Raw genomic sequence first — 64411 nt, 5'->3', positions numbered from 1 at the left:
GTGCCGATAAATGCCCTCATATATTAACTTTTTGAAAATTAAATCAGGAAGAATAAACTGTATTGGGTGAAAAAGAAGCGTTATCTTAATAAATTAATATATTATAAATAAATTAATAATAAATAAATACATGAATGAATGAATAATAAATTCTTCTTATTATTTTTATTAATTATTATTATTTGTTATTATTTTATATAGCGCCGTCATATTCCGCAGCGCTATTAATCACTGGGAGATTTTTACAGGAGAACTTTCCAAAATAAGCGTGTAAGAGCTTACGATCGAAAGAGACATAAATCAATACTTTTTCAGGACTTTTAGTTCCCTTGGTGTTATTTATTTTTATTTCGAATGTTTATTTATTTTGTTCAGTTATTACGCTGATGTTACTTTAAGGCTAATATTGAATAAAATCACATGGCTGGTGACTAGTAAATATCTTAAGGGTATTTAAAGCAAAAGAAAGTTTTTTATATATAGAATTTACAATAGAAAATAGAATTTCATATAGGATTTACATTTCGACTAGCAGGGAGTCAGTAAGGGGATCTAGCCAAAGTAAGAAATACAATAAAAACCATCTAGAGGATCAGAGGGTTAGACGTGATGTAAGAAAGTTTTCCTTTACTAAGAGGGTTGTGGATAAGTGGAACAGCCTCCCAGCAGAAGTGGTAGAAGCTAATACAGTGAGGGAATTTAAACAAGCATGGGACAGGCATATGGCTCCTGAATCTAAGGACTGATTAAGCAGGAACAAAGGGCAGACTAGATGGGCTGAATGGGACTGATCTGCTTGCAAATTCTGTAAGAGATGTTCAATAGGGTCATCTGAGGTCATTCTCCTCTCTGAAGCACAATGTAAAAGTGGTCACCATGACCTTCATTCCTATGGTGGCTGCCACATTTTGCCTGATTGTGCACTGGTTACACATATAAGACTACACTACCCAGGCAGCCTGGAGGACAGGAGAGGAAATGTCGTTTGTCAACCAGCTTAATATCCAAGAGCTTGAGCTTTACTGGGAATTAAAGATCCAGAGGAGGTGGGGGGGGGGGGGGGTGATGGGACATGCTGCATGCAGGCGCAGGAGAGGCTGGAGGACATCCAAGGGATGGTGACACTCAGCATGTCACCCAGACAGGACACCAGAGGAAAGCCCCAGCTGCAGTGGAGAAGCTCAGTCCAGGAGGCACACTGCTGCTCTCAGCACTCTCAGCCATCGCAGGGAGGGCTGGGTGATGCTGCTGCAGAGAGGTGGGGGGGGGGGCTGGTGGAGGTGGCTCTCTGTAGTCAGACTCATCTGTGCAAAGTTTCCTGTAGCAGCAGATCTGGGACTGGGAGAGGGTGGGGAGAGCTTTATTTAAGGCAGTGTATGTGTAAAGGGGAGGGGGTGGGGGCTGTTGGAGGGTACAAGAAGGGGAAGGAGAAGTGAAAGTGTCAAAAAGAAGATGCAGTGAAGGGCAGAACTCAAGGAGCAGCGTGCAGGACAGGAGCTGGTGGGGCAATGGGGTCTCCTGATCTCAGTTCCAGGCAGGTCTCCTACCCCTGATCCCCTCCTCTCCCACCTCCCCACTGAAACCCAGCTCTGTGCCTGACACATTGTTACAACCCTCCGCACACAGGCTGCAGCTGGGGAGCCAGACTGGATCCAGGCTTATAGAGGGAGGGGGAGACAGCCAGGAAACCCCCCAAATGATCTCTTACTGGGGAATCCAGGACTCAAGGGTCTCATCAAAGTCCAGGATCTCCAAGAAGCCACAGGCTATGGGACTGTCTCCTGTCTCCTGCATGCCAGCAGACTCACAGGTACTTAATACTCATCGTTTCTACCCCTGCAGATCCCCAGACCCCCCCTAAATGTATCTAAAAGGGGATACATGTTGCAAACCAGAGCCTTTTATCTTTCATTGTCCTAATTCTCTGCCCCTGATTCTGCAATCACCCAAAGTGCCTTTAAACATGTATTATACCCCTTTCCAGGCTATAAAGGGTTATTTATTATTATAAGGGTAATAGGGACCCCCCTTTCCCATCTATAAGAACTTATTCCAAATGATGATTATTTTATCCTGTATTTTGCGTTTTTTATGGTGTTGCTACCCCCCAGTAACAGCAATGGATGGTTTGCTGCATTATGCTACAACAATTTCTTCAACCAAAAAAAAAAAAGGTGCTGAGTACCAAAGCTGCCATTAAACAGAATACACGAAATCAGCTTAGTAAGAGCTTTCTAAAGACGCAGACGCTTAATGAAAAATACAATTAGAAAAGTATTCGGGAGAAAAAAAAATAATAAAAAAAAAAACAGGAAAAAAATACAAATTATTTTAAAATAGTAAAAAAAAAAACATGAACCGGTTCTAAAGATCTAACCATTAAAGCCACAATGCCTATTACTGGCAGGAAAAGAGTTAAAACCTTGTACCCATGTACTGAAAGACATGTCACAGAGAGATACCAGGATAGAAATATAGAATCTGCAGGCAGATCGGCCCCATTCGGCCCCATCCTGATGTAAAGACTTAAACCTTAATCATGGTCTCGTCTTAAATTCAGGAGCCGTATGTCTGTCCCATGCATGTTTAAATCCCCTCACTGTATTAGACTCCACCACTTCTGCTGGGAGGCTGTTCCACTTATCCACCACCCTCACTGTAAAGTAAAGGGATCAGAATTTAAATGAGAATCCGAAAAATATTTTTTCGTTGCTACTGTATTATCCTATGTATTTATAGCCGCACGCTATAGATAATGTGCTTTTATTATTATTTTTGTTATTATGATTATTTACTTATTTATTTATTTATATTTATTTATAATCAGAACCAATGTTTTTTTAAATCTATTCACCCCAATACAGGTTGTTTTTTTTTGCCAAGCTCTATGTATCTGCTTTTGAAGTGTTAGAAAATATCAATTAGTGTTTGTTGGAAAAATAGTGAAGATAAGACCGCTTAATGAATATTCCTAAAAGGAAATAATGACTAAAAAAATATATATTTTAAAATAACTTTTCTCTTTCCAACCGCGGTTTCATTTTGAGTCATTACTGAGAAATATTGTCACATTTGGCAGAAATGAGCCACACAGTGCAGTCATTTTTGCCGTTTTATAGTGCAAGCATTTTTTTTATCAATTTTATTTTTATTTCTCTATTTAATATTAAAAAAAACAACATATAAAATATAATTATAATAATAAATAATAATAAAAATATTTTATTTTTAACTTGAAATCATAGCCCGCAATAAATACAACGTTGTCTCAAAACTTTTAAAACAAAAACTATAAAGATTACACAAAAAAGGAGTGTCGAATATTATCGTCATCATAATGCCCAATATTTTTTCGGTAAAAATTGTCGGTTTTGTTATTCCAAAAGGTCGAGGCCTAGAAATGTGTAAAAAAAAAATAAAAAAAAATACATCTAGTCTTAAAAAGAAGCCCAAAATAGTTCAGAGGCTGTTAAAAATGTGTTTTTTTGTATGTGGCATAATGTTTTTTTATTTAAAAAAAATAAATAATAATAATTGCAAATTTTTTCTAAAAAATATAATATTGTCCTTTATGTTATTATTATTATTTATTGTTTTATATAGTGCCATCATATTTTGCAGCGCTGTAAAATGGGTTAAAAAAATTATATTTCTGTAAATGCCTCTGGTCTCTATTGTTTCCTTAAATCAGGAAAGTCATTGATTTTGTTTTCTTATATAATGGTATTTATTGATTTAATTACATTTAATGTAAGTCTATGTTTGTTGTCCCGTCCGTTCAACTAAATGGCTCAGGCTCTAATATTACTCATATTGTGAAACCCTGCTAAGTATGACACTCTGCCTGGGAGGTGATTCTATGTATCTACTAACTTCTTCCATAAAAGTCCAGCTAAGTGTCTCATAGTAGGTTCAGAAGATAGAGGCTTTCATTTCACATGCCGGTGGGCTAGTAGGATGGTGGGGAACGGTATAAAAAGTGTAACCAGTAAAATATAAACTAACAATAAGGATGATTCCAGGTACCAAGGAAGCAAAGAGGCCGATTGCTGGAAGCGCTGAGATGCTTGTGATTCTAGCTCTATGGATATAGCACGGGAGATCCACAATATTATCGTCAGACAAAGGGAGGAAGAGTTGGACGGCAGAAATAACTATCGGCTCTCAATGCGTCGCCTCCCCCAAGACTGTTTGAACCTGCTAGAGATTGCCCTGGTGTTAAATACCATGGGATGCATTCAAAGCCTTAGCTGCAAACCCAAGGTCTTCAGAGAGTCCATCACTGTCCTGGACATCAAAGCCTCCATCGACCCCACTCCCACCAGCATTGACGAGTCGTCCAACGTGGTCCTCAGATACCGGACGCCCCATTTCCGAGCCTCTGCCCAAGTGTTTGTGCCTCCCGTTCTCGGGAAAGAGACCTGGAGAGTTGGTTGGATCCAGGGCTGCAACCAGATGGAATTCTACAACCACTATGGAGACCTTGGCATGTGAGTATATTGCGCAATGAGCTGGGCACCATTACTGGGTAGAGATACAAGCCGTTTACCTTGCGTTGCGGCTGGAGGGACGCATCGGTCAAGGGTTTTCTGGGGACTTCCATCTCAACTTACACCTCGCAGGATGACTTGGCCATTTGTGACCAAGTTCATGTTCTTCAAGTTCTTACCTTATCATTCTATAGCTGATGTAGGTTGTTTTTGGGGCAACTACTGGTCTAGAGCATTGTTTACATGATCATATAGTTGGGTTTCCATCTTACGTCGAGGACAACTGTCCGGTCCCAACAGATCTGTACCCTTCTGAGGTTGGTTACCCCCATGGGTAGCAACTTCTTTTTTTTTACTTTTATGGAAATGAGGAACTTTTTATAGGATTCCAGATAATTAAAAGTTAATGCCACAGAGCACGGCCTTTAATGTAAACAGCTGCGATCTTCTCATATATAATAAAATAATTAACAAAACGAGGCTCCAGGTAGCAGACGTCTTTGCAACCTCCTTCAAAGCAGGTTCCGCCATCATTTTTTATGGCTCTTTAGTAAATAAACTTTAATAACCTTGTTTAGCATCAAGAACAATATCCTTTTTACAATAGAATAAGATAAAGTAGACAGGTAAATGAAGGCCTTCTACGGCATCATTTTTTTCACAAAAAAGGGAGTTTTGGAAGCCCGATATATATAGCTGCTTATAATATATTTGAAGTAATATTTGCCTCCAGGTTACCCGCCATCTATGGTGATCCCAATAAATGCCCCAGAATAATCTTTATTCCATCCCTGAAGGCACTCATATTTTATATGAGACGTCTTCATTATAGCCTGCAGGGATATGGCAACAAAAAGGCAATGATTAGGTGAAAGGCTCTGTTGCCATAGCAAGCAGCCGCCATCTTTAAAAGCTTCTGTGTTGTTATTACTGACACAATGACCAAAAGTATGTGGACAGCCGACCATCACACCTATATGAGCTTGTTGGACATCCCATTCCAAAACCATGGCCGTTAATATGTAGTTGACCCCCTCTTTGTGGCTATAATAGCCTTTCTGTGTTTTTTTTTGCCCATTCATCCAGTAGAGCGTTTGTGAGGTCCGGCGCTGATGTTGGACGAGACGCTTGGCTTCCAAGCTCCATTCCAGTTCATCCCAAAGTTGTCCGACGGGGTTGAGGTCGGGGCTCTGTGCGGCCGGCCAAGTTCTTCCACCCCAAACTCATCCAGCCCTGTCTTTACGGAGCTCGCTTTGTGCGCCGGGCGCAGTCTATGCTGGGATAGAAAAGGATCTTCTCCGGAGTCCATATCAATGCCCATGGTTTGGGACTGGGATGTCCAACCAGCTCATATAGGTGTGATGGTCGGGAGATCACATACATTTGGTCATATAGTATAGATACTATATATATATATATTAGACACTCAGTGTATTAAAGTATCCAGTTTAGATGTAACATTGGTTGGAGGAAACAGTGTTTTGTATATCGTGTTTATATAAATATTATGTTTCTTTAAAGATTCCCGCATTAATCAAACCCTCGATAACCCATCAGAATCCAGCGGCGCGTCCCGGTGCGATACAATAACGCTGAGATCAGCGCGGCCGGAGATTAGAGGCTGACACGGGAAAATGTTGCGTTCGCTTCCAGGGCTTTCCCTGAGCAGTCACCTCGCTAAATTCCTGTCCAGATAATATTCTGTAACACGTTACACGATCCCTGTCCTTACCCTGTGATAGAAACAAGGGGAAAAAAAGAAAATAATGTAATAAAATACAGAAGGAGACCCTAATCTAATACTAGAGGGTCAGAGGCTTAGACTGAACGTAAAGAGGTTTACAGAGAGAGGGGGTAGATAAGTGGAAGAGCCTCCCAGCAGAAGTGGTAGAGGGTAATACAGTGAGGGAATGTAAACATGCGTGGGATAGACATACAGCTCCTGAATCTAAGACGAGACCAACGACTGATTAAGGTTTGAGTCTTTACAGCAGGAGAAACGGGCAGACTAGACGGGGGCCGAATGGGGCCGATTCTACGTTCCACCCAAATCCAGTAACGCGCATGTGCAGATGGTGTAAGGGTGATAAGGTGGGAGCTGGGGGGACATCATCAGCTTGGTGCAGCTACCAGGACATACCTGTCGCTGTCATAAATATCTTGAATCCAGATGGTTGTTAAGAGCGTAGTTTCCTTATGCGTTGTACATCGCTGCGGAATATGATGGCGCTATACAAGTCAATAAATAATAATAATGCCATCTCGGTTAAAGGAAGAAGCCGCGATAACGCTCTATCTCTCGCTGGTTTTCCTTCACATCGGATGACCTTCGTTTGAAAAGTCACCCCGCAGCCAGCCGTGGATGGATTAATGAAATATCCATAGCTGGAAACAGTCCAGTCCAGTCCTGTTGGTAGCGGAGAAAATAATTAAAGGAGGGGGGGGGGCGGATCGATGATTTAGACAGGATTCCGAAAAGGCTATTAGGATTACGGGTGACAAAGTGGGAGTGGAGCGCAAGGCTCTTCTCGCTCCTCTAGAGCTCTTCCTCTAGAGTTTGAGGCGCTTGGAAGGAGATCCCTGACCTCCCCCAAGGGGTTCATCTCTTTACCCTCCGGATCTATTTCCCTGGTGTGGGGGGAGCAGAAATCCAACGTTCCCCTCCCCTCTCCCAGCTCTCTAGAAGAACGTATGACCCATTGCAGGTCACGTGCGGCTCTCGGACCAGACGGAGACCCCCGGGGTATATGCTGTGTGTTATATATATGATCACAGCGGGTGGGGGGATTGGAAGGAGTCGGCTCGTGAATCTGCCCCTTCGCCTTGAGATTGGGGCAAAAACCCAGAGACTCGGGGTGGATCCCTTAGAGTCCCCAGGTGTCTCCCCTGCGTCTTTCATCACTCGCCGGAGTGCCCTTTATGTGTATTTTCCGGCCTCTATCAGTGTTTTGTCTCCGAAGCTATCTCTGTATAGCGCGTCCGTGGCGTTGATGTCCGTGAGAAGCCGCTGTTATTTATTTCCACTGATATAAAAGTTTTAGTTATTGGACTGAGAGCATTAATCCAGATGCCGGGGCGTCCCGAGGGCTTCAGGGTCCGTTCTGCTTTATATTAAGTAGCCTCATACCTGTTCTGACCGCGCTGCCCCTTTAAGATGCGGCAAATATCTGAAAGAAAGAATAATTATTCTCCAGAAGAAACTTAAAAGAGAAGATCGTGGAAAATTATATTTATTCTCCCTGAGCATAACCCCCAGCGCTGTATACAGTAATACCCCCCCAGTGCTGTATACAGTAATATAACCCCCCCAGTGCTGTATACAGTAATACCCCCCCAGCGCTGTATACAGTAATACCCCCCCAGTGCTGTATACAGTAATACCCCCCCAGTGCTGTATACAGTAATATTACCCCCCAGCGCTGTATACAGTAATACCCCCCAGCGCTGTATACAGTAATATTACCCCCCAGCGCTGTATACAGTAATATAACCCCCCCAGTGCTGTATACAGTAATACCCCCCCAGTGCTGTATACAGTAATATAACCCCCAGCGCTGTATACAGTAATATAACCCCCCAGTGCTGTATCCAGTAATACCCCCCCAGTGCTGTATACAGTAATATAACCCCCAGCGCTGTATACAGTAATATAACCCCCAGCGCTGTATACAGTAATATAACTCCCCCAGTGCTATATACAGTAATATAACCCCCAGCGCTGTATACAGTAATATAACCCCCCCAGCGCTGTATGCAGTAATATAACCCCCAGCGCTGTATACAATAATATAACCCCCAGCGCTGTATACAGTAATATAACCCCCAGCGCTGTATACAGTAATATAACCCCCAGCGCTGTATACAGTAATATAACCCCCAGCACTGTATACAGTAATATAACCCCCAGCGCTGTATACAGTAATATAACCCCCCAGCGCTGTATACTGTAATATAACCCCCAGCGCACTATACAGTAATATAACCCCCAGCGCTGTATACAGTAATATACCCCCAGCGCTGTATACAGTAATATAACCCCCCAGAGCTGTATACAGTAATATAACCCCCAGCGCTGTATACAGTAATATTACCCCCAGCGCTGTATACAGTAATATAACCCTAGCGCTGTATACAGTAATATAACCCTAGCGCTGTATACAGTAATATAACCCCCAGCGCTGTATACAGTAATATTACCCCCAGCGCTGTATACAGTAATATAACCCCCCAGCGCTGTATACAGTAATATAACCCCCAGCGCTGTATACAGTAATATAACCCCCCAGCGCTGTATACAGTAATATAACCCCCAGCGCTGTATACAGTAATATAACCCCCAGCGCTGTATACAGTAATAATCCTCCAGCGCAGTAATATAAGTTGGTGACAAAAACCTGGTTTTATCTCATTTTGTTCCAATAATCTCCCTTTATCTGCAGGCCGCCGTTGCTGTCAGTCATGTGATATTTTGGGTGACTTTCCCGGCTCAAACACCACACTGAGCTGATGCTTTATGGCAATGCTAATGAAGTCCGCTCCTCCATAGACTTTCATTAGTCAGAGAGTCCTGCTGGGTGATTAAGACTGAGATATTCTATTGTTCCCCACAGGCAGTATGATAAGGAGTCGGAGTGTTTGTCTAGTAGATCGGGGTCAGATATTAACCCTTATGCTCACCACCTACTACAATTCATTACAACGGGAAACCCAAAAGATTTGTATTGAAAACAGAGACGAAATCATCGAGAAAACACAATATCGTTACGAGGGACCCCGACGTTTCTGAAATGATTGATTCTATACACATGTTGCCGCTTATTCTTTGTTCCCCAGCCCCTTTCTAGAAAATGTTCTTGCGATTAGAGGAAGAATTGTTTGTGTCTACGGAAGCAGAACAGGAAGACCAGCGGTGGGGGGGCTGGGGAGTCTTCTTCATAGTAACGGCAGGATGTCCTTATAGAGAGGGAACTCACACACGGCAGGATGCTCTTATAAAGCAATCGCATTTTGCCAGGAAGGAAAGATTAAGGGTTTGTCGGCGGCACGTGGGCTTTTGCAGCCTTTTTACCGGATTTTGTCTGCAATCCGGCTTCTGTGCGTGATCCCCGAGCTCGGCGGCCAAAAGTTGGATCGGCTCAAAACTAATATCTACGAGGACTCTTTGTCATTCCTTCAGCTCGGTTGTACAACTAAATTATTTACAGGGGTTACAACTACAGGGGTTATTGGGGTGCAGCTGATGATGGACTATGTAACCCCTATGTTCCCCATTTTTGGGGTCTGGGAGCTGTGGTTGCACTGGGTTCCATCATCCTCAGCCACTGATGGAACCCAAGGACCCATTTCAAGGAACAGATCCAATGGCTTCCTTATGCTAGATCACCAGTGACTGCCTCTGTCGGAGGATGGACCATTGGTGGGGCAGGGACCCTGTTTATGCTACTGATTAAATACTGTAGAAAGATAGAATTCATGTCCCATTGCTTACCGATGACTTTTTATATCTGCAGGTCCAGCTGGGAACTGCCAGACCTTGAGAAAGGTAAAATCCCGGTTATCAGCGACTCCGATGGAGTGAACTACCCTTGGTACGGCAATACCACAGAGACCTGCACCATTACTGGACCCACCAAACGGGACACCAGGTTCATTGTCAGCATGAATGATAACTTCTACCCAAGTGTAACGTGGGCTGTCCCCGTCAATGAGGGGAATGTACCCAAGTTGACAGCGATCCACAGAGACCAGAGTTTTACTACTTGGCTGGTGGCCATCAACATGTCTACTGGTGAGCATGTAATCCTCCACACTATAAAATGGAGGATGAAACTGGAAATAAAAGTCGACCCAAACCTTCCCTTGGGGCAGAGAGCCAAGCTCTGCGAGCCTTTCACCCAAGAGCCGCCGCAGGTGCTTTCCAAAAACGAACCCATACCGCCCAGCGCGCTTGTAAAACCCAACGCCAACGATGCCCAGGTACTTATGTGGAGGCCGAAGGATGGACAGGCAGTTGTGGTCATAGGCCCCAGGCACCAGCGGATCAAAGAAGATAGAACCAACAGGCTGCTCAATGGACGACATGAGTGAATGCAAAATTTGCTTTATTTGGGTATCACTGTGTTATTTTATACAGGGGAGGGGGCACTCCTTGCAAAGGGACTCTCCTTCCCACCAGTTAGGACAGTGGTCTTCTGTAGGGCTGTGATAAGGCCAGTTAGGGCCAAGTGTTTGCAGAGGTGAAGACGCATTTGCTGTTGATTGCAGAAACTGATGTTATGTCCCCCTTGAAATTTGTCTTCTACCAGACGCTGGCCAGCTTTAACATTTGGAAAAGCCAATGCTTGGCCATTGTGGACCTGTGAGTGATCGAGGTCATCCCACAATTAGGGGTGAGGGTTAGACGCCAATATCAATGGCCTTTTTAGTCAAGGTTCTTCTCGGACAAACCGAATAGCAAAATAATGAAAGCTTTTCATATTTCCAAGTGACTTTTTTGTAACTTTTACAATGTGTAAGACCTCCGCAGACTAGGGGAGGAATAGTTATTCTTTGCCGTCTTCTCCGGCAGCGGTCTCAGGAAGTGCTCTGCCGAGAGCAAACAGGACTCTGTCTAGATATGAACACTTTTACCTATATAGTTCCAAGAAACTTATTTCACGGAGGACTTTGCATTTTAGCTACGGCATCGCTTTCATTTTTTATATATTTTATAAGCAACGTTAGGCTGGCCATCCTGTGGAACTCTTTAAGTTGTAACTCAGGTTTCTGCTTGTACTACTGGGGTGAAAAAAAGTTACAAGAGCTGTTACTAGGTATATCTTTTAATCCTGTAAGTGCCAAAGAGATATGTGCAATGGCCATGTCTTGTCATTGAATTCATCTCATGCCTTCTTGGTGGATAATATCACCCAATTGATCTTGGAGGATACTTTAGATGTTACTTGGGTTTTGGAAGCCACCACAGATTTTAACATAATGGGAATATGTTACATGGCATTATATATACGGTGGGTGCCAACGTATGGAGTTAATAAGGAACTGGAGTTCCTTATAGACCAAAAACTCAGGGCTTTCGTATTTACAGAGTTGACTAGTGGATACGTCACCATTGCTGGACAGTGGACAATGTTATATCTATCAGAGAAGCTGCTTTATGGGGAGGCACAATGGTACTAATACTCAAATAATTGCCCTCTCTAGAATTTGGTGAAATGGAAGAGAAGAAGCAGAAAACCCAGAGAACCGAATTATAACTAGAATCATTTTAGAGGGTGGCTTCTGTAGAACCCTGTTAGAACCATCTTCAAGAGATGACTAATTAATAGAAACAAAATGTATTTTTTTAATTAAAATCCCCCCTTCAGTAGGTTACCGTTCTGTGCCGAAGTCAAATAAGCAAGTTCAGTAAAGGAAATGACAACTATGATGTAATAGTTTAAAGACTTGAATCATTTTGAGTAAATTGTTGAAACACATATTTTTTTTGGGGGGGGGGGTAACTTCTCATCAAAAGGTGTCAACCGGCGAGAGGATGAAGACCAGTACCTGAGAACTTATTGACTTGGCCAGGGCTGGTAATTGCGTAAAAAGACCATATGCCGACTGGATTGGCTGGGCAATGTATGATGTCATATGCACCCTTAATGAGGCCATAGAAATATCTTCACCACTTCACAGTCGAGACATTGTGTCAGTTGAATTCAGTGAAGAACATTGGATAGGGGGGGTGAACAGATACCTTAAGTATCTGGCAGAATATACAGACACACACACACACATGACAATTAGGTGTTCCCGGCAAAAATCATGAACAAGAGAGGATTTTGTATGATTAAAGAATTATTTCTGGGAAGGGTTAGGGTAATCATCATCATTCCCGGGAATGATGTTTCTAATGCTGCTTTCAGCTAGAAAAGATTTGATGGAACAGAGTCATTAAACTAAACTGGGTCATATAGCGGGCTGAAACCTGTGTCACGTACACAGCGAAAATGAAGGCTGGGGGGGATGTGACCCGTGATAAATCTGATGTAACATCTGCCACAGATCTGTAATCAATAAACACTGTCACATTTTGAATATATAAAAGAAGGATCTCACACTGGAGGGTAGGAACACTTTTAATCCGCATCAATCTCTTCATTATCAGAGCGAGGACTGGACAATTCGTTCCGAGAATCCCAAGTTTTACCAGGGAGTATTTATGAAGAATGGATTTAAATCCCCTGGAAAACGCTCACCCAGCTTTCTACATTGGCATTTGATTTGATATTTAAAAAAATATATATATAACATGTGAAACTGCGTAATGAACAAAAGTAACTTCCCAGTTCAGAGAGATCTAGTGGTTTGTTGGTGTTAAAGCTTCTCAAATCCTTCCTTCGAGTCCCACCAACAATGCAGGATCTTCTCACATGAGCACCGATGGGTCATTTAAGGTCTGTTTTTCCAAAGCTGCTGGATGAAGACCCATGTTTATACCTGTGAACGCTTCGGGTTTGACCTGGAGTCTCCAGATGAAGCCCTGCTTCCCTGGGTCTCCAGGCATGGCAGCGTTGTTTGGTGATGTCCACTCTCTGCCCACCAACCCGCCTGAAGCTAGCCTCATCCTTACGTGTAAATACCCCCCAATCGCCATAGGTAGCCTACCCTGGGAAATTTCCGGGTATTCCGATGTAGAGAAAGGTTGGTTTCATTACACCTTTGCTTAGAACACATCTGTTGAGGAGGAGGAAAACATGGCCGCCATTTACGTGAGGATCTATTCACTTGGCCTAAGCTCACCCTTTTCCTAAGGAAAGCTTGGATCAATCTAATGAGATGTTTCTAGTTGATTGCCAGGTTTTTAAGTCCCGGAAATTTTCTCAAGCTCATTGGAAGTTCCACTGGAGGCTGCTGCATGTGGAAGAACTTGAAGAGAAGCCACCACAAGCATGACCTCCATGTTTTGATTGCTAGAACTCAGTTGGCTTTGAAATCCACAGGGGTTTAGTTAAGTAGGCGCTGATAGTAATATGGAGTAAAGTGATTTTATCAGACACATGGTACATGTTTCAAAGAAATCAGTAGATCTTATAGAATCACAAACAGATTGGTTTGATCAATGAAAGATTAAATCGGATTCATGCTCAGTTCATTGTTACTTTATTGGTATGCCGTGAGGTCAAATGGAACATTGTTTACGGAATTATTGTTGTATTTGAGTTCCATAAAATGAGTTTTTCTTTTAGAGAAGTTTTTTATATATATATATATATATATATATTTTATTTTTTTTGAATCAACGTTTGATCCATGCCCTGAGGAGGGAGGTATGACATTTGCGCTGTTATCAAATATTCTTTCTCCGTTGATGTAGAGATGACTTTCGGCTCAAGGACACCCAAAAATGTTACGTCCTCATTTGTCCGTATAAAATCTAGAATAAAATGCATATTTGTATTTTGTGCTTTTTTTTAAGCCACATGCAAACACTAAATACTCAGGGTGATGGTGATTTATGAATTTCTAACGATTGGAGGTGTTGTTCATGGAGGTTCACTAAACTCTTTAGTAGGCGACGTGATGTGACCATCGTGGAAATAACCACTTCTAATACAAGGAACCTTCTTTCGTTTTTAATACATTATAATGAAGCGAAATCAAAAAAAATATGTCACAGTGCTGTTGATAGACGTTAGGAAAAAGGCTTTATATAGCACATACATCGAAGAGATCCGGTTCAGCTTCTGAGATAGATACACAATCAATAACCAAGATTGTCTCCGCTTCGGCCGGATCCGGGGGTCTGTCTCGCGGGTGCGAGGAAGAGCTGACTGTAGAAGCCCAATGGGAAGCTCTGGTTACCAGCCGGCATTATAATTAGAACAGCTATTCATAGTTTGGCATAAACGGGGCCGTCGGCCTGCGTTACAAGCAATAGCGTTATAAAAAAAAAAAAATGGGGTTTTATATATTAATTTACCCCAACGGCACGTTTCCATTAGTGGAAATAACATACACGTATCGAGAGAGAGATAAAGAAGAGGCAATTCTCCTCTGTATCATGATGGACTTACCCAGTCGGCGCGTTTGACAATTCAGTTTTTAAATCACAAGAAAACTGATATTGTAGCAAGCGGCGAGAGTCTTACAATCTAGTGCGATGATTAGCAAAGAACGCGGCTTTAGGCGATGATGTTCTGGTGGCAGCCCATACATAACATGCGGAGATATTTGCTATGGAACCACAGAATTTAGATTGCTGAGACCAATTATTATTTAATACAGATGATTAACGAAGACCTCAAATATGGCTGAGGCCAGCGTCTTTTTGTCCATTTCATGTCACACCCATCAGAATTCAAGTTGACTATAGTTAGGTGGTGGGACCCAGCGAGGTGACATCAGTTTGTATCAACCGTGAGCCCTTACATACAACCAGAAGCGCAGTATTACTCCCATTAGAGAAGCAGCCTATCTCATGCATGCTGGTGAAACATCAGTGTTCAAATAGAGATAGTGATTGGCTAGAATGGGAATTCTACTGAGCACGTGCAGGAAGCATACTGAGGTATGCTCCATGCTTTCAGTAGAGGCTGCAGGGGGAGGAGCTAAATGAGACAGGAGTCTTATTTCCTAATTTGAATGATTAAAGAATGCCTGCTTTCTCAATGACTTAAATGTGAAAATATGGCTGGAGTGCTCCTTTAAATTTAAAACCAAAAAAAGAAAAGGCCTTGGGGGAGTCTTGATACGGCTATCACAAAGGTCGGAAAGCGGGGGAGTTAGGAACAAGGAAATGAAATGGTCAGGGATCACAACCGCTGTCGCAATAAAAACAAATTGTTTGCAGGAGGAGGAAAGAGGGTTATGTTTAAGGAACTAGGAATTAGACAGGAGGGAGGGAATGCTAATACTAGGAGTAGAGAGAGAGGTGCTTTAGCTTCTAGAACAGAATAGATGGAGTCTTAGAAAGAAAAGTCTGAGATGGAAGAAGAGACTTCTGGGGTCCCAAAAGCTTAACTTTCTCTTGGGCTAAATGGACTGTTGATTTTTCCTATTGAGCAAGGTGCAATTTCATACACATTATGGGGGGGCTTTTGAACACCATGATACCCTCATACCCAGCAAACATTCGGAGCTCCCGGGAACGAGGGATTGTTCAGACTAAACAGGGACACTTGGTGCTGCTGGGAGGTGGATGCTGGCTATAAATTTCTTTTACAATTAGGCAACGCGTCTCACAGTAACCTCAGAATAACTCTTCCGCTCCCACCCCTGGAACAAAGCTCAGTTCCGCTTTTTTACCGCACACAAATGCCGACGTTTAGACACCACACTTTAATGCAGTACCTTGCTGGTGTCCATGACGTGGCCAACCCAGAACAGCATAGCTATTCTTTACAGTATTCCTGAACTGCCTAATGAGTCTCTATGGTAGGTCCAGAGCTGGACTACTTAGTAAGTCTCTATGGTAGGTCCAGAGCTGAACTGCCTAGAGAGTCTCTATGGTAGGTCCAGAGCTGAACTGCCTAGTAAGTCTCTATGGTAGGTCCAGAGCTGAACTGCCTAGAGAGTCTCTATGGTAGGTCCAGAGCTGAACTGCCTAGTAAGTCTCTATGGTAGGTCCAGAACTAAACAGCCTAGTAAGTCTCTATGGTAAGGTAAACTCAACTGCCTAGTTACAAAGCAATCTAGTATGGTAGAGCCTGCAATAAGCGGAATAGTGAGAAACATCTAACCCTAAATTCCCGACTCGGCAGCAGAACTGAATCCAGAATACATAAAGAACATCACACGAAATGGCCCGGACATATACCGACAGACATATACAGTTAAGTGGACGAGTGTAAAAAGGGTTAAGTAGCTCCAGGCCACCTCATTGTGATAAAGCAGGAGGACTGGATGTTGTCGCAAAGTGTAGTTTGTTTAGCCGCCTGTCCTTGCCCTGCAGCAAAACCCAGTGATTAGACTCGATAAACACGCCGCGGACGCCCCGCTAGTAAATAGGCATCGAGCTGGTGGCCTGTAATTTCTGATCACGCGGCCTCTCATGCCGAGACTCTGGCCAGTTAAAGGGGACCGAGCCGGAGCTTTCAGTATAATTACATTTGTTTATTAAAACACACAGCATGTGCTTTTTGTTCTTCAATCAATGGTATTGATTCGGAGATACTTTAACAGCGCTGCAGTATATGACAGCACTATATAAATAACAACAAGAGCAAGAAGCATTGAGAATGTTGGCAAAAGAAGCATATTAATTAGCTACCTCTTCCAAAACCGTCTTGCTTCTCTAACTACATCGTTACAAAGGCGGCTTGAAACTATTTGCTTCCAGTAGATGAGCAGCGGCGTAAGGGAATAATCGCACGGATCGGGAGAACAGACGACCGCTCCCTTGGTATATATACAAGGTGGGTTTCTAAAACATGCATCGCTTATGTTGATCTGTAAACGACATTAGATAGATTTATTAAGTATACAGAACTACAAAATGGAATAGGATTTGGGAGAACGAATAATAATAAAGGAACTTCACCTACAAGGATATTTACTTCAGGAAAAATGTTCGTAACACGCAGATAAGTAAAAATTACGAGTAAAATGTGATTTTATATATACTGCTGCATGCGGCTGTCACGGAAGCAATCAAATTAAACCACCCGTCTCCTTGATCTATACACTTGCAATTGTGTTTTTTTTTTTTAATGCTTATATTTAACCCCTTAATGACAAAGCCCGTACATGTACGGGCTCAAAATGCATTGTTCTCAATGGGTTTAGGGACCGCCCATTGTCCTTAAGGGGTTAAATGTCCCCGCCAAATAATGAAGATGCTCAATTGACAGATTTGTCCAAACCCAAGCTGCTAAGTAAGGCATCGAAGTGTTAAATGTTTCTACAATGGATTGTTAAAAGATTCCCCTGTTAAGATACGTTGCTCCTACGTGTAACTATAAGAGTCCTAGATGTACTTGCAGGAAAAGCAAGGGTTAAAAAAGGTACACATGGCCAGTGGAGACTCGTAAGTCGGCGGGTCACGTTCCCGAAGCAGGAATCGGGGACGAGTGAAGGGATGTTATCAGGAAATAGGGAATCACGGAAACACCAAGAGGTCAAGGGAATAGGATACATTCCGGCTTTATATATAGAACCGGGGACGGGGAGAGCACCTGCGAAGCGGTTCAACCGTAACAAAAATATGCAGTTTATTAAAATACAACAGGACATCCAGGGATATTTCTGTCCACACGAGGAAATAAGTATCAGCAGCGCAAAACGTAAAGAATACGAGAAATCATAAAGCAAAAGCTGCAGCCGAAGTCAAACGCTGCTGACCGGGGTGGCGTCGTCCTTTCCGCTGGCTTTCTGATCTTTTCATCCCCTCCAGCCGCCGCCAAAGGTTGTTGAAGACCTGCGGGGGACAAAAAACAGACGGCACGTATGATCTGCTGCTACGGCCAAATTATCGGTACCCTTTCTTACATTGTGGAGTAAGTGGGCCTGATTCGTTAATTCAAAAGAGGGGGGATACTGAAAGAAAAAAATCCCCACTGGTGAACCTGGAAACAAGGTAAATAAAAGGCGAGAGGGCTATATTGTTATCCGTTAAGGAAAGATATTGTCCCTTAGCATCAACGTTTATACCGCACTGGGATACTTACTGATTCGAAACTCCAAATCCAAACCCTGCGAGAAACAAAAGATTATAGGTTAGTAAATGCCAATTTATTAATTTCCCACAAACAATGGTAGTTCTTAAAGTGTTTGATGAAGTACCTCCGCCGGTCCCTGCAGATGCCCCTCCGGTGCTAGATCCGAAACCAGAGAACCCGCCACTCTGTTGTCCTCCAAATCCAGGGTTCTGGGACAGCGAGCCAAAGGTCGGAGTGTTGTGGGTGGCTAGGCTTCCAAATGTTGTGCTACCGGTGTTGCTTCCAAACCTGCAACGCAGTGAGATGTGAGCAGAAATCCCAGCTCGCCTCCAAAAGAGAATAAAACTTTGGGATGATGACGGGGTCACTTCAGGGGTCTTCAGCAAATCTTATTATCTTAAAAAGTTACACGTACAGTAACATTTATACACAGCCAAACAATTAAAAAACAAACAAACCAGGTAACAAAGTATACATTTAGGAAAAGAGTAATTGATGAAAATACCCTGGGGTGAGTCTTACCCAAATCCGCCTGCGTTAGCTGCAGCCGTACCCTCGCCGAACACTTTGCCTCCCGTCGAGCCCAGAGGGCTTGCAAAGGCTGGGGCTGTACCGAATGCTGGCACCCCTCCGAAACCAGGGGACCCCCCAAAGGTTGGAGGGCTGCCGAACACCGGAGCAGCGCCAAAGCCACCTGAGCAAAACAGAGGCAAAAGAAGAAAAGGAAGATCAATTACACTTCTGGAAATAACATACAAGGGGCTCCAATGGAGCCGTTAGAAACCCTCCTTCCCATACATGAAACCTGACAGATTTGCCCTGGAGGTTCTAGGTATGGCTGCCGGTTGTTGGACCCAAGACCGGCCCTTTGATTCCCTTTGTGGGGAATCCACCCATGCCCACCTCCTGGCTCCCATACAGGGAGCGAGACCCCCGGGGCAATTTTCCTGGGAAGCACCGGTGTAAGCAGATTCTACACATACCGACAATTACCTGGATTATATATATAGATATTTTATCTATTTAAACACATTTTAAATTGCATCCAGGACTCATTCTATTAATAAAAAGTGCTTTAAAAGCCATTGGGGGTGGCAAGACCTTTAACGTTCAGGACCAGATCCACCACCGCATGTGTGCGAGCCACCTGCTGCAGATACAGAGGCGCCGTGACAGAAAAGGCTAAACCGAAATGATTTATTGCGGTGGACGTGAGATTAAGTTATCAGCCATAAGCATTTGGATCCTGTGAGCAGCGACTTTCAACATTGATGAAGAAGAGAATCCCAGATGCCTGAATATTGAGTGGAGAGTTGTAAGGTGGAAAAAAAAAAAATGCCTCCCAAAAATTGCTCTCCCCTTTAGGAGAAAGCACTGATCACTTGGTTATGTCAACTGCTTACTTATGCCATGCTCTTTAGAACTGAATGATATCCGATCTTAAATAAAATATGTTTAGAGACTACTTTTTATTAGGAAAAGGAAGGAATTCTCAAAACGGTTATCTCATTAACCGTGGATAATAAAGGAGCCCCCAAGGTCCAGTTAGCTGTATTTTAGCTTCCCTGAGCTGTACGACCAGATGTTTTTCCTAGCGGTACGGTACCTGTCTTAGCAGGGCTTGTAAACCCGAATCCCTGACTAGCTACGCTGCCTCCTGCGCTGAACGTCCCACTTGACTTCTGTTCCCCGAAAGATGGCGTACCGAATCCGAACGTCTTGGCCCCGCTATTTCCAAACAGACTGGTGGCGTCTGAGAAGGGGACAGAGAACAATATAGTAAGGGCTAGCTGATCTCATTCACGCGCTGCTGCGGTGGGGAGATACAAATGTCTAACCTTTTAACATTGGCCCACATGCGCTAGCAAAATATCCAGACACATCTAAAACAATATAACCGTTTCCATGTTCTCATCTAAGGATGGTCATTGACCGAGAGCCGAACGGAGCAAAGAAAACCGATCCCTAGTCTAGTTTCTCCTAACTTGTGGTACACAGACTAGCGACAGAACACATACGCAGTACGTTCTTTAGGTGACCGTTGTAAAGCAATGGTAGCCCTACGGTTATGCAGATATAGGACACAATAAGAGGACTCACTGGGACTACCGGATGATCCAAATCCGGAAGTGGATGCTCCAAATGGGTTCTTGTTGGCGGCTTCCTGACTGGGTTTACCACCAAGGCCACTGAAGAATCCTCCGCTACTTGCTGTGCTTGAGGAGCCAAAGAGACCTCCAGAGGAAGACGGCTGCCGGAGATATGTGAAGGATGAATGGGTAATGGCAGGAGACTCCCAGCAAGAGGTTACATACATAAGAGGTTACATAAAAACCCTACCCTCTCAGTACTAGCCATTATTTTGTGTTAATGCTTTTTCATTTTCCAATCTTTTGAATAAGAACCCCCACTGAGCACTCCTGTTTCCCCTCGTTCAACGGGACGACAACATACCATTCAAAGCGTGGGTAGTCCCACCGTACACTGATTTTTTTTTTTTAAAGAGTATTATTACTTTAACCATGAACTACAATAAAATAAAAGCCATACCTGTCCAAATATACTTGTGGTTGGCGTCTGAGATTGACCAAACAACGAGCCAGATGAACTGGTAGGGAAGCCTGCGCAAGAAATTTAAGGTATCACTACAAGCATTAACTTAAAAGCTTTGGTGCAGGAGCTGAAGATAACAAAAGGCACGTACCTGATGACTGGCCAAAGCCAAAGCCTGTGGATGAAGTGGTGGTGGTAGTAGAAGAGCTGGTGCTACCAAATACTGGGGCAGCCTGTCCAAATCCAGAGCTCTGTCCGAAGGCTGGGGTGCTGCTCTGGCCAAACAGGCCACCTCCCGTGGTGGTAGTTCCACTGCTGCTTGACGGCTGACCAAAAGAGAAAGAGCCGGCAGTGCTGGTGCTTGAGGAGCTTCCAAAGAGGCCACCACTACTTGATGCAGCTGCGGTAGATGTTGATGGTTGCCCGAAAGCAGGTGGTGACCCAAATCGAGACGGGGCAAAGGAAAAAGTATTGGCGGAGCTGGCTGGTGCTTTCCATAGTGACGGTGTCTGGCCAAAAGAGGGCTGACCAAAGGCTGCTCCACCTCCTCCTGTCCCCGCCAGTCCGAACGTAGACGTGCCAAAGCCGGTGCTGGCCGGCGTGCTTGCAGAACTGGTAGCCTGCTGGCCGAAGGGACCAGAAGCCGCACACGTTACTGGAGCTTGCCCAAACACCGGCGCCGCGGATGGAGCCGATGCAGCAGGGACAGCTGGCTGACCGAATACAGAACTCACGGCCGTTGAACCTCCTAGCTGAGCTGTCCCCGGTGCGCTCTCTGGAGGAGCCAAAGGAGAAGGTGTAGCAAGCAGCGTTTGGGAAGGGAGACCTCCGGGGGGCGTACTTATGGACGCAGGACTGACTACAGCTGATGCAGATGTGATGGCACTTTGGCCTGTGCCAACCACGACAGGGGTGGAGGTGACCGGAATTGTCTCAGCCTTGGTCAACGGGGCTGGTAGAGCTGCAGGAACCGCCGTATTGACAGCAGATGCAAAGGGGGTTACGCTGGCCACGGTTTGCGTGGGAGCTTGTTCTTTTTCAATGGTTTGAACAAAGGGTCCCTGAGGCTGAGAAGGTGGAGCTGCAGCTTCACTCACAGGTTTATCAGACTTCACAGGGTGGTTAATTGCCAGGGTGCTGGAGCCAACACTTGTAGGGGCAGAGACAGAAAAAGCTGGACCAGCAAGGGTAGAGGCTGCAGGGGCAGCGGCGGAAGCTGCAGGGGCAGCAGCGGAAGGAGCAGGGGCAAGTAGACTTTCAAAAGATAGAGTTGCAGGAGGTGCAGGGGCTCCAGATGAAGACTCTGCAGCAGACACTGTGCTTGCCAGGGGCAGAAATGAGAGGTTTGGTTTACTGCCCCCCTGGTTAAATACACTAGCCGATGATCCAGAACTTGCTAATTGTAAGTTACCAAACAGTGTGCCGGTGACACTACCAGTGGTCGAGGACACTTCTCCAGGCTTGGAAGGCTGCATGCCGCCACCAAACGCAAACACAGGGGTGGAGCTGGGTGGCTTGGTCGGCTGTACATTAGAAGTGGCTTTGGAATTTTCTGCCTTGGCAACTTCTTCCACTTGGCCCACTCGCAACCCTGAAAAGCTCCCTAGCGTCTCCCCACCAGGGAAGCTCTGGAACAGACCATTGCCTTGTTTAGCCGTCATGGTTTCTGACTTGTTGCTGGTAGCTGAGGATGTGCTGGTAGCAGATGGCGGTTGCGGTTGGAATGGGGGAGCTGCGGCAGAGGTATCCACAGATGAGGCAATGGAAGATGGTGACGCAGACTTGATAGATCCAAAGGAAAATGATCCTTCTGGTCCGGCGCCAAACAGAGATTTGCTTGCACCGCCAAACGTGTAAGGTGGAGGCTGGCCTGGATCTCGTGATGCCACTGTAACAGTAAAATCAACAGAGCTTGTTAAAGTAAGGTAGGGTTTTTTTTTATATATACATTAGGTTTAAAACAAAAATGGCCCCATTAGTCTTTAAAATGGCTTACTAATACATTCCATGTTTAACTTTCAAGGCCTTAGTCAACCCTATGGCGTTTCCCCTATTTGTAGACCTTCTGCTTCGCTAAACTGTCCCAAAGAGAGAATCCCCTTGCTCCTCATCACCATATCACATGCGACCCAGGGGCAATGGATTCTTGGTCCCATTTTGCTACGATGGGTAACTTTGACATGCAGCATTGGAAAGCTCCGATCAATAATGTAGGTTGAGGCGTTAGATGGTAAGATGGATAATGTCCATCTGCAACATAACGCGAAGGCCACAGGAACCATAATTACGGGACTGCAAATCCCAGCATGCCTGATGTTCCACACGCTGAAGGATTATTTTAGCCGTCTCGGCAGCGCTCTCTTCATGTGATAGGTTACCTGTAGCGTTGCCTCCCCCGGCGGATGAGGACGTAGGCGCAGGAGTGACGTTACCGAAGCCGAACCCCGCACTGCGCAGCAAAGAAACAGGAGGGTAAATTAACAGGGAGAGAGTACGGTACCGATGACACAATGAAAGGCTGAATACAGAAATAATAATCAGTCACGATGCTTGGAAAGGCCGTCACCTCAAAGGATTGCTAGATTAGGGACTATGCCCACGAGATCTCTAACCTGGGATCAGATTGAGATACATAGAAAAAGATATATATAGGATAATAAAAGGGAGTCCATAACAAACTTACTTTGCGGCTGAAAACGAAAACGGTTTGCTGGGCTGCGCGACGGAAGCAGACGTGGGGTTGGCAGGCGACGGAACAGGAAGAGCTTCCAATTTTTGGCCTAAATAAAAGAAATACGAATAAACGACAATTATGAGAGCGGCTCACTAACGAATAGAAAAAAAAGTGGAGCAAAACAAGAATCATCCAAATTATTAACTAATCAGGGCTAAAAACATCTGATTCACATTTGGGGTAAAAAAACCCATCCTTTGCCTTCTATTATCTTTCCTTGCTACCCATGTAGGCAGAACAAGAAAAAAACCTAAAATCAGGAAAGTTGGTCCTTGCTCTCCGTTCATGGTCTGAAAGCTTAATCAAATGTTACTTAGATTACCCTCACTGAATGGGTTAAAGTAAAGCGACTGGTCCTTGCTATTGAGAGATGGAATTTAACTTTATACTTCTTGCCTGCACCCCCCCCAAGGTTCCTCGGTAGCACTCACCTGTCGTCTTGCTGGGTGCGGATCCCTGCCCAGGGTGAGCGGTGCTGCCGGATGGTGCAGGAGCCGGGTGCATTTTTAAGACCCCGCTAGGAGGAGTCTGGAAAGGGTGGAAAAAGTTTGTGTTAGCTGCATAGCTTTGTTTCTTTACGTCAATAACCCCCCCTTGGATAGAAACACGCGTCCCTCCAGCGATCCAAACACAGAGACGTTTAACCATCATCGTGGATGAGTGGCTGACCCACAGGTAGGTGTCAACAAGCGTGGCCATTCCTCTACGGTCATCGGCCGCCGCAAAATGACAGAGGAAGGGCAGAGGCAGCCCGATGTCACATCTGGACGGGATGTTAAAAGGGTTATAAGAGCGTTACAAGAATAGCGGTTTGTGGTCTGGATTACGGCTGAACAAAACCCCACAAAGTCAAGCAAAATATCATTCACCACAATACCCCCCTCCCCAGCTTAGATTAGGGGGACAAAAATAAAATTCTGAATGTTTGATTTGTGTCCACGTGTAAGAAAAGACCGCGGAATACAGAATTTATCCGATAGGCATTTCTGTCACATACAGATCAGCAGAAAAGACGCTTCAAGATTTAATAATGCATAAAAACATCACAAAAATAAATAATAAAAACTCTGACATGGCACAAAAATACTGGAAATTACTGAACAGTTAAAAAATGGTACCGACACACTGTTTAACTATAGATAAGGTTTAACCCCTTCGGTGCTAGGTAGCGCAAATAGGATGGACTGCATGCAGAGGTGCATTGAAGAGAAAAAAAATGTAAAACGCAATTAAAAAGAACAGAACGGCATCGGATGAAAGAGGACGTTACCTGCTTAGCTGGGGCTGAACCCACGGTGGCCAAGACAAGGTTAATGGCTTGGGCAGCGGACAGCGGTACGGACGGCCTGGGGAAGGGAGAGAAAAAACAAATGCAGCGTGAAGAGAGCCCTTTTTTTTAAAGCAAGATCTTTGCGGGATGCAGCGAGAGCGCTGGTTGTCGAGCGAACACTCTCAGCATGCCAGATGAGTTTTCTTGTTTTACCGGAGTAGATCAATATCACATCAAGATGTGTCTGGGCTCGCAGCACGTTTGGAAGCCGGCTCAATAACACAAGCCGGGCTGCCGTTCAAATCCCCTACAAAGCAAGGCCTGATAGACGCGTTCACCCCGTCCATTCTCAGAGCCACCGTCCCTTCCTCATCACGAGGGCTATAGTGGTTGACGGACCCCCTGGAGTCTTCTGACAAGATGAGCGAGCACCACAACTGCCGTTTCATTTCAGATGGTGTTACTTTAATAAACGTAATAAACGTCTGTAGGAACTTTTGGGTTTCAGGAAGCATAGAATGCCTATTAAGGTACTTTAGCATGCATTTGTCATTGGCGAGAATGTTTGGGGCAGAGGACTGTCCTTTTAGTAGCGATAAAGAATCCCAATATATTAGAAGTATGTAGAACAATTGTTATCACTAGGGTACCGGCCACTCTCAGGTGCATCCAGGCTGAGATACCGAACCCTAATGCCTTCCTTGCAATCGCTAGACAGTCTTCCCGGGAGGAGGTGGCCCTTGACAGAAAGCCCAGTGAGAGCGGCTATAAGCGGCTAAACTCAAGAGAGGAGATTCTCAGTTAAGACACCGGGAATTATCCAGGCTTTTAACAAAACAGTTTTTGTAAACCAACACGTGACACGCACTTCGTTAGACTTAGAAAAGCGTCCGTCAGTAATCACATAAGACACCTCATTTGTAACACAGCCGGTGACAATTGACTGGTAATAAGTCGATGGAGTGTTTTTGAGAAGTGTGCTTGCGCCATCTACAGGGAGAATTGGGCACTGTCAATGCTTACCCCAATACAGTCGAGATGGTAGGACTCGGACCATTGCCCTTCAGCTCCTTAACGTTTACCACTTGGGGTACGTTCTGCAGAGTAGTTTCAGTCAAGGAGGCTGAATGGAAAGAAAGGAATAGTTAGGACATTTGGAGCCTGTCCTAGCAGGTAAGCGGAAGGATGGGAACCCAGGTTACCTGGAGGCTGGCTGACCATCTGTCTTCTCAGGGCAGCTGCGGCCGCAGCTTGCTGGGGTGGGACGTTGGGGGCACCGTGTTTGACCGTTTTGGTGGCTAGCATTGTGCTGTCTGCTCCCTGGGGTATCACCCTGATCGACTGCGCGGAGATGTTAGCTGAAGGAAACAACATACAATGACATCGAAACCTTACTTCTGTGTGCATAGGAAACCAATAGCAGAGAAGAAGGGGGGCAGGCAGACCACTAATGGACAAGGTGAATAGAAATGTACCACCCTAAGGCATGAGCCTCTCTGTTTGTATTTTAATGGACCTCTATATTGCCTTCTAGGATTTTAGAATATGAGCGTCTAGAGTTGCAGCCTGCCTGCCTGGACTGGCGGGTCTGCTGCGTATCCTTGTACCATAGCCTGGAAAGAAGATCGAGGTCTGTATCTGTAAAGACTGTTGAAAGGGGCAATGGTCTCTGACCCAGGCACCGGTATGGTGCCCATAGGGAGAACGAGTGACCGAGGGTAGTCGCAACCCTTTAACCGATTAACAATTCCAACTTGTTATATATGCTGTATATAGGCATGTCTTCATGTACTTGGATGGCGTTTTAAGGACTCACGTGTGCTCGTCATAGGACCGGGGCCAAACTGGGGTTTCCCAAATGGGGCCGACGGAGGAGCAAAGCCGGGCTGAACTGATGAAGTACGGACTACGGGAGCGTGCCGGGGAGCTCTGATGGGGGTCTCGTCTGGAGGAGGTGTCTCCTGCCTCTGCACCACCGGTGGCAATGGCGGCTGCTCTTCAGTATCTACTGCCTCTGACACGGATGAGGTGGAGCTTACATCATCCAGATCTTCAAAGAAGGCTGGTGCCAGGAACGATGAACGGTTGAGGCTGGCTGCAGAACAGAATCAGACTATTATCAATAATAAAATATTTACCAGGTCACAGGAGGAGACATCAAATAGACTGTAAGCTCACTAGAGCAGGGCATTCTCTTCCTGAAGACATCATGGTGTCTCATGTGTGTTCCTGTTACTGTAAATTTCAATCATATTGATCATTTTGGATTCTGCACTCGTAATAGTGCTACCCATCACCTTCAACTACGCAAATCTCGGATATGTAACACACCTGGAGCGAGGGATCGGATCGGGGGAGTTTTTCTGTTGTTTAGGAAAGTCCTTAGCTGACTCTGCTTCTCCTTTGACAGTTTGGCTGCAAAAGAAACTAAATGATAAATACGAACGAGGAGCACTTTCTGCACATGCGCACGGGGTAGGACTGGGGCTGTAAGCTGTGTGCTAACTTCTTTCAAGGTAAATACTACAGATCAGTTTGTGACCCTATGTATCTAGATTCCAATTCACCTTAAAAATACGAGCCACACTCAATGTCCTTTTTTCTCCTTACAGGTTTAAGTCACTTGGAGAAACTTCATTAAAGGAGAATTGTTGGGCAAGAATGACTAATGCAGAAAACAGAAACTTCTGGTACATACGTGGGGTTTTTGGTTTTGTTTGTATATCCATCGTGGTCTTTGACAATATGGTACTCAAACTTTCCAACTCTGCTTCGAAACTGGGCAGAAACAAAAATATAAAATCAGTTTATTGAAAAAATGAAGCGTTGGATCACTTTTCAAACATATGTAATGTTCCTGTCATTAGAGTGACATGCAGCACTTGCTTTTTGCTCTCACCACTTACCTGTCCTATTACAACACACTCTAAGTCCCACATCACGCCGTCACTCACCCCAGACCCCACCACTCCTAATAATCACGACACACTCCACACTCACGCACAACGTATCCTGCGGTACACACCTGCCTGTTCTACAAGATCCAGTACCGCATCAGCCCACTAACTACACTATTTCCAACACTGGGAAGAAACACAGCCCCCCTACCATACCGACGGCAGATCACTGCTACAAATGTTTGTCACGTTGAGTGTAGCTTAACACAAAAGGTCCACTAAGACTCTGCTGTTTGGACCTTCACCCCAGCGTGACCCACAACTCTGACAGTGACAAGCCTTTTATATGGATACATACACAAATAAAAAGATTGGAGATGCTCATCAAACAAATTGAATAAAGAGAACAATGCAAATTCACTCCTTTGTGTCTGACAACAGGTGAGGAGCTTACATAGTAGGTATTGGCCTGACTCACCTCTTGTTGATAGATTCCTCCATTGGTACACCCCATTGGGAGGTCCGATTGTACAGCCGAAGCTGCTGTAGGTTGTCTGCAAGTTGGTTGAGCCGCTGTCTTTGCTGGTTGATGATCTCTCGATTATTGGCCAGTATATTAAATAACTTCTCCCGCTCAGGAACAATTAGGCTTCTAAGAAAATCCAAGAAAGAAGGAAAAGTCAACATGGACGGCTGCCTAATTGCTGGTCAGATGAGCTGGAATGGTTCTGTTTAGCGCAAAGGGTGCATATTTCTACTGTATTACATCATCAATATCTAATATTATGGTTATTAAGGACGAAAAAAACGCCAAAAACTCACTTTTGTTTTTTCTTTTTCTCCAGGTACTGATCCCAGTCCTGATCCAACACATCATTCACATCCTGCACCGCAAACGTCACGTACTGATACGTCCGACGGATTTCCTAGGAAGAGCGAAACGCCATTGCTTTGAGATACACAAAAACAACTGACTCTGGGCCCAAAGTATGCTCAGAAAGAAGAAGAGATGACCAGCTTATAAAACAGCAGTTTGAAAATTGCCAATTACTCTTCATTGCATCAATATACTATTTTCAGGGACGATCGCTGATTATTGCAGTCAGTGAACCCTCTATGTATACAGAGTATACAAATTTTAGCAGGTAAACTGAAAACATGCGGGATACTTTATTATCACAACATGATATACAAACGTCATGGAATAACGAAGTGTAAATATACGTGGTGTTCGGATCTGCCCACAGGTTCCGATTTAGTAAGATGCTGGGGGGTCTGCACACTTAGCACCACTAATGACCACCTGTCTCCTTCACACCAAAAGTCAGCAATGTCCCCAGGTGTCAATACTCATAATAAAAAAAATGCCCTGTGCTTACTGTGCTGTCATTCTCTGGATCATCAGTAAGTAGTAGGCAAATACAAAATTATGCACTTCTGTGAAACATTATTACTAAGTATTTAAGTATGTTTCAAAGTAGCAGGTCTGCTTACAGATAATACAATTTCAGTTTGTTGCGCATTGACCAAAGAGGTTCCAAATTCAGCAATTCCCCAGGCGATCGAGATTCCACAATGGCTGAAAATGTTTACTACTGTATGCTGGCGACAAAGTCAACCAGCAATTTACAAAGAGATCTTCGTCCTCAACATTTTGTAGCGACTGGGTTGGAGCATTTAGTCGATCACGTTATTTTGGTCGAGTGCCCGTGGACCAACTTTCACTTTGCTCATGCAGAATGACCGTCTTTACACTCTTACCTGCATCAGGCCTTCGCTCTTGGGATCCAGCGGTCTCTTGTACAGTAGGTGCCTGTATCTGGGGTCACGCTGACGCTCTAATTGTTCACCGGCGTCCTCTATGTTGGCGAATCCCTCCAAGAGGTTGGTTTTTAGATTTCCCATATCTCCATGAAGTGACTTTCACAAAAATGTAAGAAAAAAAAGCAGCTTAGAAAGAATGAGTAACACATAGTAATTGCAATGGAAATTGTGCTTTTCCAAGCACTCGAGAGATGAGAAATTAACACAAAACATTCTTTGTCTTTCATAGACTTGCTTGTAAACTGTTTTATATCCAACGTCCCATCAATTAACAGCTGCTGCAAAAGCAATTGTTGCTTTTTAAGGTCACAATTTGGGTTACAATTACATGGCAGTCGAAGCTCCGCTACCTCTGTTGTTTCCTTGATCTCAAGGATGAAACAGTGAAGATCGTCAGTCTGCGTCTTTAGCTGCCGTATTTCGGCCTCACTGCCCACCGAGAAAGAAGCCTTTGCCGTCCGAGCTTTCAGGTCATCCAGCTCTTTCTGGAAGTGAGCGATCTGCCGAGAAACGAAAAGTAAAGAAATCTCCACGTGTAACACACTTGTTGCGCGCAGACTCATTGACAGGTCGGTCATACAGGACAAGAAATGTGCCCACCAGATTGAATGGGTGTGACGACTCGTCACGGACATGTGTTTAGTCCCGTTCACCAAACATAAAACGGGTAAGCAGCTGGCTTCATTTCTGATTTAAGTTACTTTGAGCACAAAATGACATTAACGCTAAAATCCATTCCATCTGATAAAACCAAACTTCATGATCATCTGCAGTGAGAGGCAAACAGCTCAATGTAACAAAGGTTTATAAAAGAACCAACCCAATAATGTGTCCAGCATGATCAATGGGACTTTATAAGCCTATATAAATCATGATCTTACATCAGCCAATATAAGCACACTTACCTCTTCTTTAATGGCATTCAGAATTGGAATGGACTCCTTTGCAACATTTATCTGGGGCTGCAATAAAAAGAACAAAGGAGTTTACGGCAAAAACACATGACTGATGTTATGTACAGCGTTCGGGACTGCGCGCCATTACCTGGGATGGTGTCTGCTTTGCAGCTGGGGTGTTCGCTCTGGACGTCTTCTGGGAAGAGGCAACGGGCGCGCTTGTTACTGGCTGGGTCGCTACAGAGAAACAAAGCAAATTTGTACCCATGGAAAAAATTTATATATGTGTCTACGGAAGGTCATATATGAACTTACAAACCAAAAACAATACTGTAAGTATTTCAAGCATGTACATGCATTAAAGAGCATATGGTGGATGGAGTGTACCTTTAATCAGAACTATTTCAATGCATGCACCAAACATGGTAGAAATGGCACACTTGTCAGGACTTCGATATATAAGGGAAGGGTTTATAGGCATCCACATGGGCAAAAAACAGTAACAGAGAAATTTGATCTGGCTTGGCTATGGATCACGTTGCTCCACTCCTGACAAGCCAGGGAGTGCCAGACATTGGGCTCCAGGTATCGCTATACAACAAAACATAGATATGCATTTTGCTAGAAACAAAAGGTGGCGTTAGAGATTTTACCTTGGCCAAGGACTTGCCTGCCGGGCCCTGGGGTGGCCTGCGGTTGGAAGGCGGCTGTCCGACTCTGGGGTTCCCCTGATGCAGACGGCTTGTTAGAAAAGGATGAGGAAGAGAGATTGGGGACGGACGCAGGAGACGGCACCTCCACTGCATTGAATCTAGAAAATTAATCAGTTATTTTACTGGGTATCGTTATAGGCACGTAAGCCTTAAGTAATTAAAAGACAACGTGTCACCTACATGACTTTGCGCATCATTAAATCATTTATGACTAACTACCTGTATCTCGTGCTTTTAATCCACATAATTTTGGAAATATTTGGGTTCAAAACAAAAATATTTACTATACAAAAGCAGATATCTGTAGAAAATCTAGTAAAGGTTTCCAGTCCCAAAGTGCTCCATCTTCTTCTCAGCCCAAGCTTACAAAGTCTGCCTGAACCAACTACCTTCTACCAAAGAGGAGTAACTCAATGGGCCGATCTGTTCCTCTGGGATACATGAGGTTCCTAGCAAATATATCGCTCATTTTACTATGTAAAACACCATTATATGGGGTGATTAATGGCGCTGAACCATAAAAACTGTCAAATCCGCTTTTGACTGAAATAAGGGGCCAAAGACAAACAGAAACATAGAATTTGCCGCCTTGTCTTATACTCAGGAGCCATATTCCTATCCCATGCATTTAATAATTTAAATTGCAATTCTCTCCCTGTATTAGCCTTACCACTAGTGCTGGGGTCTGCTCCACTTATCTACCACCCTTTGAACTTTCTTAACAGTATATCTAAGTCTCTGACTTCTTGTTGCTCTTCCTCGGAAATACACCAAATATACTAAAAAAAACCCCCATACCAAATATATGTAAAACCAAACAGTCATGTGTTTATATGAAACCACACAACATAAAGGAATCAAACAGAATATTAATTCATTCGAACAGCATAGAAATTAATGTACTATTTTAATTTAGACTCATTTAATCAACCTTTCCAGCACTTGTACGCACTTATCTTTGAGGTTCACTTTCACCGTGGATGACGCAGGTATGAAACTTGATGCAGGTTGGGATGTTTGCGCTGGAGGTGCAGAGGTGCCAGGCTTTAAACTACTTGCCCCAAAAACCCCAGTGCCCTGCATGGGCTGGAAAGAGAAAGCCGGCTGGTTGGTTTGCTTAGCGGAATTAAATGGGGCCGCAAACGAGGATGCGAATGGCGCGGCAGGATTGGGTGCACTGACGGTGGCGGCGGCAGGCGGAGGCGCGGATGGCTTTGATGGGGCAACAGGAGCCGCAGCAGAGGATGGAACGGTGAAGCCAGATCCTGGAAGCAAATGAGAGCATGTAAGACAATATAATGGGGACAACTGTCTAACCTTTTAAAGCTACCGTTCCACCAACTTTCCTGCAGGTAAAACCTTTGTAACTAAATGCAACATTAGAAACATTCCAAGTACTGTTGGAATATCTAAATCTTGCCCAAAAATAAACAGTTTCATCATATAAAAGTTTGCCTGTTTGTTTTCTTAATTGTGATTTCAAACAATCACTGTTGCCAAATAATTATTCTTCCGACTACAAAAGGTGCCGCTGTCCCTCTGTACTGTTCACAGTATATACATGTGGAATGCAAATCCATAAATGCACTTATCTGATGGTTAGACTGTTAATGTCAGGAGGTCACAATCAAGGTGTCCTGAGTTAACGCATGTATGTTGGGAAGTAATAAACCCACAGACTCAAGTCCCAACTGGACTATCTGATATATGTTTTCATGGCTTGTAACCATGACTCACTGTTGCCCATCTTCTATACTCTTTATATTATCTCTATTCAAAACGAAATTCTGTAAAAAAACAGGGTAACACTCTGGGATTAGGAAACATACCACCCGTGATTGGTTGCCTCTCTCCTTCTATTGCCAGTTGCTCCAAAGGAGTGTTTAGAGACTTCACACCAGGGTTTAAATTGATCAAGTGAAAAGGACACAGGACACCATCCGTGGACAGTATCAGGAGAATGGGGGTAGGTGGCAGAGTCTTCTCTTCACCTAGGTAAAAAACCAGAACATCAGACAATTGGCAATCTGTCAGGTTATTCCAGACATATAAATAAAGCAAGCACAGAAATGTTTCTTCCCACAATTTAAATTGGCGGACTATGCGCAGAGAGCGTGTGTATAAAGGCTGGTCAAAGCACAAGATGTGCAGCTTGCAGACATTTGGTGGAAGTTAATACTGATGAACTGTACGGATTCATCTTTTCGGTTTCCATAAAGTAACTCAAATATACCACTTTCTACACGGCAAAGGACAACGTAAGCAGACAGCTAGAGATACAGACATTGATATATTGACGTTTACTGGGTACAGTTTCAGATCAGCTATACTTACAGGACTGCAACAAATAATGAAATATTACAAGCAACAATTTTAGTCTATAAAGGTAAAATCTCCACATTATCCCTGGTTGTTTATCCACTGAACTGTAGCAGGAAAATAAACAATCCCTAGAACTGTCAAGCCTGATCTATATTAGATCGGGTGAAAGGACATACTGATGGCTATTTCCAGTTGATTCGTATAATCCACCGCCAGTCCCATGGGAAGGGTATCATCGCCGTTATCTGTCATGGGCAGCTCGGCGCGGCCAGAGTCTTCCAGTAACCACAATTCATAACTGGCCTGTAACGGAAACAATTTCATCAGCTTAGATCTGATCAGCAAAAGTCAACCACACATCTCTAACATGGCTTAGCCATCTGAGTAGTGGTGTGAGTAACCGAACTCAGAAGGACATCTTTTCCATACCCTTCCAGCACAGAAAAGATTAGAATTTTGCTTGAATAATAATTTTTTAAATAAAACCATAATTTTGGCAATATTTCCTCAATCTTGTACTACCTTTTTGCACAGCTGGCCCACTGGCTGCTCTGGGACGCTGATGTCATACAGGAAGGTCTACCTCACTTCTCACATTATAGGCCCTAACTTCAGTGACCTCACTCAAAGAAAAAAATGTAAAAACTCTGTCTTCCTTCACAAATGTCAAGGGCTGTTGAACTGGTCAGGCTGTTTGATTTATTAAAAATATCATTGGCTGCTTCTGGTAAAGTCACCACCTTCGGAGAAGTCAAGGTTAATTGGACTGTATGAATCGACAGCCAAATGAAACACCTGTTAACAGATTTTCGACATTTCACTGCCGCTCAATAGGTCAGAAGTGAACTCGAAATGCCACAAAACGTTGGCAGCTTTAGTGACATCAGGGAGTAAGGACTTTATTAATTAAAGCCAACTGAGGCCAGTATTGGCTTCATGTACTTGACCTTTAGTACACAAAAAACCCCTACCAATAATTCACAACTCATCAGATATTCTCCAACTACAGAATACAAAAGATTTCAAGCCGAGCAATAGACCAAAATGATCTGCATAGGTGGAAATGAAGCTTGTAAGAAGAAACCTCCCGAATAAAATCTAAAGTCCGTGGTACCTGATCTGCTTGCCGGGCAATCACACAAACTTCTATGGAGGCGGCAGAAGCCCCTAGGAGAATATCCCTTCAAATAAAAGAGAAAAAAATCAGAACATGAATAAAGCACATTATAAATTTGCAGCAACATTGTAAAGCAGATTTAATCAACTATGCACTTGTGGGACTAATTATTGCTATTAAAATTGCTTTTCAATTATTTTGGAAGGGAAGCTTTGTAAAGAGTAAACATCATGTATGATTTCCTGACTTATCTCTTAAGAGAAGGCATGACAGGTTTTTGTGACGCGGCTCACCAGTCATCAATATAATTCAAGAAGAAATGATGATGTCTCTCGGCACAGCTGCTGTAGCAGGTCTCTGTGAAATTCAGAAAGCACTCTCCTCTCTTGTCTTCCTTTTTCTGTAAAGTGAATCCAAAAATATGCATTAGCGGCCCCAAAGGTTAAACACCCATGGATTTCAACGGAGACATTAGCAATACACACTTCTTTTATCATCTAGATGACATTTTCGATATGTCAGCAAGAATAGTCAACGGTAAACAAATTCAGTATTAAAAATGTAGGAATAAACACATTTTAAAATTACAATAAAAAAACCCCATGATGGTGGAAAAGTAATTTGGCGGTTTTGTGCCTAAACACATCATTCTAGATCATTTTAAAGTAGTCAAATTGTTAAAGAAGTCTGGAAAAATATCCACATACCGGAAGCATTACGACTACAAGCTGAGGAGTGGCTTCCAGCGACCCATCAGCAGCTGCATATACCACGACGAAGACATACGTACTGACCCACAGGACATCCAACACTGGGAGTAAAAAAACATGATGTGAGTATGATGGACCCGTTAACGATACAATATCAACACAGCGGCTCATTCACTAGCACCCAGTTATGGAGAAGGATATACTGCACCTTTCACTGGATTCTCGGTATCATAGAAGGAGGGACAGGGAATCACTTTCTTCTCCTGCAGGTTCTGAAAGACAAAATGTATTTACTTACGGGGGGGGGGGGGGGACCCAAAACACATGCAAAAGGGTGAACGTTGGACTAAAATAGTTGGTGTACAGTTGCAATATTATAGGTTAAGGTGATATTTTAGGACTAGATATTTATATCAATTATATATACATCTTCAGCTTTGTTTCTTGCTTTCTGCTTGCACCATAGACACATTTCTTAGCAATCTTTATACTCACTGGGAGGAACTGAACCACTGTGCCATTCTGCTTGCCCACAGCGAGCTGCTTCCCTTTCGGGCTCCAACAGACTAGTGGAGGCATAAAATTTCAAATTAAAATTAGGACAGTAAAAAAAAAGTTATAGCTTGCAACTTGTAAAATATAGGTCTTAAAACGATGCTGCTAGTGGATGATTCATTCATAACTGAGCATTTATCATAATCAACCTGCATAAATCATAGTGTAGCTCTCCCAGGAAGATACCAAGCCTTTTGATTTAACTCTGCAGGGTTTTGGGCTACTGCACATATGCAGAATGAAACATCGGTAAAAAAATGTCCTATACTCAATTATATGTGGTTTAAATCCCTTCTACGCTGGCACTGATAATCTTACACACTTAAATAGATCATAATGTGAAAAGCTCCCTCCTAAACAGTATATCTAAACAAGAGAATGCCTAGATATTTCCTGCATGACTGGACGAGTAGCAGAAGCTCTCATGTAAACAAGCTGTCATGCAGTTTTAAAGCATTAATACACTAAACATTTTTCAAGGTTTAAACTGAAAGCCATAACCCCTGTTTTAGCCTAAAGACAGCTGGAGGCCTTTGTGTGACAAACCCAGATGTTGCACCTTTCATATTGTCCCAGGTAACACATTACCCACCTGACGTTACACCCAGACTGGCAGGGAGGGAGGCGTACACACTCACGGCATCAGCCACCTGCAGGACAGATATACAGCCATCACTCAGACACACAGCTACCATGGCAGGTATTGCAGGATTCCACTTAAGGTCAGAGACAGATATACTCCCTTCATTTGCCAGCTTGTAACAAGCAAAAGGCTGTTTCTGCGGTTTGGCCTACAGAAGTAAAAAAAAACAAAAAAACAACCACAAAATTAAAAGTCACGTTGGGATCACAAACATAAAATTTCACAAATAAGGAAGAGACTAAAACTAAAAAAAAACACTTTTTTTTTTAATTGATCAATAGTTTTATTAACACATAAAGCTAGGATATTATGAAGTAAAATACAAGCAGTCTTGAAATACTTATTCAATGAATGAAATAATCAAATACTACAGTAAACACAAGGATTCAAAAACATCAGGAAATACCTATGTTTTTGGTTTTGTGTTTTTTTTTTTTTTAACAGGAGGTTGTATATGAATGAGCTAGTTTTCCCAGCAGAGTTGTTGTGCTCTTTAAATTCTAACAAATGCAGACATGGGTAGAACAGTCGCTACTTATCTGCTGCCAAAAACTATGTTTACAAGATCTGAGCAAATTCCCTGGGTACCACTGTAAACTCTGTTGATGATCTATTAATACATACCTTATTTAACAGGGTCCGAACATCATAAAATGCAATCAGGGTGCCTTCAGTAGACGCAGTGCAAATAGACAGGGTGAGATGATCAGAGCTCAGAGCCAAATGGTGCGCAGGTTGCTTTAAAGGCACATCTATTCCTGGGGGGCCCACAACTGCATGGGAGAGAAGTAAGAGACCTGCTTACAAAAATACCATAGTGGTACGCAATAAACTGCATTGGGGCTGTTAACTAGATGACTACTTCTTTAGGGACAAAGAAAGATGCTAGTGAGGCTATACGTCATATGAACGCGCAAGATCTTCACCTATCAGAAAAGCAGAAGTTAAACAATATAAAATGTACTTAACATAGTTTCTGAGTTTAGGAATACGATACTCAGTAACACATGAATTAGCATGGCATATAAGCTCAAGCAGCTATCTAGGGCTAGGCAACAGCGGGACATTAGTGGAAATTACCAATGTCATTCAGATCTTCCCCAGGCTGAACAGGAACAAGCAGATCTTTTGTGTGATAGATCTTAAGACCCGGTGGTCCCCCGGCAAAGAAAAGCCCATATTTGTTGGAGGTCGCCAAGAGATTGGACCGTTCCTTGGGGGTCTCTTCAGGGGAGTTGAAAAGTCGTGTTTTCTTTAGCTGACGAAACTCAAAGTCCTATAAAGAAACAACCATACATAGAAACTTAGTTCTACTCATTTAGTCCGTATGTCTCATCATTCAAATAATGCAGAGAAGAATCAATTCACAAAGATGAATATTAATATATAATTCAATCCCTTGATCTTTTATCCAGATTTATTTAAACACATCACAGTATTACAATTCTAACTACATGGCTTTCACGCTTTTCCACTGTCGCTTCATCTCTGGACCTAGGGCAAAGGTGTCCAACCTGCGGCCCTCCAGCTGCTGCAGGACTACATATCCCATACTCCTCTGCCAGCCCCTTAGCTGAAAGAGCATTATGGGAGACGTAGTCCTGCAGAAGCTGGAGGGCCGCAGGTTGGACACCACTGCCCTAGACCTGTCAAAACACCCCAGCATTACAGTAAGGATGCTTTGCCTTCAATCATTGCGTCAAATCATGTTCTCGTTAGCACAAGTGGAACGATCACGAGGTTTAGGATGCTCAGACCACTTGATATACTAATGAATCATTCACTTTTATTCACGATAGCTAAAGGTCCCTCAAAATTTACGCGGCGTCCCCCTTATTAATCTGTCCCTTCGCCAGCCCCCGTTATCTTCTGTGCAGCGGATGTGTATCTCCGAACACATCTGGCCTGTGATATACTTCCCACCAGTCAGCTCCAGCTATGTGAATGCTGCTGGGGGGGGGGGGGGGGCGTATAGAGACCCCCACACATATTTGCGGACAGCGCTCCCATTGACTTCTCCCTAAGGTAATTGCTTCATTATTTTTGGGGGCTTATTTTAAACGATGCACATGAAAGCACCAAGTACTCAGAAATGTATTGTTTGTTTAGGGAACTCCCAGAAAGGCCAGAGTGCCCCTTTACATATAAATAGTGTCCACCTCCATTCTACAACACCCATCATCCTAAGCCAGTGATCAGGCGGTCTACGAAAAAAATCTAATGGTCAGCTGCTGACCGTGGCCAAGAATTCTCCTTTCCTTAGTAACTTAGCTCAACCCCCCCCCCACACACCCCACACCCCACACAATAGTCTCAGTACCTTAGTCTCCCTCTCAGGGGGCAGGTCGGTATCATCTTCCATGGCAGAGGAGACTGCAGGCAGCTGCTGTCAGTCCAGGGGGGGCAATAGGATCTCTGAGTGCCAGCCAGGGACGGTGAGCCCTGAAAGTAACGTTGCTGATTGTTAAGCCGAGTTATTTAGTCCTGTCATTACTTTCTAAAAAGTCGCCACAGAGCTCATGGAAGCGGCGCAACGCGCAAATCGAATCCACTTCCGGCGCTCGGCAGTGACATCACCGCGGGATGCGAGGCGACTATCCAGCGTGACACGCACAGCCACGTTTGTTAAGGGCGAGTGGAGTTCCTGTAAGGGGTATTTCCAGTTTGTAACTGGAAGAATTACGAGAAACTGGAGCTGCCGTCCCCTTTAGTGTCTGACAGCCACGGAGACTACAGCCGATGTGTTTATTGGCTAATTGCACTGCATTAGATTGCAAGCTTTTGAGGCTACCTAGGTTCCTTCTTTCGAGTGTTTTCACTGAAAACTGTAAGGAATTCCCCAGTCTGGTCAAAACCACCATGTATTCACCTCTAAATATAGATATTTGCTGGGAGAGTATTTTTATTAATATTTATTGTTTTATATAGTGCCACCCTATTCTGTTGCGCTGTACAATAGGTAGACGTGACATAACAAGTAGTATATAACATAACCGGTTTTTTTTTACCCCAACAGGCGGGCCCAAACCCCAATCTGCCCCGATCTGCCAGTCTTGGATCACCAGACAGAGCAGATGTAGTTAAAATGATTAAAGGGACGCTCCAGGTATCGTATGCTTAATGCGGATAAACACCGAGAGGTCCCTTTAAATTTTGTGGGGTCCCTTTTGTAAATGCACAGGAGTGGGGGTCTGGGGGAGGATTCTAAAGATTGCCCCTTTCCCGACCCCTCGGCTTTACGCCGTGTAGGAGATGTTTGGCTGCGATAAACAAACCTATCAGGGTCAGCGAAAAACCACAAACCATAAAAAGTCCGACCACTTGATATACTAATGAATCATTCACTTTAATTCACATGATAGCTAAAGGTCCCTTTAAATTTACATGGCGTCCCCCTTATTAATCTGTCCCTTCGCCAGCCCCCAGTTATCTTCCGTGCAGCGTATGTGTACCTCCGAACACATCCGATGCATGTTTACATTCCCTCACTGTATTAGCTTCTACCACATCTGCTGGAAGACTGTTCCACTTATCTAAAAGTAAAATAATACTTCCTTACATTATCGCTAAAGTTCTGCACACCTAGATTTCTTTTAGGAACTCTTTTTGAGGGGTTTATTTAGTGACCAGGTTCCCTTTGACCAGAGTCGCTGTTTTATGGGAGACAGTGATTGGTCGAAAGCAGGTGTGGCAGACTGGGACAGGTTTGGCAAAGTCTTTCTTTTCCAGTTGTTTTTGCGTTTTGTGCTCCGTTACTAACAGACCGCATCATTGTATGCAGGAAAGACAACAGCTCTGGCTTTATAATGCAGACCGTGTATCGAGGCAGCAGAGGAGGTCGTGCGAGGTCAGCGCGGAGATTCACACTTTCCATCGAGTCGGCGCTGCAGCTACAAGTATCTCGGAAATAATCTGCCGCTTTTCTGTGTGTCGTATGAACCCGAGATGACTGGCAGTACATGCCAAGCTTGCCTTTTACCCCCGAAACCCACAGCATACCTCACAAATCTCCCGCTTTGAAGAGCCCTGACTCTATTTAGCAGTCAGGGCGGCATGTGGTTGTGGGGATAGAGGGGTCAAGAAAAGGTCAGGTTATATAATAGGTTAGGGTTGAGGTTACATAATAAAAAAAAAAAAAAAGTGTAGAAGCTACTAGATGCGCTCGCGCCGCTTAGTTTGCCGCGCTTTTTGCGCTCGAGGGTGTCTCGTGCCACTTAGTTTAACCGCGTTTTTACTTATCTGAGGTAAAAGGGTATCTCGCGCTGCGCTCAGGGCGGGATTTTGCCCTATAAATAGACCTGCTGAGGTGCGTTCGTTTCACACCTGCGGCGAACTGCTAGCTGACTGCACTGACCTCTCTGTAGCGTCTGGTGAGCGGCAGCTTAGCGGGAGAGCCAAGGGTACGAAGATGGAAGAACTTCTTCTGAGGCTCCCACCCAAAATAAAAAAAAAATATAATCTGTCGTGGCTTTTATTGGGGTTAAGGTTGCCCTTTTTTCTTTAGGGTGAACCAGTGGTTTTGGGCTGTCCTGGCTTTAGGGCGGATGGTCTTTGAGTATTTAAGTATGGTTGCGCTCTGGGGCTTGTGCCAAGAGTGCTTTATGGTTACAATGTTTATGTTGATATTAAATAATTGGTTGATGTTACTCTGTAAGCTAAATAAAAGACCACGGCCTGTTTCTCCAGTTCAGTTGTCAGTGTCTTTATTTATTAGGATAATACGGTATGAGTTAAGCTGTTTATTTGTTGTGCATATCCCTTACAATGCTTTTCAGGACAGAGGTAGAGGTCGGCAGAGTTCGAGTTTATTCTCCGGTGTGCAGTAGCGATGCCAGTTTTTATAGCACACCAGGTGTGCTATGGCTCCTTCTAAGGGCATACCTGGGAACATCCAAGCTTCGCTATGCGGGCCATAGGTGGGGAATGGAGTGCGACTTAACTGCGCTCTTGCACCCAGAATATTCTCTGTGGTGACCCAGAGAAGTGGCGTTTCACCCAGGAATGGTTATGGGTCCTTTATTCAGGGGAATGGAGTGTTTCCCCTGCCATCGGCGGGGCGGCCCTGCGACATCGGCAGGACCACCCACTGGTGTCAGCAAGTAGTACTGGAGGCATCCCGCAAAGGGGACTCCGGGTAACAGTTCAGAGGAATACTTGTATTGTTAAAGACTGGCGGGCTAAGCATGGAAAGCCCAAAGCATTAAATCGGCAGAGAAGCGTGTGTGTCGGGGTCAGCATTGGCTTCTGTACGTGGCAAGCTGGTTCCATGGTGGGCTCGCCCGGGTAAGGCACGGCACCTGTCCGTATTGGTAGCTGATGGTAATTTTAGTGCCTTGAAATGATATATAGCGCCCTCTAGTGTGACAAAACATAATATAAACTTTAAATGGTGTTCCTCTTTATTCTGGAATGGGAAATGTTAACTAAATAAGCTCCAATAAAATGATCCAATTGGAATTTCCGTGGATTCCGACCACCCCTGATCACAGCTTCGCAGTTTTAATGAGAATCACGCAGCTGAAGCAGCCCTGTGAGTGGGTTTTCTGGCAGAGCTCTCCCCCCCGTGGGTTCTGCCGCGGGTGAGTACAGCCATGTTTTTTGAACTTATGTTACAAAGCTCGTTCTGCAAAAGGCAATTACTGATATTAACCCTTTCCACCCCGAGCCTTGCGAATGCAGAACCGTTACGTATAATTATCTCTTACTTACATAGCGCCAATCATTTCCGCAGCGACTTTTTACGGTCCGTACATTCAAAGGTATACCTCCCGACGGCAGCGGGTTATGTCCGGCCTCGCTCTTTCAGGGCTGTATTGATTATTTATTGTGTTTTAATAATTTAAGATGCAAGGTGCCTTAATGTTCCCTTACTCTGGAAAAATGTAATCATTGTTATTTTCTGCTTTTTAAATCCGTTTACACTACCGTTCACAAGTTTGGGGTCACTGAGCTGTTTTCTAACCATCAATTATCCTTTTAAACTTGGATCAGCGAACACAGCGTGCCATTGGAACACAGGAGTGATGGGGGTAAGAAAAGGGCCATTGGAACACAGGAGTGATGGGAGTGATAAAGGGCCATTGGAACACAGGAGTGATGGGGGTGATAAAGGGCCATTGGAACACAGGAGTGATGGGGGTGATAAAGGGCCATTGGAACACAGGAGTGATGGGGGTGATAAAGGGCCATTGGAACACAGGAGTGATGGGGGTGATAAAGGGCCATTGGAACACAGGAGTGATGGGAGTGATAAAGGGCTATTGGAACACAGGGGTGATGGGAGTGATAAAGGGCTATTGGAACACAGGGGTGATAAAGGGCCATTGGAACACAGGAGTGATGGGGGTAAGAAAAGGGCCATTGGAACACAGGAGTGATGGGAGTGATAAAGGGCCATTGGAACACAGGAGTGATGGGGGTGATAAAGGGCCATTGGAACACAGGAGTGATGGGAGTGATAAAGGGCTATTGGAACACAGGGGTGATAAAGGGCCATTGGAACACAGGAGTGATGGGAGTGATAAAAGGCCAGTGGAACACAGGAGTGATGGGAGTGATAAAGGGCCATTGGAACACAGGAGTGATGGGAGTGATAAAGGGCCATTGGAACACCGGAGTGATGGGAGTGATAAAGGGCTATTGGAACACAGGGGTGATAAAGGGCCATTGGAACACAGGAGTGATGGGAGTGATAAAAGGCCATTGGAACACAGGAGTGATGGGAGTGATAAAGGGCCATTGGAACACAGGAGTGATGGGAGTGATAAAGGGCCATTGGAACACCGGAGTGATGGGAGTGATAAAGGGCTATTGGAACACAGGGGTGATAAAGGGCCATTGGAACACAGGAGTGATGGGAGTGATAAAAGGCCATTGGAACACAGGAGTGATGGGAGTGATAAAGGGCCATTGGAACACAGGAGTGATGGGAGTGATTAAGGGCCATTGGAACACCGGAGCGATGGGAGTGATAAAGGGCCATTGGAACACCAGAGTGATGGGAGTGATAAAGGGCCATTGGAACACCAGAGTGATGGGAGTGATAAAGGGCCATTGGAACACCAGAGTTATGGGAGTGATAAAGGGCCATTGGAACACAGGAGTGATGGGAGTGGTAAAGGGCAGGGCCGGCCCTACAATGGAGCCGACTGGGGCAATTGCCCCAGGCGGCACTTCAGAAGGGGCGGCACTTTGCCGCCCCAAGCGTTTTTTTTTTGTTTTTTTTTGAAGCGGAGGAGAGAGAGAGGGGCGCCGAGTGGTTTTCGCTTACCCGCTCGGCGCCCCTCTCTCTCTCCTCTGCGGCGAGTTTCCCTGTTTGGTCTCGGTGCCGGCTTGTAATGCAGAGCGCCGGAAGTGACGTGAATTTCCGGCGCTCAGCATTACAAGCCGGCACCGTGGCAGCACAGGGAGACTCGCCGCAGGACTGTTTAAGGGTAAGTACCGGTGGTGGGGGGGTAGATAATGCCGCCCCCCCCCGGCGTCGGCGGGGGGCGGCATTTTAAACTTCGCCCCAGGCGGCGTTAAGTCTTCGGCCGGCCCTGGTAAAGGGCCATTGGAACACAGGAGTGATGGGAGTGATAAAGGGCCATTGGAAAACAGGAGTGATGGGAGTGATAAAGGGTCTCTGTACACCTATGAAGAGATTCAATAAAAAATCAGCCGTTTCCAGCTACGATAGTCATTTACAACATTAATTCCGTCTGCGCTGGATTTCTGATCCATTTCATGTTATATTAATGGACAGAAAACAGGGCATTTCTAAGTGACCCCAAACTTTCGCCCTTTGTTTTGTTAACCAGGAATTCTGAAAACAACATGTAGATAGCACTGTGTAATTATTTCGATCTCCCCGCAAGCCAAGTGTTTTTGTAATATAAAGCAGGGGGGATGGTTCCTTTTTTATTAAGCTGGAAAAATGAAGTGAAAGAAGAAATAGGAAGTTTAACGACATAGGAAGGAGGAACTACGGAAAGATGATGTCTTTAACCGAAATTGATACTTTTTGCAGAAAAAGCTGTAAAGTCGGATAAGCTTTTGGGACTTTTTTTTTTTTTGTTGGCTCATCAAGAAGTATTAACATTGCCTTAAAACTCTTCCCGCAGATTTTGGAATATTAAATTGGCTCGAGACAGTTTAATGTATTTGTTTAATGTCAGAGCTTGTTTGTCTGGTTTTAAAAAGTCTTCGTTAAAGCCAAGATAATGCACGGATAAGGAAGCGATTTCACAATGAAAATAAAAATCCATTTAAAAAGCGTCCAGTGGGTACATGGGGAATTATAGAGGAACCGAAAGTTATCTTTGGGTAAAACAAGGAACCGGGTACATTTTTAGTTTTGCTTAATGGGCTGTTTTCTATTAGTCACAAACCAGTAGTTATTTCCTTATGGAGATGTCGGCGATCTAAATATTTCTGCTAGCGCTGCTTTGAATTCCCCTTCTTCCTATGTTTGTCCTCGGTCTTTGTCTATCATTGATTCATCCTAAAAATCCCAATTTAAAGTGACAGCGCTGTGGGGGCCAGAAGTTAAGAGTCAGGCCCCACGAGCTCTCTGCCTGCGTGATGGGTTAATCTAGGCCACGTTCACCTACCAGCGCTTTAATGTATCTGCTGACCACCCCGGTTCACGTCACTAGAGGGTAGGATGACGCGAGCTTGGAGTTGAGTTGTGCGAATGTGGTTTTCACCACCGTTCTGTTCATCTCGCTGCGTTGGCATTCAAGCCACGTTGCATGACGGCAGTTGGGTTACCTTGGGGTGCCAAAATCGGCCATTTGTCTCCAGGACACATCATACATTTTGCATCTTCCTAACTGGCTTGTGTGTGAGATATAAAATCACCGAAGGAAATTGTTGGGGGTCACCTTGTCTTTAAGTGAACTGGTACAGGGGCGGTCATGGGACACAAGCCAAGGAGCCCAGAGCACTCCCTCTTATGGGGCAGTATGTGTGTGTGTGTAGGAGCCGGTATAGACCTAGCCGTTATTTAGTGGGTGGAAAATGGGCGGGCTGTGGGTGTGGCCAACCCACTCCCCTGGTGGGAGAAAGCGAAAGTTCACCCCGAGACCAGGCAACCAGGGCTTTCCCCAGAGACTCCAGATCCAACCTGGAGAATTTTCAGGTCTGCTGGTAGCTCTTCTTTTACCCCACCCATCTCCAATCCCACCCCTATGCCATTCAAGTAACTTGGAGGCTAGCCCCACCCTTATACACTAATAGCCACACCTCCTTACCCCCCCCCCACACACACCCCTTCTTGCCTTCTAACAGAAAAGGGACAGCTCCGGGCACCTGCCATGTGAAGTCCCCATATATAATCGTTTTCATAAAAAAGACACCAAAGACGCAGGTTACTGATAGAATATGCAACTCTTTACAAAATATACATAGGTAAAATATCAGGCCACAACACCTGTGCTGTCTAGAAAGGCCTGCAGTGCATTCTAGAGGAATGGATACTGTTCTTTACATGGGTTCATAATGTGCTATAGAAATCAATATTCATAAGAGCTTACAATCTAAATTGATCGGTAATTAACAGACACACGAGAATGTATTATTATATAAGCAGAGGCACCAGGAGGTAATGCATTTTGTCTGAATTCACAGAAGAACGGTGGACGGGTTTAGACTACTGCATGAGGTCCACTGACCACCAGACGCCTGACACCTCCCGTAATTCACACACACTAATAAATAAACAGATCTTCTACAAGGTTCACCAAAAAACAGGAAAAAATAGAAATATTGGCCACATGATAAATAGAAGAGGCTGGCTGGGGAGGGATACAAACACCCCACTCCGAAGGCACTTGGTTGGCTGGAGAATGTTCTAGATAATAGTGCACCGTAACACTTGGCTTTATACGCTGAGAAGTAGCGAAGGGTCGTCTGGTATTTAAACCGGTCTTCTTCAGGGGAGGCTGGTGATGTCCCTCTTTGGCGGTGGGCCCAGGGGCTTGGGGCAGTTGTCGTTGCCTCTTCCTTCAAACATCATGATACTGGAAATAAAAAATAAAAAAAGGGTTAGAGAAAAAATACCATTACTGATCTGTTCTCCCTGATTCAGCCTCAAAACCCCCTTACAGTGCAGGTCTTCAGGGTACGGTGGCCCACCATTTTTAGAGGACATCCACCCGTTTAAGACATATGCCTATAATACACCGTAAACATGGGACCCTGCACTGCATAGGCATCTACATCGAATTCAAAACTCCTCCTCCCAGACAGCCTGTAGTGGAGCAGTAGGAATATGGGCGGAGAGTAGGTGGGATGTGGGTGTGAACAAACACACCTTCCCTGTCCAGAGAAAGAAGAAAGTGTCCTGGAGACTCGAGGAAGCAGGGCTGCACCCGGAGACTCTGGGTCAAGCTCAAGGCATTCCTAGGAACGCTCCTAATATTTGTCCAGAAATTGGGATGACATAGAAGCTCGGTTTAATATTGCAGAATAATGCGACTGCTTATTATAACCAAGAATTTAAAGGTCTTTTGCATGTGTAGTAGTTCATTTAAAAAAATCCAATACTCGGGATAGTAGTTATAAATCAGGGCATTAGTTCTATGTCTAGCCTCCTGCCTAAAATAAAGTTTGCAAGATATAGAAGTTGTGGCACATCACTTGTAACTAATAGATCAGCGAAGACGTTAGGGTTTTATAAAACATGGCCTCACAGCTTCTTTTAAACGTTTTCCTACGGTTCCGGCTGTAGAATATTCATCGGTCTCCCTTTCACGTATAACGATAGCTGGACGAGGAGTCGGACATATGCGGTGAATCCTTGGGGTGCGGTTAAGCTCTGTCAGCATCTGACAATGGAGTTTTGGCCCCGAGGTTACCTTTTTCTTTGTGACCACGGGACAATGTACAAAGAAGGAAGTACATTTCACAGAATAGAGAAGTGTTCTAAGCAACCTCAGGGAATCTAGAAGGAAGTGCGGGCTCTTTGGGGGGTTATTAAACTGCTACGCTGAAAAAGATCTGACAGTGTAGGGACATAATGAACGGCGGATTAGGAGATCCATGATTCTGTTCTCCATTAGATGAGATAAATCTAGAAAGTGGTTTTATCGCCATAGCAACTGAGGAAAGGATCTAGTGTGAAGTCCTCTTTTCCAACAAGAGAATCACATACCCAGCGGAACGTTCAAACATCCCAAGCCGGGTGAATGATTAAGGCACTCGAAGAGTTAAAGCGGGGCTGCGCGCCATGACTGGTTAACCAGCTATTATTAGATGACCCGTAATTCGCTTGACTTAAGCCAATCACACTTTAACCCTCTTAGTGCCAGAGGGACGGCCCAGGTATCCTGTGCAATTTAAAGTGAGTGTCAGCGTTTAATGTTTTGGGGTTTTTTTCATCCAAGGAAGAATTGCATGAGGATGCGTTTTGATCTATACATCTGCAAGCACTTTTGCTGCCACAATGTATAGACAAAGATAATTTAAAGCTCAAATACGTTCTATATTTTTTTAATCTTTATTTAAGATTCTCCCCTGTCTTACACATAGATCTTTTCAGTGGGTAAAAGGGTATAACTGTTGACTCTTATTATATAACCCAATACATTTAGAACAGCGTCATTAAACCCTGAATTAAAATTAAAAGAGGTATATATTCGGGAAAACATATTTCTTTATCTATCAATTTCTCAGGACCCCCTAACTAGGGATATTAAATAGGAATGTTTTCTTGGTCGACGCGATTTTTTTTTCTTTTCTTTCTTTCTAAAAGCGAGACAAACCATACAAAAATGCTTCTTTTCATGAGTCTCCTTAAGTGTCAATAACCTGGCAGGAAGCAAACGGCCTCCCCCTAGCCCCCCAGTCCCCCCTATTCAGGGAGCGAGTACATAGAGCTCTCCCGTCCGTGCTCCCCATGGGAATGCATTGAAAGAGCCTGTTCCTGCTCTCAAAGTAAAGGGGGGACATGGCAGGCATACAGAAAAGGAATTGTTAAGACCCTAGGCAGCCTGCCACATCTGAGACGGGCCCCGACACACCAAGAGGTTGGAAGGCAAGCCATCTCGCCCATCCAAACCGGGGCTGCTGCGTTGATTGATAATAGCCGATAACGTGGAGGTGAAGGATAGAATGGAGAATGACGTTGGGGGCTGGGGGGCAATATGACAAAGACAGACAGTGTTCCTCAGGCTGGAGTGATGTAATTGAAGGCACAGAGGAGCCTGCGACTGCATAGAACTTGCTCTGTATGGCTGTGTAAGAAGCTTTCTTCTGGCCGAGAGGCGAGGTGGCATATTACCTGACCACAAAGACCCCGATTTATCCACTTTCAAAGGCAACCTTTCAAATCCCGAAAGCACATTCCACTCTGCTACTTTATACAATGATACTGAATAGTTCTGTGAACTTTCCATTCCAAACGACCGAGATCGGTTCACAGATAAGAGATTTAAGGAGCCTTTAAGCCCAGATTTGCCAATCACTTCAGCTTCTCAAATATGTCGGTTCTTGGTTATAAATGATTCAGTTCTGGATTCTGCGGGATCCTTCAACAACTTATCTGCTCCCAAATGTAATGTTTAGTCAACAGAACACCATGGGGATTAACAAAGCTTATCTAAAATATTAGTATGAAATTATGTGGCTATATGTTGATGTAGTCATCTCAGGACTGCGGCATCTTTTAAATCGCTGATATCCGTGATAATAGCTTTATAGCGGAACACACGTGGCTGTAAACAATCTCCGCCGCTAGAGGCTCATGGGAAATGAAATGTATGGCTGTAGACAATCTCCGCCATTAGAGGTTCATGCAGGTATGTCTTCGGTAGATGTCAACATCATAGTTACCCCACTGTTGCATTTTTGTGGGCAGTGAGAGCCATGGGACAGTTGGAAAGATCCTCGGTGTTCAGTGTATACCGTCCTGTCCAAAACAGCTTTGTATGAATAAAATATCTAGAAAACACATAAAAGGAACATAGAAAGGATCCAGGCAGGATGCAAATGCTTTCTAAATTCCTTATTACTCTAGCACAACTGGTGGTTGTACGTGGAACTGCAAGTAAAAGTTTCAGGTAGTGGCCCAAAATGTTTAAATCAGGGCTGTCAGGGGGACAATCTCCGCTGCCCTCCTTGCCAGACCTCCCCTGGTGATAAATGGTTTTCAGTGATTTCATTATTGAAATCTGCAACTTTGGTGCATAAGAAACTAATGAATTATGGATGCCAAGAGTTTAGTGCTGCTGATACCACCCAACAAGCAACACTACATATACCCTACTGCAACAATATCACAACCCCCGGAACCTATTAACTACCGGAAATCCGTCCTCGGGGGACGGAGAAACAACATGATTTTATCCGTTTGGGGATTTAACATTAACTACCCTCGTATCTGGCAGTTTAAATAGCTGGATTGCTTTCGGGTATAGTTTGTCAGCGCTTGATTGTTCCTTCGAGGAGCTGCTAATTCGGCTTGGCAAGAGTCTCGGCGCAGACAATCAGCGTATTCTGTACGCGAAACACATTCTGCTTTCCAAATGGATGCGATGCTGGATTTCTCCGGTGCTCTGTATCGATCATGGGAAACTGACATGAGAATACTTTGTCCTACTCTGCAATGAGGGAAGTTGGCCAAAGTATACAACTTAATGACTACCGAGTGCCAGAAGAGTAATGAGGAAGTCCTAGTATCTAAATGCCGCACGGGAGCAGCGATAATCTCAAGACATCCCATTCTGAGAAGACTTGTCCACTTATAACATTGTCTACCTACGTATTCCCCTTAACCTCTCTAGGTCCAAAGGACAGGAGCAGACACACACAACTAAATCTTCAATATATCTCTCAATGCCCCTGTTTAGTTTGAGCAGTCCCTCTGTGGTATACAAATACCTCTGTCCCTCTTTCCGCCCCTTGATGTTCCTCTTTTCTAGGAGCTCCGAATTTTTGCTGGGAACCAATATATCTCAGTGTTCTTCAGACTTAAAGTAGCAGTAGTGTGTATACAAACGGTAGAAACATTTATTCTTCTATAGGTCCGTCAAAGACACATAAATCCTTGAATATCCCCCAATGCCCCAGCTACACCTCCAACCACATCTGGTCATTTCAGATGTTGAGACGTTTGGGGTTCAGCACCTCCACTTCTCGGCACATAACCTGCCTGTACGGATGCTTTCTTTTCAAAAAGAATACTAACCATTTTATTGCTTCCGTATTTTAACGTTAACTTTTTGATAAAATAACAAGCAAATTGGCAAGCCTACCTGTCCGAATGGCTCTGCAGAAACCAGCGCCCGTCTCCATCCCCTTGTAGGATTTAGTCATGCAAAAGCTATTTTCTGCCCCAAAGTCAGTGAAATGATTAATACCATACTCCTTATATCTGTGCTCCTTTCATCTGCCCCAAGATATCCGTTGTCTATCCAATTTAATATTGGCATTGAACCCATTACAATAATAGCCCCTATTTGATATGCGAAGAGGCAGCTTCTCCGCACAAGGAAAGCTCTGATCTCTTTTGAAATGAAAAGGCTTCCAACAGACGGAAGTAGAGTCTAGAATAAACATTATCTAAAAGCCTCTCTTATCCCGTCTCTAAATTGGCAATAAAGAGAGCTCCAAGGTGTTCGTATCCATTCTTTGCTTCTCAGCCCTAGGGATAAAATTCCCTCTCGGAAGTGGTGGTGCTCTGCGAGACTTAACCCCTTTCTGCGTTAGGGGCTGCCACCCAAGACTTATCATTTACATTCATTAACTTCCCCCAAAAAAAGTTTGCTTCGGAAAAGGACCAACATTTTGACTTTTGCCGGTCATCAGGGGTAGACCCAGACAGCCTTAAGTTGATGGGGAGTGGGCATGGATAAACGTTGGCCCATCAACCTTGGAGACCCAGGGAAGCAGAGCATCACCCGGAGACTCCTGGTCAAACTTGAAATGTATATTCAGAGATGTATCTCGGGTGGGGGGCGCTGGACTAGGCCCGTCCCCACTCCCTCTCACCTCCCCGGCGTCTACCATGCTGAGTGTCGGGAAAGGCACAGCGCTCCATACTTTAATGGGCTCAAGGATAAGTGGCATGTTGGGGTCGCCCCCCTTGAACTGCCGCCCTAGACCTAGTCGGCCAAGGCGGGCAGATGCCGCTGGGTATGTTGCATTATAGCTTTAGAAGAGCCTAACCCTTCATGATGCGATATTAATGATGAAAAAGCGATGAGAATTATAAAAAATATTTTTTCCCCGTTCTCTCTATTTGCTTTGTTTTTATAAAACCGCTTCAAGCTTTTGAGAGTGTGAAGTGTTAGCAGAACTCTATACATGCAGTGTTTCATTTTATTCACAGTCTGATCTGTCAAACATCTTTATGCTAGAGGTGAGAACCTAATAACGTTCTTTATTATGTTTAATAGCGCCAAGCATCACCGAGTGACACTTTTCTTGGAAGTCTCCTCCGCTCCCTCTGATCACAGAGATCTCCCTCCAGTACTTTACTGCAAAAAACCATATATTTGTTAAAATTACTATACAATACTTTATCCTTGTAACTGATTCTCGCTTCATATCTCCGCATGATGCGTATTCAGCATCTGATAAATACAATGAAATCCGCATCTATGTGTTGGTTCACGCCGACTCACACCGGTCGGAGATTCCATGTCAAACGGTTATTTGGCAAATATATAATAAAACTGCAGCCTCTATAACTTGATGTCAACGTTCCAAACTAGAACACCATGTAGCCAATGAAAGACAGGATTCTCATTGGCTACATATAGTTGGTCAAGCTAAAGGTTATCATTTATAGATCTTTATTTTCTTTTTAATAATAATATACCCAGGATTGCCGTATCCCCAAAGGTTGGTTGATCGTGATAATGGAGTGGGAACAGGCACTAGCCAAAACTACGTCGTATTCAATGGCGTCGCGTGAAAATAATCGCAATGGCTGATAACCAAGGTCACTCCAGGGATAACCTGGCAACGGTTTTCCGTTCTAGATCACCAGTTCTTTTACCTAGAACCCAGGCTAGAGATACCAACATGTGCACTAGGGACATCATTAAGCAAGAGGGGAACCTTACGCAACGAGTGACTGCCCAAAATGAGGTGATCTGATATTGGTTTTCGACAACCATGTTTCCAAACGGGTGAGACAACCTCTGACACGTTTGCTCTAATGAAAACATTTCTGCTCGATGAGTTATGCTGTATAAATCTTAATTACCCTGGGTGTGAAGATGTTTCTGGGCTAACTCAATGACTATAATGACTTCCACGTACTTGATCATTCTCAGTATCAAAACATTACTTCCCTTTCTGGGTATTTTCCTGTTTCGATCATTCTCTTTGACTGCCGTGAAAAAGAATCCAGACAAACTGGAAGTATCCGTCGGAGACTAAGAAGAAACTCAGACAACCAAACAGGTTTTCCAATAGAAAGTCAACTGAAATAGGGCATTTAAAAATGACACCCCGGAAAGGCATGCGTTATTTATCAACGAAACGCGACAGGGCCGCGGTGCACCCTTTCCTCCTCGTCTGGTGGAATCCCGTCTAACAGAGACAAATTCCGACGGTGGAATTTACCAACCCGTAAGTATAATCCCATTTGAAACTTGGTACAAAGCTCATCGGTGATGTCAGGAATGCAGGTGATTAACCTTGACCAGATCCGTGAAGTGGAAATGATAATTAAAGGCTTTACCCTATTAGAAGGACTTTTAACAGCCAACCACCCGTCTGGCTCCCAACTTCCAACGCATTAAACTAAGTTCTTCTATGCGTGGGGTCGTTTCTCAAGGTCACACGAACCTTATCTGCTGCCTCGAAGCACCAAAACGGTTTTGTTGATACTTAAATTATCAATCTCATGCTTTATTTTTGACACTTTTTAGTTGAAATTGCTGAGTCAAAAAAAAACAAACCGAAATCTTCCATGAGATGAATGTATCAATGCCTTCTTTTGTGTCGCATGATACTGATTCCCAGCAAAATTACGAATTAGGTATGAGGTCCCGATGATGACGGGGGCCAAACGCCGAGTGGGGCATGCAGCAACGCCGCTCCCCGCTTCACCGGAAGGTTTGTAGGTAGTGTTGAATTTAATTAATAGTGTTAAATTCTACAGAGTAGGTGGGACAGCACCTTTAATACTCCTGTCAGCGATGCGGATTGGGAGATTGCCATGCAGGGGATGATTTATTATGCAGCGCATTGAATTGTGCTAATATTTTTGGTCTCAGCGGAACTTGACACTTAGTGAATTCGGAACTTTCGAGCGTTTGTTTCAGGCTGTTTTATGGTTATTATTTTCGGAGAGACGTTATTTCTGTCGCTTTTATTAAAACAATGCAAGTGCGGTCTCATCACTGCCCTTGTCCTCTTGAGACACAAGCCTACAGCAGCGGCAATCCGTCAGTGCTTGGGTTACAAAGTTATCCTTAAGAAGGAATGTCTATAAAAATGTTATTACTGCTATCAGAATAAAAATGAGTTTTCATAAATATCGCGCTGTATTCATTTTTTACCCAGTGGTAGTTTTTGCCCCAAAATGAGTTCTCGCTCTGTGATCTGAGCAGGCGATGAATTCTGTGTATCCCTTGCCTTTTTAATTGAGATGCCTGTGTTCCAGGGGTGTACCTAGATCATTCCCCCCCCCCCCCTTCTAGACAGCGTCGGTGCTTGAGCATCATGGTCGCACCCCATCCCCTACAGCAGCAGGCACCCTGGGAAGAAACTACCCCCCCCAGCATAGGTACGCCATTGTTGTGATCAAGCTGGAAAACGTGGTATTTGTTGGTCTGTTGGTGGCCCTCGAGGGCTGGAGTTGAGAACTCCTGCACTAAACTCTTTATTATTTGCCTTCATACAATATGTGGCCAGATTACAATGTGACGAGGGGAGCGCTCCCTTCTGAAGGCGTTTCACAGCTGGGTGCCGCGGCTCACGTCCTGCGCTCTGTCTGACACCGAGGGGATTAGCGATTCAGATGGAGAGTTAAAGGGACAGGCCCTGGATCTGCTGCCAGCTGTTCTGTAACATGAGAGCCATGAGTCCCCCTTGAATTCCAAGCGACTGTCCAGCCGTCCCACACCCGGCGGAGGAGTGAAAGGTCCACAAACACCATTTCCCATGCTTTCTTTTAATAACCAATGTGGCCTACGGTACCCAGCCTGTTCAACAATAATCCAGGGAGATCTGTTTAAACTACGTAGCTCACAACAGGCTCTGGTTTCCCAGGGCAGTCCCAACAACTGGGTGAATGTCCCCAGCCACCACCAGAAAATTGTTCTGTTTCACGGTTCAAAAAATATACAACTTTTCTGCAAAAGTCCATTGGCGGGGACGTAAATCTGCCACTCAAAAACCCTACTCCTTTTAACGAAAAGAATGACGAATTTGCGCTGCGTTACCCACTTTTCTTACCGTATTTTGCATCCGCAATTCCATGCAATACATCCCGGGCGACTGAGCCTACTGGGGTTTTCTTTTTGTCATTGCTGTATAAACGTCTTGTTTACGGCTTTTATTCCAATCATAGAAGACAGGCAAACCGACATTTGCATTACTAACTGGTGTAATGGCGACAGACAGGTGCTATATTGCTTTGCCTGTCATCGGAGATCATCACGTTGAGGTTTTTTAAGTAAAAACCGACTCTTAATGGCTGGTCTTTGATGAACCCAGGCGTTATATTACCATGTGCTAATGAAAACAACAGATGCAGCCAGTTGTCTCTCGTATAAAAGGTTCATTGTGAAAAGAATCGGTGTATTTATTCCCACAGAGACCCCAGGAATAAATACTTTCAGCGCCTCGATCGGGCTCAGAAAAATGCTGAAACCAGCGAGCAAGATGTATGAAGACAATTAGTGTGGGAAGAAAAGTGATTTAAAACCATCCAAGTACAAAAAAAAATATCCAACCGAGAGGCTACAATCGTCAGGTTTAAATTCCAGTAAAGGAACCTTAAAGGGACAGTCACGTATTTCTGCACGCATGACGCCAGCCGCAGCTGCAGGGGTAGCTAACAAGGGTTTTTAACTTTTTTTGGGGTGGAACACTAGCTAGATTGGCAGAGAGACGGGGCAGTGAGGCATTATCGGACCTCTGGAAAAAATACGACATGACTGTTCCTTTAAATCGCCCCCCCCCGGACTGGCCACCTGGCACACTGGGGAAATGCCTATTAGCTGGATATACCTGTCCTACTATGAGCATAGAAAGAGCCGCATTTACGTCATCAGGCGGCCTCTGGCCTTAAAGGGCCAGCCCTGTCATCCCTAGTACAGCCCTGCTTTATATCCCTTATATTGGGTAAAAGTACAGTTTTATTAAGAATCATCTAATTTTTTGATTAATTTGTAGATTTTTCTCTTTTTCTGTAACTTTTTTGGCACTTCTTTTTTTTACTGACTGCTTGCAATCCTGTAACACGGGCTGGGGATGCAAGAATAGTGAATGGGGTATGATTCAGTTCTATATTTGTATCATAGAACATATTTAGGAGTATCTCATAGATGTGAAATAACTCCAAAACCTTTCAATTAAAAGGGAAAGAAAAACAGTGCGGTCCTCATGATAAAAGGTAAGTAGCAGTCATAAAGCGTGTTCCACTGTATGTCACATACTCTCCAAAGTCCCTCTTTCCTCCTTTAATATACATTTTTCTAGGAGGTCAGAATGTTTGCTGGGTATGAGGGTATCGCAGGGTTCTACGGCCCTAAAAGCCCCGATAATGTGTATAGAAACAGCAGGGAATGGGTCAATTGGTCAAATAATAAATTGGTAAGTCCCCATGTTGCTAATCACAGGTCTAAGCCAAAAGTGCCCCCTCTAGGGCAGTTTGAATGGTTGGGAGGTATGATATATATTAAATCACATGACGTTTTAGGTACAAATTTCATTAAAATACCCTCCTTGCGCCAAATCACGATGTACTCACAGTTTCAGCACCGCAGAACGTTTTCCTAGCATCATCTTGATGAAGTCCCTGTAGCAGATGCTGTCGCTTACGCCTCCCGTTACCTCCGCAATCATCTTCTTCACCTCCAAATGGGTTTTGGGGACCCCTAATTTCTCCATCATCATCTTTAATGCCATCATATCTATAGGGGTTGGAAGAGAGGACATCATTATAGGGGTCACCTTGTAGGAGCAATATACCCCCCCCATTCTAAGTGAACACGTTATACGATATATGGCAAATAAATCTAAAGTTCGATTTTAAATTCCCCCCCCCCCGATTGGTAAGACCCTTTGCGGGATAGGTATATACATTCAAATAATTACATTCTGCAATCCCTATAGACATTCAAACGGCCCATAAAAAAAGAATCATAGCAAATTTGTACCTTGGGTCCGCACGTCTTGTTTAATACTTTGATATAAACGGAATCTGTCCTGCAGAAAGTGTATTTATGTTTAACCATAGCCTTAAACGGTGCAATTTTCTGCATCCAGACACCAATTTGCATAAAGATCTATAATCTTGGAATCTAGGTCTCCGTGTGCCAAAATTTACAATTCCTACCTCGACTTCCCCTCTTACAATAAATGCAAATTAATTTTCGCTCTTCTGTTGGCAAACAACAGATGGCCCGAGATATTGCTAAATAAACGATAATGATTAGAATACCCCGTTCTGCTGATTATCAGATGTGTTATAATGACCGGGAGGGGGAGAGGAGCCCGAGATGACGGCAGCAGCTATCTAACAGATTTCTCTTTTAATTTCCACATTTTTCTGATCTTTGTAAGCAATGTGGGGGTTCACCAAGGTAAAAGCTTCTGCCAAGTCTATGTGAGACATTGTATACAGTAATCACCCCCCCAGCGCTGTATACAGTAATCCCCCGCAGCGCTGTATACAGTAATCACCCCCCAGCGATGTATACAGTAATCACCCCCAGCGCTGTATACAGTAATCACCCCCCCAGCGCTGTATACAGTAATATAACCCCCCAGCGCTGTATACAGTAATATAACCCCCCAGCGCTGTATACAGTAATATACCCCCACTGAGCTGATGCTTTATGGAAATGCTTATGAAGTCCTTTCCTCCATAGACTTTGATTAGTCAGGGTGTCTGGCTAGGTGATTAAGACTGAGCCATTCTATGATTTCCCATGGGCAGAATGAAGGAGTCGAGGTGTTTGCTTAGCAGATCGGGCTCAGATAACACAGCGAGAACTCAAATGGGAACGGGTCAAAGGCAACAATGTCCACGCTGTATCTGCAGGGATTAAGCTAGCCTGAACTCTTTCGCTATGTACTCGCTGCTAAATAAATATAATTCACTCACCGATCTCTCCTTGATCGTTCAAGTCAAAATCCATATATTTTTCTAGAAAAGAAAGAGACAAGAGATACATTTAGTATGAATCCATTCCAGGATTGGCAACACTGTATCCGTTATATCAGATCTCCTTGGTTTAGATTTGGATCGTTAATTCAGCCCGTTCCCACCCGTTCTTGCCCCGTGCACCAAGGCCTTGGGGTGAACTTCTACTACAGGAATGTGTTTTCTGCTTCCTTCCATGACATCCACAGTTAGTGTTTCCCTCGAACACAAAGAGCTGACCTTAAATTTCTCAATCGCCCGCTTTCATCATTAAACATGACCTTTGTACGGTTGGTGCAGCTGATTAATTAACATTAATTAGGTTCTAAAATAATAGGCTATTCTCACGCAATAATTTGACCTGGTATGACAAGTCCGAGGAAGGCAGTTCCTGGGGTGGGTGACGGGACCTTGGCCCCATAACTCGAGGCAGACTGCGTGTGGGGCTGCCCACCGACGTCGATCCTAAAAAGGGTGGGCTTGGGTAGCTGGAGCCTGGGTGTTCCCATCAGGCTTATTGGTGTGCCAATGCTCCATTGACCCATTGGGGAGATCTCCCTTGTAGCTAGCTCATATACATTATGGGGGGAAATGCAGCGAGCTAGGATATGATGTCATATCCCAATGCTCAGCTTAGAGGACAGTAGCCATGGGGGACTGCTGGGACGTTGACCAGTGCCCACACAATATATGTCACCCATGGGTCCTCATGTTACATTTTTACACAATTTGTAGGTTTTTCCCTTTGAAGATACGCCAGAAGGTAGCGGCAAACCTGTCCACGCATTTCAATTTTCATAGCAGGCATCTGAGGTCTTGAAAGCCTAAGTGGCTCCACATCTTATTGCAAGAACGTCATTCCACGCTTACAATACGTCTTCAGATGGAGTAACGAGAGGCGCTTTTAGGAAAGGGATGGATACGTTGTTCCCTAATCTCACTTAAAGTTGTATTTGAAGCCAGGAGCCGTGTGTTATTGTAATTTTCTTTTCCGAGATGTTGGCATAATTTCGACAATCGCTTTTGGTGTGGTCATTTTTGGCCTGATGCACAGTGAAAGGGAGAGTTACAAAAAGATTAGGTCATAAGAGAAAGGAGATTTGGATCTCAGGTTTTTCTTTTCGTCCAAGTAACTCCCATGAAATGATTAACAGACACGGAGTCAGAATTTAGAAAAAGATTGAAAGGAATAGCAATTTTAAGTAAAAACATAGAACTTTGAATCTTATTTACATAGACGTATAGAATTTCCAGCAGATTGGGCCCGTCTTCCTCAAAAAAAGTCTTGTCTGCTGGGAGGTAGATCAATGTATCTACCACCTTCTCAGTAAAGTAAAACTATCTTACATTCTTCTCTAGTTTTAGATTATGGCGTCTTGTTCTAACATTTCTCCTCCTTTGGAATAACTCCCCTCCTGTACTTTGTTAAATGCTTTTATGTATTTAAATGTCTCTCTCCCATCTACTCTCTCTCTCTTCCCTCCTTCATCTTATAAGCTGGTGTTCAAAAGTTTGGGGTCACTTAGAAACTCCCTTGGTTTTTGAAAGAAAAGCACACTTTATCCATTAAAATAACAGGAAATGGACCAGAAATCCAGCACAGACAGGGTTAATGCTGTAAATGACTATGATTTTTAATGGGAATATCTTCATAGGTGTTCATCACTCTTTATCACTCCCATCACACCTGTGTTCCAATGGCCCTTTATCACTCCCATCACTCCTGTGTTCCAATGGCCCTTTATCACTCCCATCACTCCTGGGTTCCAATGGCCCTTTATCACTCCCATCACTCCTGGGTTCCAATGGCCCTTTATCACTCCCATCACTCCTGGGTTCCAATGGCCCTTTATCACTCCCATCACTCCTGTGTTCCAATGGCCCTTTATCACTCCCATCACTCCTGTGTTCCAATGGCACGTTGTGTTCGCTGATAATTGATGGTTAGAAAACCCTTTTGTAATTATGTTACAGCAGAAATGTCCTTGTTTTCCATGAAAACAGCCGAGCGACCCCAAACTTTTCAACAGATCATTAATATCCTACAAACCAATCGCCATTTCTTTGACCTCCAACTGCTAACCATCACTCTCAGCCTTGGATAGGGGGAATTTAAGTGCAAGCGGAATATGTCACTATATTTGGAAGGCGTCCAGACCTTGATTTACACAATAAACAGAGATTGAGAAACACCGAGATCAGGAAAGTCGGCAAGGACTTAAGCAAGTGTAAACCTGTTAGCACGTGATACATACAAGGTTATCTGAACGCTTACAAGCCCATTCTAAAGCACTTGGTGCATTATTACGCCTCATTCATTTTTTTTACAGTAACATTTACTGTCAAGTGACACAAAATCAGGCACTGAAATAATAAAATGATAGATCTGCTAAGGGTTATTTGCTCAAACATACCAGAGAGCAGCACTGAGGATGAAAAGCAGTCCTGGCACTTTAAGGCCAGTGGCCACTAAATTACATACAATGGCCAATGGCTGTATGTGGCCAATAGTATTCCAAAATGTGGAGGACCTGATCTGCGGCTGGAGTGGCAATCTGTGTAAGTATGTTGTGTGGTCAGCCGGCCATATGCCCATTGTGCCAGATCGCTAGTCCAAGCCTGCTAGAGAGTTTGAGTGTAATTGACAGTTCTACTCCCCAAGAGGTTCTGCAGCAGTCAGCCCCCACTACACAGGTTTTCCCTATCCTTAGTAAGTATCTGGTATTTTTTACAATTACAAATCCCATAATTTACTGCAAACTGGGAATTGTGAGCAGATGTGCAGCTCACACAATGCTCCTCTTGTACTGTTTACCAAGATCTATCTATTCTCCTTCCTCCTGATTTAACCCGGGACATAATGAGAGCGGCTGTGTAACTACATGGGTCACAAGGATGGCACAGACCAGCTGTTTGGGGGCAAAGATGGCACAGGGAGAGCGTTTGGGTGTTAGGATGGCACTGGTAAACAGTTTGGGGTCAAATGTGGCACTGTGGGACATGTTGGGGGGGGGCCCTGGGGAATTTTTTGTTTCTAGTTACATCCCTGGACGTCCCTCCGGCTCTGACATTGAGCTTCTGCCTTATCGCAGGCAACAGCTGAAGGTTTCTTCGACAGAGAGGAATTCTAGAGTTCACAATGAGGACTCTGTTGGGGGGGACGAGAGGCCGGTCAAGAAACCATGAGACTGACAAGCGTGTAGGAAGAAAGGGGGCAGTGGAATTAAAGGGCTTCTCTGTCTGACAGCGCATAGCTTTCCACCTACGGCCAAAATGTTAACAGAAAGCCAAACGCCGAAAGCCAAACCAGCAGAGACCGCCGAGGTCTATTGCTTTAACCGTTCATCAAACGGAGCACACGCCACTTTGCGGTCTTCTGCTGACATGGCAACAGAATTGTTGTCCAATTACGGTGATTTAATCTCCTGCATTAGGAGCTGGCATGAATAGGTCCTGTTGGAAGAGGATTGTTTCTGGACACAGCTTGGATACTTTAAGTAGGGTTAAGGGGTCCTGCTATTGAGGAGCAGCTCCTCACGGAGCCCTGGGAAACCGTTTTGTAGGATGGGGGGGATCTGAAGCAGAATGTGGGGCAAATATTGATTGCAAGAGCTCTTTTAGTTTCTCGATTATAACCTGGAGAACTTAGGGGTCTTTGTTGAAAAATTTATCCGTTCACCGTGGGAAGTAGATGCTATCTAAATATCATATTATATTGTTTAAATCTGGTCTGTTAGTCCGCCCCAGCTTACTTTTAAAGGACACCAGCTTCTCCTCCAGCTCCTCCTCGTCTTTGTATTTCTCATCCGAAAGAAACTCCTGAAAAATGGGAAATGAAAGTGAGAATCCAGCCCACGAAACCCAAATAAGAGGCCGGCCGACATCATCTATGTCATATACGATATATAGGGTTCCATTACACTCATAGAGCGCTGGCAGATTCCGTAATCTAACCCCCCCCCCAAATTCAAATGTGGGAAGTACATCTATATGTGTGTTGCAATCTCTGCCTCTGAAGGGGTTAACGGGGTCACCTCCAATTGAAATGAGTGAATGACACTCGAGGTTATGCATAAAAAAAGAGGTTCTGGCGCTATGTTCCAAAAGCGCTCTTGTCTCCATAGCAACCAGTAAAACGCCATAATCTCCATTGTCTGCGGTCTCGCTGCATACATTGACGGAGCTGTCACTCGCACCACGTGCTTCTTTGTGCCCTCTGGGCATTCGCGGCGGGGGAAACAAAACAAAAAAAAGGCAGGGGGTACAGAGAGACTGTGGGAACACCGAGTCACTTCGGAGCCAGGCAAATGGCTTTTGCAAAGGCATACCTCCCAAGTGTCCCTCTTTAGGTGTGTCAGTCCCTCTTTTGTCCTCAAATCCCACTAGCCTTGCTTTTCAATTGCATGTCCCTAATCATTTATAATACAACTCCCATCATCCAGCGACAGCATTCCTTATACCGCATGATGATTTTTTTGATGATTACACCCCTCTTACTAAAGGAGGCTGTGCATCCACTGCACGCCATACCCGATACACCAAAATATTTGTTAAAATATACATAAAACATACAAATAACCCTTTCAATCACGTCACCTGTTGACCCTGCGGCCACGGAAATGCTAAATTTATATCAGGGTGGCGGATTAATAATGGGCTTTGGTTGGTTGGTTTGGCTGATGTAGCAAATTCCTAAATACTTTCTTTTACACCAAGACTCCCTTCCTCCCCTCGGGGGGGGGGGCACTTCCGCACTTACTGAAAGAAGATGATATATCAGGAAAACATGTTATGTTCAAGCCCTTTATCACTCCCATCACTCCTGTGTTCCAATGACCCTTTATCACTCCCATCACTCCTGTGCTCCAATGACCCTTTATCGCTCCCATCACTCCTGTGTTCCAATGACCCTTTATCACTCCCATCACTCCTGTGCTCCAATGACCCTTTATCACTCCCATCACTCCTGTGTTCCAATGGCCCTTTATCACTCCCATCACTCCTGTGTTCCAATGGCCCTTTATCACTCCCATCACTCCTGTGTTCCAATGGCCCTTTATCACTCCCATCACTCCTGTGTTCCAATGGCCCTTTATCACTCCCATCACTCCTGTGTTCCAATGGCCCTTTATCACTCCCATCACTCCTGTGTTCCAATGACCCTTTATCACTCCCATCACTCCTGTGTTCCAATGGCCCTTTATCACTCCATCACTCCTGTGCTCCAATGGCCCTTTATCACTCCCATCACTCCTGTGCTCCAATGACCCTTTATCACTCCCATCACTCCTGTGTTCCAATGGCCCTTTATCACTCCCATCACTCCTGTGCTCCAATGACCCTTATCACTCCATCACTCCTGTGTTCCAATGGCCCTTTATCACTCCCATCACTCCTGTGTTCCAATGGCCCTTTATCACTCCCATCACTCCTGTGTTCCAATGGCCCTTTATCACTCCCATCACTCCTGTGTTCCAATGGCACGTTGTGTTCGCTGATCCAAGTTTAAGTTTAAAAGGATAATTGTTGGTTAGAAAACCCCTTTTTTTTAAATTAGGTTACAGCCAGAAATGTCCTTGTTTTCCATGAAAACAGCTCAGTGACCCCAAACTTTTAACGGTAAACCATTGAATCATAAAAGCTATTATTTTTATGTCACAGTATTATTGTTGCTGTTCTATTAAGTTTTATTACTAATAAACAGATAGTTTTAGCAGGAGTTGCCCCAACGGGTGAAGCGTATAAAATGGTTTTAATACATCCCAGTAATATATACATTTTCTATACGTCTCTACGCCCTCCCTCTGTATATCTCTGCTAGTTCTATAACCACATTTTAAACCATAGCAGGACCGCTGCACGCGTAACAAAGTTTTAAGGCAGAATTCCACAAAAAAAACCCAAAAACCTTAAGTCTTAAAATAACGCAGCCTCCGTCGGTGTGCTAGGATTGGATAGTTTGGATAAATTTGGGTTATTTATAGAAATTCGCCTTATAAGTGGAAGACGGGATCACTGAGTGTGGGATTTTTAACATGTTCGGTTAAATGCCTTCCACGGGGAGGGAGCAAGCGTCGCAGGATTTATATCCTGTATTTACAGCACTGTAGTAAAGGAAGGTTGTGATGTCATAAGTCACCTAATTTCAGGACGCTTAGAGATGGGATGACAGCAGCGCAAGATTAGCAGACGCAGAGCTTCCTAGAACAGAAAGATGATGATACCCTCTTATCTGGTTCACCATGCGCAGCGGGAGGTTCTAGTTTTAGGTCCTTTCTGCTTGGGTCCCGACCTTTGTCTCCTGCTGGCTCGCCAATTATGCTGACTCTAGGACTCTTTGTCTGTCTGTTTTAATAGAGGAACTCTTTTCTGAGACCTGCTGAGACAGTTTGATATCCAGTGCCCAGAAAAGGTTAAACTGCAGCAATATATTAACTGGACATTATTCACTAAGCTGCCGCCTGTGGCCCCTGGCAAAGGAGGAGCGATGCCAAGAGCCAGAGTCACCCTCTTGGAGAAAGGCTGCGCAGGTATAAAGGTGTAGTTGTGTGAAGAGCTCTAGCTTAGTTTATATTAGTTTTTTTAATCAAGTTCTAGAGTTTTACAGTTTTTAATACATTATCTCCGTTCCCAATGGGTTAAAAAATAATAATTTAAATAATCATAGTAGTTTTTTTTGCAGAATGAGTGTCTTGTGTTCTATGATCCCGATATAACCCCAAGCTGTCCATACCAGG

At 44.2% G+C, this 64411-nt stretch overlaps 3 protein-coding genes across 3 annotated transcripts; 1 reads left to right on the top strand and 2 right to left on the bottom strand.

Moving 5' to 3' along the window:
• The first annotated feature begins 4227 nt into the window (after nucleotides 1-4227).
• Nucleotides 4228-10577, top strand: LOC149281775 (protein FAM78A-like). Its single transcript, XM_089498956.1, has 2 exons — nucleotides 4228-4490; nucleotides 10001-10577. The coding sequence occupies exons 1-2, from the start codon at nucleotides 4228-4230 to the stop codon at nucleotides 10575-10577; spliced, it is 840 nt and encodes a 279-aa protein (XP_089355082.1).
• Nucleotides 10578-18135: 7558 nt separating this feature from the next.
• On the bottom strand, nucleotides 18136-38726 carry LOC149281774 (nuclear pore complex protein Nup214-like). Its single transcript, XM_089498955.1, has 34 exons — nucleotides 38685-38726; nucleotides 37445-37640; nucleotides 36989-37137; nucleotides 36314-36512; nucleotides 35662-35732; nucleotides 35375-35438; nucleotides 35164-35267; nucleotides 34750-34856; nucleotides 34454-34520; nucleotides 33516-33642; nucleotides 32847-33008; nucleotides 31970-32282; nucleotides 30958-31115; nucleotides 30453-30541; nucleotides 30314-30370; nucleotides 29759-29908; nucleotides 29346-29504; nucleotides 28407-28510; nucleotides 28063-28236; nucleotides 27386-27465; nucleotides 27019-27102; nucleotides 26504-26782; nucleotides 25890-26045; nucleotides 25711-25810; nucleotides 24688-24763; nucleotides 23849-23934; nucleotides 23062-23132; nucleotides 20835-22571; nucleotides 20681-20751; nucleotides 20231-20423; nucleotides 19737-19883; nucleotides 18653-18824; nucleotides 18255-18418; nucleotides 18136-18164 (listed from the first exon to the last, which is right to left on the bottom strand). Exons 1-34 carry the CDS (start codon nucleotides 38724-38726, stop codon nucleotides 18136-18138), a joined length of 5937 nt encoding a protein of 1978 aa, XP_089355081.1.
• Nucleotides 38727-46277: 7551 nt separating this feature from the next.
• LOC149281773 (allograft inflammatory factor 1-like) lies at nucleotides 46278-57669 on the bottom strand. Its single transcript, XM_089499012.1, has 3 exons — nucleotides 57636-57669; nucleotides 56277-56439; nucleotides 46278-46365 (listed from the first exon to the last, which is right to left on the bottom strand). Exons 1-3 carry the CDS (start codon nucleotides 57667-57669, stop codon nucleotides 46278-46280), a joined length of 285 nt encoding a protein of 94 aa, XP_089355138.1.
• Between the last annotated feature and the right edge of the window lie 6742 nt (nucleotides 57670-64411).

This window comes from Sceloporus occidentalis, unplaced genomic scaffold (assembly GCF_023333645.1).
Source record: "Sceloporus occidentalis isolate IW3139 unplaced genomic scaffold, rSceOcc1.0.p SCAF_127, whole genome shotgun sequence".
Classification (NCBI taxonomy): Eukaryota; Metazoa; Chordata; class Lepidosauria; order Squamata; family Phrynosomatidae; genus Sceloporus; species Sceloporus occidentalis.
This window is presented reverse-complemented; position numbering and strand designations above follow the sequence as displayed.

Excerpts from the sequence above, each read along its gene's own strand:
- LOC149281775 (XM_089498956.1), top strand. The coding sequence starts at position 4,228 with ATGGGATGCATTCAAAGCCTTAGCTGCAAACCCAAGGTCTTCAGAGAG. Across the intron at positions 4,491-10,000 it reads CACTATGGAGACCTTGGCAT|GTCCAGCTGGGAACTGCCAG; the intron begins GTGAGTATATTG and ends TTATATCTGCAG.
- LOC149281774 (XM_089498955.1), bottom strand. The coding sequence starts at position 38,726 with ATGGAAGATGATACCGACCTGCCCCCTGAGAGGGAGACTAAG. Across the intron at positions 33,643-34,453 it reads TTGCCCGGCAAGCAGATCAG|GCCAGTTATGAATTGTGGTT; the intron begins GTACCACGGACT and ends TTTCCGTTACAG. Across the intron at positions 31,116-31,969 it reads AAAGTGAACCTCAAAGATAA|ATTCAATGCAGTGGAGGTGC; the intron begins GTGCGTACAAGT and ends TTAATTTTCTAG.
- LOC149281773 (XM_089499012.1), bottom strand. The coding sequence starts at position 57,669 with ATGGATTTTGACTTGAACGATCAAGGAGAGATCG. Across the intron at positions 56,440-57,635 it reads GAACGATCAAGGAGAGATCG|ATATGATGGCATTAAAGATG; the intron begins GTGAGTGAATTA and ends CAACCCCTATAG. Across the intron at positions 46,366-56,276 it reads CGTTCTGCGGTGCTGAAACT|TATCATGATGTTTGAAGGAA; the intron begins GTGAGTACATCG and ends TTTTATTTCCAG.